The sequence below is a fragment of the Carcharhinus amblyrhynchos genome, chromosome 24, assembly GCF_965287045.1.
Source record: "Carcharhinus amblyrhynchos chromosome 24, sCarAmb.v2.hapA, whole genome shotgun sequence".
Taxonomy (NCBI): domain Eukaryota; kingdom Metazoa; phylum Chordata; class Chondrichthyes; order Carcharhiniformes; family Carcharhinidae; genus Carcharhinus; species Carcharhinus amblyrhynchos.
Genome location: NC_137347.1, coordinates 32,014,336 through 32,086,424, shown reverse-complemented (window position 1 = coordinate 32,086,424; position 72,089 = coordinate 32,014,336). Strand labels below are relative to the sequence as shown.

Here is a 72,089-nt window from a genome sequence, read left to right as displayed (position 1 = left end):
AGTTGTAGAATCCCACCTGGGGTCTTGATTTAATTATTTATCTAAAAGGAAGTGCTGCTCTTCAACAGTATTGTCCTGGGAGTGTCAACTTGAATTATGTGTGTATGTTTTTGTGGTGGGACTCAAACCCACAACTTTCTGACTAAAAGGTGAGAGTGCTACATGTTGAACTACAGCTGAAATAGCACATAAATATAATGGTTCCCTTCTTACAACAACATTTTCCTATTCTAACACAGTCAACAGTTAACTGGAGGGAAATAGAAATGTCCCATGTTTTCAGTGGGATGCTGTACTGAAGTTGGGGTATGTTGTTGAGGCAGTAGAGAGGGAGCCTAGCTATCCTAACACCTTCTGTTTCCATAAACCCCTCTCCCCTTTTTATAGTAAACTATTGTGAATGTTTACTATTGTAAATGCGAGCTGTTTTCACACTGTGTAAATTCAGTGCTCCCAGAGGGAGATTTTGCTCTTCAGGATAGTCACTGAAAGATTGGAGCTCAGCTCCTTTGAATCAGGCTTCCAACTTAGATTGCAAAAGTGTAGGATTTACCTATTATTTCCTTAGAATGGATCCAATGTCTGGGAATATTCCCCAATGATGATACACCTGACTTTATTACTGCATAGATAAATTCTTCAAGGCAGATTTCACTCCCCTGACTATAGCTTATGTCCTTTCGATGAATGTTAACCATTCCTAGCAACAGCTGCACAGTGCTGATAAAAGACACAATATAAGCCATATGAATGGTATTTTTAGTAACTGCCTACATTCTCCTCCATTCACTCACTTTCACAAGCTGTGATCAATAATAACCTCAATTTCAGCATGTCATCACTCCAGCCTTCTACTTAAATCTCCATAACAGTGTAGGGACCTGGAGAAAGTTAAGTTTGTGTCAGTGTCTGAGTGCAGCAAAACAACAGAATCCACAAGCGACTGAAAGAAACCTGACTCCCTAACCCCTGCACAGCTTTACCAAAAAAAAGCTGATGATCCCTTTAATTAGAGCTTGAAATGGCTGCCTCAGGCCTGATTGCTCCCTATAGGCAGGAGCAGGAAGAACCTTAGTCAGGGGCTAAGCTCAGGACATAATAGTGCCATCATTTAAAGTCATGTGACAGGCTTGCATTTAGAATGCACTTTTTACAACCTCATGTGTTCCAAAGCACTTTACAGCCAATGAATTAAGAACATAAGAACATAAGAAATAGGAGCAGGAGTAGGCCATCCAGCCCTTCGAGCCTGCCCCGCCATTCAATAAGATCATGGATGATCTGTCGCTGCTCAGTTCCACTTTCCCGCTTTCTCCCCTTAACCCTTAATCCCCTCTCTTATCAAAAACCCATCAACCCGCATCTTAAAAATATTTAGCGAGGCAGCCTCCACCACTTCAACGGGCAGAGAATTCCAGAGATTCACCACCCTTTGAGTGAAGAAGTTCCTCCTCAACTCCGTTCTAAACCGCCCCCCTTTTATCTTGAGGCTGTGCCCCCTAGTCCTACTGTCTTTTTTGAGCGGGAAGAGTCTCTCCACCTCTATCCTATCCATCCCATTCATCATCTTATAAGTCTCAATGAGATCTCCCCTCATTCTTCTAAACTCTAACGAGTACAAGCCTAGTTTATTCAGCCTCTCCTCATAGCTCAACCCCCTCAACTCCGGTATCAGCCTAGTAAACCTCCTCTGCACTCTGTTACTGTTACTGTTGAATTACTGAATTACTGTTGAAGTGTGTTCACTGTTGTACGAAACAACAAGATCCTACAAATGGCAATATGATAATGGGGAGAACTCCTCTACTCTTTCCCAAAGTACAACCATCAGATCTTTTACCGAGGTGGCAGATGGGCAAGCATTTATTTCTTAGAACATAGAACAGTACAGCATAGTACAGGCCCTTTGGCCCTCAATGTTGTGTAGAGCTATGTCTGAACCCAAGTTCAAGCTATCATTCTATCCCTATTATTCCCTATAATTCTACTGTGTTCCATGTGCCTATCCAAAAACCGCTTGAAAGTTCCTAAAGTGTCCGACTCCAGTGTCACGGCAGGCAGTGCATCCCACGCCCCAAGCACTCTCTGAGTAAAGAATCTACCTCGGACATCCCTTCTATATCTCCCACCATGAACCTTAAAGTTATGCTCCCTAGTAACAGCTACATCCACCCAAGAAAATAGTCTCTGTATATCCACTCTATCTATCCCCCCCATCATCTTATAAACCTCTATTAAGTTTCCTCTCATCGTCCTCCGCTCTAAAAAGAAAAGTCCCAGCTCCCTTAACCTTTCCTCATAAGACCTACCCTGCAAACCAGGCAGCATCCTGGTAAATCTCTTCTGCATTCTCTCCAATGCTTCCACATCCTTCTTATAGGGAGGTGACCAGAACTGCTCACAATGTTCCAAATGTGGTCACACCAAGGTCCTGTATAGTTGCAGCATAACCCCATGGCTTTTAAACTCAAACCCCCTGTTAATAAACGCTAACACACTATAAGCCTTCTTCATGGCTCTATCCACTTGAGTGGCAACCTTCAGAGATCTGTGGATATGAACCCCAAGATCTCTCTGTTCCTCCACATTCCTCAGAACCATGCCATTGACCCTGTAATCTGCATTCAAGTTTGTCCCACCAAAATGAATCACCTCTCACTTGTCAGGGTTAAACTCCAGCTGTCACTTTTCTGCCCAGCTCTGCATCCTATCAATGTCTCTTTGCAGCCTACAAGAGCCCTCCACCTCATCCACTACTCCACGAACCTTGGTGTCATCAGCAAATTTACTAACCCACCCTTCAGTCCCCTCTTCCAAGTCATTGATAAAAATCACAAATAGCAGAGGATCCCTGTGGTACACCGCTGGTAACTGGCCTCCAGTCTGAAAATTTTCCCTCCACCACCACCCTCTGTCTTCTATGAGACAGCCAGTTACTTATCCAATCAGCCAAATTTCCTTTTATCCCACACTTCCTTACTTTCTTCATGAGCCTATCATGGGGAATCTTATCAAATGCCTTACTAAAATCCATGTGTACAACATAAACTGCTCTACCTTCATCTACACACTTTGTTACCTCCTCAAAGAATTCAATCAAATTTGTGAGGCAGGACTTAACTCTTCACAAAACTGTGCTGACTATCCTGGATTAAGCTGCATCTTTCCAAATAAATCCTATCCCTCACGACCCTTTCCATTGACTTACCAACTACCGAAGTAAGATTAACTGGCCTATAATTACCAGGGTGATTCCTATTTCCTTTCTTGAAGAGAGGAACAACATTTGCCACTCTCCAGTTGTCTGGCACAATCCCCGTAGACAGTGAGGACCCAAAGATCAACGCTAAAGGCTCCACAATCTCATCCCTTGCCTTCCAAAATATCCTAAGATGTAACCCATTTGGCCAAGGGACTTATCAGCCCTCAGGTTTTTCAAAATTGCTAATACATCTTCCCTCAGAACATCTACCCCCTCCATCCTATCAGCCTGTATCACACTCTCATCCTAAAAACATGGCCCTTCTCCTTAGTGAACACTGAAGAATAATATTCATTCAACGCCTCACCTATCTCTTCTGACTCCATGCACAAGTTTCCACTGCTATCCTTGACTGGTCCTAACCTCACCCTGGTCATTCTTTTATTTCTCACATAAGAATAAAAAGCCTTGGGGTTATCCTTTATCCAACCCTCCAAGGACTTCTCATGCCTCCTCCGAGCTCTCCTAAGCTCTTTTTTTAACTCATTCCTAGCTACCTTGTAACCCTCAAGTGACCGAACGGAACCTTGTTTTTTCATCCATATATATGCTTCCTTTTTCCTCTTAACAAGACATTCAATCTCCTTTGTGAACCATGGTTCCCTCATTCGGCCGTTTCCTCCCTGCCTGCCAGGGACATACCTATCAAGGACACGCAGTATTTGTTCCTTGAACAAGCTCCACTTTTCATTTGTCCCCATACCTGACAGTTTCTGTTCCCATCTTATGGTCCCTAACTCTTGCCTAATTGCATCATAATTACCCCTGCCCCAATTATAAACCTTGCCCTGCTGTGTGACCCTATCCCTCTCCATTGCAATAATGAACGACACTGAATTGTGGTCACTATCTCCAAAGTGCTCTCCCACAAACAAATCTAACACTTGGCCTGGTTCATTACCCAGTACCAAGTCCAATGTGGCCCCACCTCGTGTCGGCTTATCCACATATTGTGTCAGGGAACCCTCCTGCATACACTGTACAAAAAGTGTCCCATCCAAACTATTCAACCTATAAAGGTTCCAATCAATATTTGGAAAGTTAAGGTCACCCATGATAACTATTCTATGACCTCCACACCTATCCATAATCTGCTTTGCCATTTCCTTCTCCACATCTGTATTACTATTTGGGGGCCTATAGAAAACTCCTAACAATGTGACCGATCCTTTTCTATTTCTAACTTCAGCCCATGTTACCTCAGTAGGCAGATCCCCCTCAAAATGCCTTTCAGCATCCGTTAAATTATCCTTGATTAACAATGCTACTCCTCCACCTCTTTTACTGCCTTCCCTACTCTTACTGAAACATCTATATCCCGGAACTGCCAACAACCATTCCTGTCCCTGTTCTAACCATGTCTCCATGATGGCCACAACATCATAGTCCCAAGTACTAATCCACGTTCCAAGTTCACCTACCTTATTCCTAATGCTCCTTGCATTGTGATAGATACACTTCAACTCACCATCCTGTCTGCTTGTACACTCCTGTGACCTTGATACTTTCCTCAGTACCTCACAACCCTCAACACTGGCTTTTGGACTACAGCTCATTTTCCCATCCTCCAACAAATTAGGTTAAACCCTCCCAAAGAACTGGAGCAAATTTCCCTCTTGTCCCTAACAAGGACATTAGTGAACCACGTGGGTTTTTACAATAATTGAAAATGGTTTCCTGGTCATTATTAGACTTTTGATTTTTAATTGAATGTAAATTTAATCATTTGCTGTGGTGCGACTGGAACCCAGGTCCCCAGATCTTGCTCTGAGTCTCTGGATCATTAGCCCACTGACAATGCAATGGCACTACCGTCTCCCCTACATCTCACCTAAAATACAGCACCTCACAGTGCAGCACTTCCTCATGCAATTGGGTGTCAGCCTTGATTTTAATGCTCAGCTCCTCAGAGTAGCCAACAATGCTCTGACTCAAGAGTGACAGTGCTACCAGTTGAGCCGACAACTGTGCAGCATAGAAGAGGTCTATTTGGCTCATTGTGGCTATTCCAGCCTTTCAAAGGGCAATTGTATTTTTTAATATTCATTTAAGGAATGTTTGTGTCGCTGTCTAGGACATCATTAATTGCCCCTAGGGAGGTGGTGGTGAACTGCCTTCTTGAACCACTACAGTCCACATGGTGTAAATACACCCACATTGGTGTTAGGGAGGGTGCTCCAAGATTTTGACGCAGCAGCAGTGAAGGAACAGTGATATATTTGCAAGTCAAGATGGCGAGTGACTTGGAAGGGAACTCGCAGGTGGTGGTGGCCCATTCCCCTACTGTTTGCCAATGTCCTGCAATTTCTTTCCTTTTCTAGTTATCATCCAATCCCCCCTTTGGAAATTATCATTGACTCTGCTTTCAGCCACCCTTTCAGAGCACATTCCTGATTACAACAGTTCACTCCAGATAATAATATCCTTTTTCCCCCAAATTGCTTTTGACAATTTCCTTACTCTCCTGTGCTTGCTTGTTACCAAACCTTCCTGCCAATTCAAACAGTTTCTCCTTATTTACTTTAACAAATTCCCTTGCTGATTTTGCACACCCCTGTGAAATCTTCCTTTAATTTTTCTCTGTTCCATGGAGAACAACCTAATAATTTTCCACAAGGAAAATATTTCCCCTCTAATGGTTGTGGGACCACTGGGTAGTTTGCACACTGGGGGTGCAGGAAGGGAATCTTATCAGACGAAACACTGTGGGTGGGTTTTTCTGACCCTCTGCAGTGAGTTTTCCTGTGGCTGAGGTGGCTCGCTATTAACTGCCAGTGGGATCTTCCAATCCCACTAATGCCTATGGCATTTTGCATGGGTCACCATTCTGCCTCTGAGGAACCCCCCCATGGGGGGTTGCCTACAGTGGGACCAGATGATCCTGCCAGTGGTAAGGGCCAAAAAAATCCCACCCTACAAGTGGATCTGAAAGAGAAATAAATGAGTAGAGGGGATTGAATGATGAGCACAACATCAACGTGATCAAAAAGGGATAGGTTGGTACCAGTTTGTAAACAAGTTTGTGCTTAAATAGCAAACATCCTTAATTCCTGAAAACCTTGCTTAAAATTGGACAAAGTAGAAATTAGACAGCAAATTTCACTTAAATACTGGATACAAAAATAGATTTTTTACAAAGAGATTAACACTTCCTTCTCATTCATGTTGCTGGTAATCAAATCAGGACACATGCTCATGGTTGGAGAGGAACTTGAAGTAGGAGGGAGAGGATCCAGTTGTCATGGTCCACATAGTTACAAAATACATAGGTTGTACCAGGAAAGAGGTTCTGCATATTCAGCATGAGGAGCTAGGCACTAAATTAAAAATGTAGAACCTCAAAGTAATAATCTCTGGGCAACTACCTGAGCCACATGCCACAGGGCAAATAACAGTAGAGAAATTAATGCATGGCTCAAAGATTGGTGTGGGAGAAGTGGGTTTCTGTTCTTGGGACACTGGCACCAGTGGGATTTGTACTGTTGGGACAATCTACACCTGAAGCATGCTGAGACTGATATTTTAGTGAGCCATATAACTAAGGAAGTAGAGAAGGATTCAAATTAAATAGTGGGGGCAAGGGATCAAATTTGGGAAGGTGCGTTAATCTGAAAAGTAGAGGCAAGACAAGAGAGAAAGATATTAATATGAGAAATGATAAACAGAACAAGACGGGAAGGGATAGAAAGTATAAATGTGATAGTAAAACAGCAGTCAAAGCTAGCGGTTACCAGAGTAGTAAAAGGTCAAAATTAAAGGCTCTGTATCTGAATGCATGTAGCATTTGAAACAGAACAGATGAACTGATGGTGCAAATAGAAACAAATAAATGCTAGCTGATGCCATTACAGAGACATTGCTTCAGGGTGACGTAGATTGAGCCCTGAATATTGAAAGGCATGTGACTTTTAGGAAGGACAGGAAGTTAGGAAAAGTTGGAGGGGTGGCTCTGCTAATTAATGATGGTATTACTGCAGTAAAGAGGGTTGACATAAGTTCAGGAAACCAGGATGTAGAAGCTTTGTGAGTTGAGATGGGAAATGATAAAGGCAAGAAGTCATTTGTGGGAGTGGTGTACAGGCATTCTGATTGTAACAGCATGGTAGGACAGTGTATAAAGGAAGAGATAATTGGAGCTTGTCAGAACGGTATGGCTGTGATCTTGGGGGATTTTAATCTACATATAGACTAGAAAAATCAGTTGGGCAAAGACAGAATAGAGGAGGGGTTCATAGTGTGGTTTTGGAATAGTTTCGTAGAACAGCACATTCTGGAGCCAATCAGAGAGCAGGCTATATTAGACCTTGATATTGTGCAATGACATAGGATTAATTATAACCTCATAGTGAAGCCCCCCCAGCCCGAGTAGCAGTGGTCATAATATGATTGAATTTTATATTGAATTTTGAGGGAGAGAAGTGTTAGTTCAAGCCTAGTCTTTTTTACTTAAATAAGGACATTTATTGCACATATCAGAGCAATATGTGTTTTGAATGAACAGAGCGACCTAAAGTGAACTGGCAAATAAGGTTGAGGGATAGATTAACAGAGGTGCAGTGGCAGACGTTCAGAGGGATATTTCAGAATACACAGAATAGATATATTTCAACTAGAGAAAGAAATTCCAAGGTGAGGGCCCACCAATCCTGGTTGAATAAAAGAATTGAAGGTGGCGTTGAACATTAGGAAAAAAAAGCATATAATTGTGCAAAGACCAATGCCAAGCCAAAAAATTGGACAGAATATAAAGAACAGCAAAGAAAGACAAAAAGATTGATAAAGAAGGAAAAAGTAGAGTATGATAAAACGATAGCTAGAAAAATTAAGAAAGAGAATAAGATACTTGAACAGGAAAATAGGTCACTTAGAAAGTGAGTCTGGAGAATTAATAATGGAAAATAAGGAGATGGCGAATGAATTAAGCAGGTATTTTACATTGGTTTTCAAAATAGAGAATACAAGTAATATCCCAGACGTTGTTCTAAATCAGGAACTGGAAGGGAGGGAGGAACTCAGGAAAATTACTATCATCAAGGTAGTGGTACTTATTAAACAGTTGGAGCAAATCTTCGGGTCTGATGGATTTCATCCTAGGATTTCAAATAACATGACGAGTGAGATAGTTGCGACATTGGTTTTAATTTTCCAAAATTCTCTGGATTTGGGAAGGGGCCATTAGATTAGAAAATAGCAAACATAATAACTCCTTCATTCAAAAAGGGAGGGACGCAGAAAGCTGAAACCTGCAAGATGTTATGGCAGAGCACTTAAAATGTTTAAGGCACTTAGGCAGAGTCCATGTGGTTATGTGAAGGAGAAGTCATGTTTAACCAATTTATGGTTGGCACAGTGGTTAGCACTGCTGCCTCTTAGTTCCTGAACCTGGGTCTGATTCCTGGCTTGGGTCATTGTCTGTGTGGAGTTTGCATGTTCTTCCCGTGTCTGTGTGAGTTTCCTCCAGGTGCTCTAGTCTTCTCCCAGACTCCAAAGCTGTGAGGGTTAGGTGGATTGGCCAAGATAAATTGCCCCTTAGTGTACTGAGATACATAGGTTAGAGGGATTAGAGGGTTAATTATGTGAAGTTATGAGGATAGGGTCTGGGTGTATTTGTTGTTATTGCAGATTTGATGGGCTGAATGGTCTTCTTCGGCACTGTAGGGTTTCTATGATTCTATTCTGTGAATTTATTGGAGCTCTTTGAAGGAGTCACATGTGCTGTGGATAAAGGGGGACCAGCGGATGAACTGTACTTAGATTTTCAGAGGCATTTGATAAGGTGTCACATCAAAAGTTATTGCAGACAATAAAAGCTTGTGGGGGAGTGGAAATATGTTGGTACGGATAGAAGATTGGCTCGCTAAGAGAAAACATAGAGTATTCATAAATGGATATTTTTCTGGTTGGTGCAATGTAACTAGTGATGTGCCACTGGGATCAGTGCTGGGCTTCAACTTTTTACAATTGTTTTTACAATTGTTTACGATTTACATAGATGATTTGGAGTTGGGGACCAAGTGTAGTGTGTCAAAATTCGCAGATGACACTAAGATGGGTGGAAGACCAAGGTATGCAGAGAACGCTGAAAGTCTGCAAAGAGATATAAATAATCTAAGTGAGGGTCTGGCAGATGGAGTACAATGTTGGTAAATGTGAGGTCATCCATTTTGGTAGGAATCACAGCAAAATGGACAATTATTTAAATGGTAAAAAATTGCAGCATGCTGCTGTGTAGAGGGACCTGGGTGTCCTTGTGCAGGAATATCAAGGAGTTGGTTTGCGGATGCAGCAGGTAATTAAGAAGGCAAATGGAATTTTGTGCTTCATTGCTAGAGGGATGGAGTTTAAAAATGAGATTATGTTGCAGCTGTATAAGGTGCTGGTGAGGCCATACCTGGAGTACTGTGTACAGTTTCGGTCTCCTTACTTGAGAAAGGATATATTAGCACTGGAGGGGGGTGCAGAGGAGATTCACTAGGTTGATTCCGGAGTTGAGAGGATTGGCTTATGAGGAGAGATTGAGTAGGCTGGGGCTATACTCATTGGAATTCAGAAGAATGAGGAGTGATCTTATAGAAATATATAAGATTATGAAGGAATAGATAAGATTGAAGCAGGGAAGTTGTTTCCACTGGTGGGTAAAACTAGAACTAGGGGGCATAGCCTCAAAATAAGGGGAAGCAGATTTAGGACTGTGTTGAGGAGGAACCTCTTCACACAAAGGGTTGTGAATCTGTGGAATTTCCTGCCCAGTGAAGCAGTTGAGGATTCCTCATTGAATGTTTTTAAGGCAAGGATAGATAAATTTTTGAACAGTAAAGTAATTAAGGGTAAAGGCAGGTAAGTGGGATTCAGTCCACAAAAAGATCAGCCATGATCTTATTGAATGGTGGAGCAGGCTCGAGGGGTCAGATGGCCTACACCTGCTCCAAGTTTTTATGTTCTTATATAGATGCCTTGGATGTAGGGACCAAAGGTGTGGTGGCTAACTTGATGCTACAAAGATAGGTAGGAAAGTAAGATATGAAGAGAACATGAGGAGGCTACACTGGGACATACATAGGCTAGGTGCATGGGCAGAAATCTGACAAAGGGTGTATAATCTGGGCAAATGTGAAATTGTCTGTTTTAGCAGGAAGGATAAAAAATAAGCATCACCCAAATTGAAGAGATTAGCTCTGAGGTTCAGAGGGATCTGCACGTTCTGGTGAATGATCACAAAAGGTTAGTACGCAGGTACAGCAAGTAATTAGGAAAGCTAATAGAATATTATTGTTTACTTGAAGGGGAATTGAATCTAAAACTAGGGGTATTATGCTTCATTTTGGGGCGGCACGGTAGCACAGTGGTTAGCACTGCTGCTTCACAGCTCCAGGGACAGCTTGGGTCTTTGTCTGTGTGCAGTTTGCACATTCTCCTCATGTCTGCATGGGTTACCTCTGGCTACTCCAATTTCCTCGCACTGTACAAAGATGTGCGGGTTAGGTTGATTGGCCATGTTAAAATTACTCCTTAGTGTCATGAGATGCATAGGTTAGAGGGATTAGTGGGTAAAAATGTCGGGATATGGGAGTAGGGCCTGGGTGGAATTGTAGTCGGTGCAGACTCGATGGGCCAGATGGCCTTTTTCTGCACTGTAGGGATTCTGATTCTGAAACCACATCCAGAATAGTGTACATTATTGTTCTCATTTAAGGAAGGGTGCAACTGCATTTGAAACAGTTCAGAGAATACTAATACCAAGAACAAACAGACTATCTTATGAGGAAAGTTTGGACAGGCTAGGCTTGCGTGACTGGAGTTTAGAAGATTAAGAAGTGACTTGATTGAAACATATAAAATGCTGAGGAGTCTTGACAGGATGAATGTGGAGAGGATGTTTCCTCTGTAGGAGAATCTGTATGTGGAAATGCTGGCGTTGGACTGGGGTATGCATGGTAAGAAGTCTCACAACACCAGGTTAAAGTCCAACAGGTTTATTTGGTAGCACAAGCCACAAGCTTTCAGAGCACTGCTGCTTCATCAGGTAAGTGGGAGTTCTGTTCACAAAAGGGCATATAAAGACACAAACTCAATTTACAAAATAATGGTTGGAATGTGAATCTTTACAGGTAATCAAGTTTTAAAGGTACAAGCAACGTCAGTGGAGAGAGGATTAAGCACAGTTTAAAGAGATGTGTATTGTCTCCAGCCAGGACAGTTAGTAAGATTTTGCAAGCCCAGCCAAGTAATGGGGGTTACAGATGGTGTGACATGACCCAAGATCCCGGTTGAGGCCATCCTCATGTGTGCAGAACTTGGCTATCACTCTCTGCTCAGCAATTCTGCATTGTCATGTGTCGTGAAGGCCATCTTGGAGAAAGCTTACCCGAAGATCAGAGGCTGAATGCCCATGACTGCTGAAGTGTTTCCCAACAGGAAGAGAACACTCTTGCCTGGTGATTGTCGAACGGTGTTCATTGTTGTAATGTCTGCATGGTCTTCCCAACGTACCATGCCTCAGGACATCCTTTCTGGCAGAGCATCAGGTAGACAATGTTGTCCGAGTTGCAAGAATATATACCGTGTACTTGGTGGATGGTGTTCTCACGTGAGTCTACACCCAGAATCTGGACCCAGGGGTCACTGTTTCAAAATAGAGAGAAATTTTTTTTTCCCTCTGAGAGAGTAGTGAGTCTTTGAAACTCTCTTCCTCAAAGGCAATGGAAGCAGGGTCTTTGAATGTTTTCAAAGCAGAGATAGATACTTGACGAGCAAAAGGGTAAATAGTTATCGGTTAGCTGGGAGGTAACAGTCTGATCAGCCATGATCTTAGTGAATATTGGAACAGGCTTGAAGGGTCGAGTGGTCTACTCCCACTCCTAGTATGTATTTTTGGATGTATGTTCATATCCCTGTGGTTAGGTATAGTCAATCTGCTGCCAGCTGTCACCTAGCAACGGTAGCATCTGGGTTACTTGTTATGGAGGAATATTGTTTTGCTGCTCAGTGGCACAGTGTTTAGCACTGCTGCCGCACAGCACCAGGGTCCTCAGTTCGATTCCCGGCTTGGGTCACTGTCTGTGTGTAATCTGCACATTCTTCCTGTGTCTGCGTGAGTTTCCTCCAGGTGCTCTGGTTTCCCCCCACAGTTCAAAGACATGCTGGTTTGGTAAATTGGCCATGCGAAATTCTCCCTCAGTGTACCTGAAAAGATGCCGGAGTGTGGCGACTAGTGGGGTTTTCACAGTAACTTAATTGCAGTGTTGATATAAGCCTACTTGTGACTAATAAATATACTTTATTGAATAATTATATGAGCTGGATTGTTTGATGATTTTTCAATATCCAGGCTCTTCAATTCCCAATTTGCATTTACAAGGAGAGGCTGATTTTCACCCTCAGTTGCTGGAATTTCAACTGAATGGATTTTGGGTGGGTTCTGTAACCAGTGACCTAACTGGTGATTGTAAAAATGAATCTTGCTGTCTCTAACCAAATTTCCTGAGGGCTGCATTCAGTAGTTTGGAATTGTTGGTGACTTTCTCAAGGATATTTGCTGATAGAGTCCCATGAGCCAGATATGCAGGGGCACACCAAGCTCGAGGAGATGAGAAATCAGAGTGCAGAGGCCTTGCCTTCCATCAGCTTTTTACACATCTTGTCCTGAGTGCTTGTTGTGTGGCCAGTGGGTTGCAGGGCGAAATATGGCATTCTGGATTCATATAACACTCAAGCATGGGAGTTTTACACAGCAATGAGGTAACAATAGGTTCTGTGATATTGGAGGTTCTGTGGCAATAGGGGTAACTGGTACTCACCTGCTACTGGGAGTTGACACTGAAGGCACAGAATACACAAGCCTTCTAATAGCAGCCTTAAATGCTATTGACTGAGGGCACCCATAAAATTCTGCTGAATTATGCCATTGGTATGAAGCCAAATTGGGTCACTCTAATGCACATTCTACATACACAAGAAGAACCCGTCAATCTGTCCTGCCTCTTACAGAGGTCTAGAGAAATGCAGGGATTATTTTTGTCTCTACTATTTTGTATTAAGCATCGCATGGGTAGCACATTCTGAGAAGACCAGATAGTTGAAATATCGTACAAGCTGCAACATTGCCCCATTCTTATTCGACCAACACATTATTTTACACCAAGCACAAAACAGGAATCTCTTGTCCCCTTATTTGTGAATCGTTTGGTCCTTCCTAACTAAAGATGCTGGAAAATTAGATTAAATGAGCAGCTAGTTTTTTTTTCTCTTTTTTGGCCGGCACGGACAAGATGGGCTGCATGGCCTCTTTCTACACCAAAGCATTTTAATGGTTCCTTATCCCAGTGTAAATGTGAGTATGTGAGTGCAAGGGAAAGAATGGGTGTCAATGCGAGCGCACGAGCATGCAACATGCAGCATAGTTATTGGGTGAGTGTGTCATTGTGCCACCTGCCATCAATGAGAAGGGAAGTTGAACGTTATGCCACACTTGACTGTGCATCACCTCACTTAGATTGAATCTTTGTTTTGTGTGTTAAGAGCAAAGAGACATGTAAACATAATGAATCTCCCATGGTCGATAGGAATGTTTGTGAGCGTGCTGAAGCCAGGCCATCACAGTTCACAGACTCACTTACCTTGCCAAGCCTCTTCATGAAGTTGAATTTCTGCCTTATCTTTATTGCCTTCCCCTGCTCGGCAACCTCTTCCCAGGCAGCCCTGACTGCAGCTTGGTCATGACGGTACCACTCTATTCCCATAGAGGATTCCAATTTCTGGAAATTGGCAGACTCCAGGCTCATCTCAGCAGAAAGCACAGAAGAACCAGTGACTACCCAACAAAACCAGAAGTTAGAAATAAGCCAGTGGAAAGTGTAAAAGGACCAAAATTCAGAGAACAAAATCATGGTTACCTAAAGAGAGAATAGAATCACAATCTTCACAGTGTGCATCTAAACAGAAGTGGAGGTCTAGCTACACCATTATATGTTGTGGACACAGAGATCCTGCCCCAGATTGAGAAATCCAGCAGGATTCTGAGCTTCCAGCACAGACACAAGCCACACTGAGAGCGTACCTACCTGTTGGTAAGGCAAGTGGACAACCAGTGGAGGAGCCTGGTGCTGTGATAATATGAAATGCATAGGGAGAAAAGAACATTTAACTTTAAGAAACTAGACAATTTGCTCTAGAAAGGACTATGCATCATTTCACAATGGGATGGATCTACTAACATAAAAATCCTGCTAAACATGAGGTTAAATGCTGGAAAATTGTTCGTGCTTTCTGCATAGCTCACCAGCTCGAGACAATGGAGGCTCATTCTGACAGTTCACTAAACATTCTTATGTAATATATTGGATTGGGTTCATTCATTCAGCACCATGAGGTTTGGTCAGCAAGTGGGGGCCAGTTGCCAGGAAGGTGGCTGCAGCCTTATCTAGCAACTTAAATGGCTAATCCTCAGATATAGAAACCTGAGAAGAATCAGTTGTCAAACTTCCCCTTTTTGTTCTCATAAGAAGTAATAGTTTGCAGAAATCTAGTAAAGGTGCCAGACAGAAAGAGAGATAGTGAAATAGAGAGAGAGTATGAGAGGCATGAGAAAGAGTCAGAGAGAGAGAGAGAGAAAGCGCAACAGATAAAGAGAAGACGCACATCAAATATTTTTGAGAGGTTGGTGGGCTGCTGCCCATTGTCTCAGAAAGGAAATTTCAGACTTACCCAAAGGACTTCTTCTGTCTCCTGATCTGTTTCTGCCCAGTAGAAAATCTCCAGCTCTTCCCACTCAAGCCCCAGTTAAAGCTGCAACGAGGTCCTATGATGTAATAGGGCCTCAATTTGCATAAATTTATGAGGCTCCCACCAGCTTTATTAGGAGGGGTGACTTAAAGCTTGACCAAACAGGTAGGCTTGAAGCCACATAACAGTGGATAAACAGGTAGAGAGTTATAGAGATGAAATTCTAGACTTTATGGCCTAGACAGATACAGAAATGGAAATCAACAATGGACAAAGGGATTGGGGAACAGACAAGAGGCTAGGGTCAAAGCAATAATTTGATCTGATTTTATTTATTATATTATTGTCACATGTATTAGAATACAGTGAAACGTGTTATTTCTTTGGCACAATGCAGACAAAACATACCGTTCATAGAGAAGGAAAGAGCATTGTTAGAGAGTTTATAAGAGTTAGAGTAGAGTTATAAAAGCATAGACCGAGAGTAAAAGATAGAATTAGAGGGTATGCTCAACCTGACATGATTAATTAAAGGTATGCTGGGCACAGCTCGCAAAAAGTCGCCTCGCTATAGTGCCGTATTGAAGTTCATGCAGGAGTGGGGAGTTGGTAGTTAGGGTTGGTGCCTTTTTCAAGTTCACGATTCTGTCTTGGCGGCATGGTGGCACAGTGGTTAGCACTGCTGCCTCACAGCACCAAGGACCGGGGTTCAATTCCTGGCTTGGGTCACTGTCTGTGTGGAGTTTGCGCATTCTCCCTGTCTGCGTAGGTTTCCTCCGGGTGCTCCGGTTTCTTCCCACAGTCCAAAGATGTGCAGGTTAGGTTGATTGGCCATGATAAATTGCCCCTTAGTGTCAGGGCTAGCAGTGCAAATACATCGGACTACCAGAATAGAGGCTGGGTGGGATTGTATTTGGTCCAGACTCAATGGGCCGAATGGCCTCCTATACTGTAGGAATTCTATGATTCAGAGATAGGATGGACAAGGCCCTGAAAGGATTAACATAAGAATGAACATGCTAAAATTTGAGACCTTTTGAACACTGGGAGCCAATTGAAGTCTTTGGGTATAGGGATGATAGATAAATAGGACTGGTCCGGATTAGGTGGTTTTTGTGATGGAGAGGATATTGTGTTAAAAGCTCAGGTCAGGTCAGATAGTACACAGGTTGCAATCTGGTTGAATCCCAGACAATGACCAGGGAGAAGAATGGAATTGGTGGCTCAGGATAGATTTTGTAGTAAGAACTGAAGATGATGGCCCAAATGTTTAACTGGAACAAAGTGCGGCACCTCAAATCTGTCAGCAAGCATTATGACAAATCAGAGACAATGAAAGAGTCCAGAGTGGCAGTAGTGAGGTAGAATTGAGTCTTGTCAGTATGTATGTGAAATCTGAGGTTGTTTTTTAGGATGATATCATTGAGGAGCCCCATATAGATGACAAACAGTAGAGAGCCGAGATAGATCCTTGGGTAACTCCGGAGGCAATGATTTCGGAATGGGAAGCCAATGTAGGAGGTTCTCTGGTTATGATTGAATTGAGGAACTGATGGCGTAGTGGTATTTTCATTGGCCTAGTAACTCAGAGACCCAGGGTAATGATCTGAGGACCTGGTCTGAATCTCACTAGAGCAGATGGTGAAACAAATCTGGAATTAAGGCTAATGATGATTATGAAATCATTGTCAATTGTTGCAAAACCTCATCTGGTTCAATAGTGCCTTTGGGCAGGAAATCTGCCACCCTTATCGAGTGTGACCTCCATGTGACACCAGCAAGCCACTCAGTTCAAGGGCAATTAAGGATGGCTCAGCCAGCAATGCCCACATCCTGAACAATTAATTTTAAAAAGACAGGAGAGGAACCAGGTGAGGTAATCCAGCTGGACAACAGAGAAGATATGTTGATGGTGTGATTAACCATATCAGGTTGAGACAGATTGAGAAGGATGAGGGGGGATAGTTTACCACAGTCACTTTCAGACAGGATGTCATTTGGGACTTTGATTGGGGCCAATTTAGGGCTGTTAGAATTGTAGAGATCTGAATGCAAAAATTTAGCATATTCAGAGAATGCAGGAAATATAGGCGCAGATTTGGGTTGGAATAACAGGAAGAAGAAATATATAAACCCCTACATGGTAAGTTGAAATGAGAGAGGCAGGACTAATTTACAACAAGTTAAAATTGAGCTAGCCTCCTGTTTGAAACAGTGTTAAATCAAACAAAAATTCCAAATTTGAAGTGGTGCTGAAATCTTTACACAGGGTGAATGGTTAGTGGTCAGCAGCAGGAACAAACTGGCTTTCTTCTCCTCTCACTCTTCAAATTTGCTGAGGCATTTAGTGTTTCTGATCAACTGTGACCAGCGTAGCTGGCAGAGTCTGGGAACTAAAGGGGATCTGCTTTTCATATTTCTGTGTCACCCCAGAGACTCAGCTACTGGGCAGTAGGACTTCATTCAGTGTCTCCATTTCAGAGGTTAATAAATGATTTGATCAGACGGTTAGCCTGACAGACCCAGGGACTCATTGAAGATCACATAATCCTGCCAGAGGTGCTGTTCTGTGTAGAGCGAAGTAATTACACTGTCACTGCAGATTGTTCATTGCCTTTGGACATAACCGACTGACTGCTCTCAATGTAGTTAATGTCTAACTATTTAATCAAACCTTTTGATTCAAATAAAGGTCATGCAAACTTCATTAGCCAGTGCCTGAAATGACTGTACAGCAGCACTTTGTCTCTATGAAATCTCAATTTCCTCTCAGAGTTTCATAGATTTATTTATAAATCTATTAATTGTGAATTTCTGCTTGTGACAAATAAGAACGACATTATTTTCTCATTTTTCCTTCTCAGTATAGCCATCAAACATTCCCAGGACAGGTACAGCACAGATTAGATACAGCATAAAATTCCCTTTACACTGTCTCATTAAACATTTAAAACATAGGTTAGATACAGAGTAAATCTCCCTTAACTGTCATAAAATTAGCCTAAATGCAGCCGCAAGAAAGCTATTTTCCTACCAGTAAGATTTATTAATTTATTGCTCCAAACATTCTTTTGTTTGAAGCAATGCAAAAGCCAATTTAATTTTGAATTTTGCCCCCTCCCCCAACCCCACTGCAAATTATAATTCACTTCTGGATCTAAGATTGACGAGCTATAGTTTTCTCTTCAAGGTGTCTCACATTTCAGTGAATTATGAAGTGCAATTTTCCTCTCTACAACATTGCAGCTCATCGCCACAGGTGTGGAGATAATTTGCAGAATAGATGGGAAACGAATCAAACTACGCCGCCTTCTATCCAAAATCAAAACCATTCCAACCTTCTCATAAAGCTTCTGTGTGCAGATGACACTGGTGTGCATGTCACCTTGAAACTGAGCTCCAGGTTAAAGGCAAAATACTGCTGGAATCTGAAAAAAGCGGTACTTCTTCAGAGTAGGTAATCTTTTTCAGATTCCAGGTCATTGTTGACTCCTTCTCCAAAGGATATGAGAAAAGGACATTTCATTAGGTGGGCAGTAAACTAAGGTCCTCTTCCAACCAGTTGCCACAGCAAAACACCTGCCCCCATCGATTAAAACCAGTGGTGAGATCCTGGAAAATTGTGGACCATTTTTCATATTTTACAAGGATAACAAAATTCATCATTGCCTGAAGCAAAAGCTGCACTTGGAACTCAGTCTTGGCAGGAGACTGCCAGGAAGACAGATGTTTTCAAAGCATTCCTGAAGGAGTCAAACATATCTGCCAACTCATGGGGATTCTGGTTTGTGACAGGCCAAAATGGGGAAGGCTGACTTGGGAATGAGTTGAACGCAGAGATACTTGCTTGCAAACATGCAAAATGAAGACAAGGTGTCTGAAAGAGTGCACAGACTTCCAAATAACCCATCTATCCAACCCTCTGAGTACCACTGACCCGCATGTGGCAGCCTGCATATTGTGTATTGAATTTATCAGTCATCTCAGAACCTATCAACTGGAGTGGAAACAAGTTACCCTCCAAGAACTGCCTAGAGATACTGTTCCAGTGACTACTCTCCAGTTTTCTGCAGCTTTTGAGATCCTATTGATGTAAAATGTGTGGTGCAACTGCTCAGTGATTAAAGTGTCCCATTTGTTGTAAAAACTTTCAAGTCTTTCAATTCCCGAGCACCCTCCTATATCTGTCAGATCATCACATGCTGTATCACTGTGTTAAATCAATGCTGCTCTTTCGAGCTGTCCTTTCATCAGGTTAGCACTTGGGATCAGAACTTTCCACTGGATCCACAATCAGATAAACATTTCCCCAGTCACTGAGAGGAAAGTAACAAAGAAGTGTCAGCTCATATAAGAAACTACTGAATGTTGAAGTGCCACAAACACAGAGCCTTGGATCCTGGCACAGGTCGGCCATAGCGATTTATAGTAACAGGATTGCCATGGAGACTACTGGCAGGTATACAATTTGTACTTAATGTAAGTCATAGCAAAACGACACGGAAGCAGACTACTATCTCCAAGGCAACACATCACCAATGGACATCAGAGCTCTTTTTTTTCATCTTGTGCAGATTTCTCATCGTTAAAATAGTGTTGTAATCTCATGGATTACAGGACAGAAGGAGTCATTAAATCAAATGGTTTCAGTTGAGGGACTCATTACTGAGTGACAATCTGAATGTTACTACCTCAGGGTTACTTTCGGGGTTGAATTTCATTTCAATATTGCTGTCAGCTCAGCTCAACCAATCAGAATAACCATCCACGGCCAGCAGAAGAAAGATTTCCTGAAGGCACCGGAACTTTCTGAAATGATGAAAAGAATCTAAACTAAATGTTATTAAAGGGAATGGAACCGCTTGGACGAGGTAGCTCGGTGGAAATGGAGAGAAGGATGTGGTGAACATTTTCAGGTTGGCAGGATGTGGCTACTGTTGTTTCCCAGAGATATGAACTGGGAACTCTTTGTCTTTCTATTTATACATCTTGTTGTAATACAAGTTAAATAATATCAAAATTTGCTGATGGTGTCCACTTAGTGGCCTTAGCAACCTGGCAAAGAGTGCAGATGTCTTCACGATATGACCGTGAGGAGAAATGAGGTCCTGAACCCCATTGAGAATCAGCACCTTTCAGAAGAGGGCTAATGAATTATTTCGGTTTTGGAAAAATATTGCATTCGCAGGGCTAATGCCTGGGTATCTCTGACCCAACAGGGCTAATGCCTGGGTATCTCTGACCCAACAGGGCTAATGCCCAAGCACCTGTCACCCAGCAAGGCTAATGCTCGGGTACATTTCACTCAGTGGAATAATACTGAGATATCCTTGCACAGTTCCACGTTGATTTTAAGCTATAACAAAGAGGTGGTGGCACTGCCTCTTTAAAATGAAAGTCCTGCCTGCTGGAAACTGACTTTGATATTTCCACCGATAAATTTACTGATGGCTAAGGCAGTAGTTCTCGTTCTCTGGTTGGCTGTGCTACGATGCGCTGGGAGTCTGTAAGATTCCAAGCTACCTCCCAGCACCTCCAGCCCCCCGCCCCCCGCTACCCCCAAGCTCAGAGTGAGATGAGACACGAGTCAGGCAGAGAGACAGACAGTGAGGACGGGCCATCACAGACTCCCGCTATATGAAGACAAGTTGCTTTCAGCAAGGCAGTCACCCAGCTCAGTCACAGCCTTTTACTGCAGGCAGCTCTGTAGGAACACACCAAGTGGTAAGTGTACATTTATCTGTTCCGGTGTTTAGTATTGAGCAGCACAGAGCGAGGGCGTCAGACCTTCAACAGCAGGCAACAACCAGTAACTCGTTATTCCAGTGCGTCTGCCCATTAGATTTTTGCACAAACAGCCTTTTTGTTCTGTTTTGTTGTCATGTTCGCCTCCAGAGCTTTCCGATTGAAGTCTTTAGTGCGATTCTGTGTAGAGTGTACAATCTGCGCCGAGGACTGGGTCTACTCGGGGAAAAAAGGAACACTTTTGAGTTTTGAACTCTGAAGGTCACTGTTGAGCAGATGGGTTAAATGTTTGACGAAAAATTAGCCTTGCCACTTGGATTATACTGATTCACTCATTAAATCACAGTCTTCAGATCTGTTTCTTTGAAAGTGATATTTGGTTTGACAGGCGTCAGCTTTAGATTTTCTAACTTTGGAACTTAGAAATTCCATCATTCGAAAGAACAAGGATTAAGGAACCATGCTTGTATGTAGCCTCAATGATTGGATGGAGTAGTCAACTGGAATCACTTGATGGATGGGTGTAATGTTGCAGACACACAAAATGTGCAGGAATTCGTCCAGAAGCTCAAACGCCACACACACTGCAGGTACCTGCATCATAAAGCTATTTCCTGGAATTGGAACACCTACATACTAACAAAGATCATTTCTGAAGGATTCTCATCAAGGGCAGCATTTCCAGTGATTTATTATTTGAATCAGATATAGCACATCTGGATGCAGAGCAAAATTCTCTACCTCACTTTATAATTTATCCTGCTGAACCTCCAAGCAGCGCCTCTCCGTATTTCCCAGTCTTCATACCAGATATTCCAGGGCCTCCCTGAGAGAGGTCTCTTCATTCGTTAAAAACAAGTCACTGCGGATGCTGGAATCTGAAACCAAAAGTGAAAATGCTGGAAAATCTCAGCAGGCCTGGCAGCATCTGTAAGGAGAGAAAAGAGCTGACGTTTCACGTCACCTTTCCTTCGATAAAGGGTCATCTGGACTTGAAATGTCATCTCTTTTCTCTCCTTACAGGTGCTGCCAGACCTGCTAAGATTTTCCAGCATTTTCTCATATGTGCCGAATTAGGGATGGTTTTGCCCACACACGAAACCTTAAGTTCAAGTCATGACCTTTACACCCAGCATTGGATGTGAATCCCAACCGGAGGTCAGTGGTATTTATCTCACTGTGACATTCCAATTCAAACACATTTTAACCTAAGGAATTGTTGCCAAAAGTTTTAGAGTTCCTTCCCCATGGAAAGGAAGTGAGCAGCAAGCACAGCACAAAAGGAACAAACTAAATGCTGCTTTTCTATCCTTTATACCGGCACAACAATGTACAATTCTGGGCAGGGTGTCCCTGTAGCTAAGAAACAAGTTATTAATCTTGAATGTCAGGCTGAAGCAGGTGCACCTTTACGAGAATTCAGTGCTAGTTGTCATGGTAACCTGGGCATACATGTAGTTCAATTTATAAAATGCAATGTTCATTATTGACCATTGATTAATGAAATATAATGTCAGCACAGTGTAATCATGATTTCCACTGTTGAGATGTTCAAGTCCAATAATTCCACCAACAGGAATTAATAATCAAGCTTCAACCATTGTTCTCATTGAATACATACTGGGCACTTCAAGAAGGAAAGAACAGGAGATGTAAGACAATTTGCAGCTTACTCAGAGGAGGCAGTGAGTTCAAGAACAATGGAGCAGGTACCCCCTTTGTCTAATTACAATTAGACATTAGGAAGTGCTGAGAAAACCTGTAAATTACCTCCTATAGGACCTTAGGAACAGGAGTAAATCATTCAGCCCCTTGAGCTTGTTTTTTTAAATTCTTTTACAGGATGTGGGGGTCATTGGCGACAGTGAATGAATGGTGATATATTTCTAAGTCAGGATGGGGTATAGCTTGGAGGGGAAATGCAGAAGATGTGTTCCCATGCATTTGGTGCCCTTGTTTGTCTGGATGGTCTTGAGTTTGGCAGGTTCTGTTGAAAGAATCGCTCCACCATTAAATTAGATCATGGATGATCTGCAAATCTACTTCATTTACTACATTTGCTCCATAAACTTGATATGTCAATTGTGGTTCAGTTACTAACATTGTTGCATCTAAGTCCCAAGGTTGTGAGTTCAAATTGCTCCTCAGAAGTTGAACACAAAATTCTAGAGTTACTCTTCATTGCAGTACTGAAGAGGTGATATCATCTTTCTGAGGACACATTAAATTGAAGCCCTGTCTCCTCTCTCAGGTGAATGTAAAAAATTGCATGGCACCACTTCAAAAAAGGGCAGGGGATTTATGTATGCCTAATGCTCAGACCAATATTTATCCCTCAACCAACATCACAAAACCAGATTATCTGACCATTATCACATTGCTACTTGTGAGTGTTTGATATGCACAAATCGGATGTCGTCTTTCTACATTGCGACAGTAACTACATTTCAAAGGCATTTCATTGACTGTGAAGTGCTCTGAAATGTCCAATGGTTATGAAAGGTATTATATAAATGTAAGATTTCTTTTTTGCTTTCTTACCGAAGAAGAATCCATCAGTTTTACTCTTGAATGTTCCAATGGGCCTCCAGAAACCACAGCATTTTAGTGAGGCGACAATTTTAGTTTTTAACTGTGAAAAGGTGCTTCCTAATTTAGTTCCTAAATGGCATGGCCTCGATTTTAAGATTGTGGCATTTGTTCTTGATTTCAATCACCAAACACATTAATAGATTATCCTCCAATCCTCAATGCAGAACAGAATGCAAGTCCAACGCAAGAAAAGAGAGGGTACGAGTGCAAGTTAATGTTGAGGACATTCCACTAATTAAAGGAGTAGAGGGCACGGGAGAGGTTAGTAGCATTTCTACAAATCGGGTCCAGATAAAGGCTGGCATAAAGACACTTTACCTGAATGCACAAAGCATTCGAAACAAAGTGAATGAGTTGATGGCACAAATCAGCACAAATGGGTATGATCTAGTGGCCATTACAGAAACATGGTTGCAGGGTGACTGGGACTGGGAACTGAATATCCAGGGATATCAGACATTTAGGAAGGATAGACAGGAAGAAAAAGGAGGTCGGGTAGATCTGTTAATAAAGGATAATATCAGAGTGGTAGTGAGAGACAATATAGGCTCCAAAGGGCAAAACGTGGAATCACTGTGAGTGGAGATAAAGAACAGTAAGGGGAGAAAGTCACTGGTGGGTGTGGTCTATAGGCCCCCAAATAATTACTTTGTGGTGGAGCAGGCTATAAACAAGCAAATAATTGATGCCTGCAAAAACGTAACGGCAATAATCATGGGGGATTTTAACCTGCATATTGAATGGTTCATTCAAGTCGGACGCGGTGGACTTGAGGAAGAGTTTTTAGAATGCTGTTGGGATAGTTTCCTTGAACAGTATGTTACAGAACTTACGAGGGAGCGAGTTATCTTAAATCTGGTACTGTGTAACGAGGCAGGTAGAATTAGGGTTCTCCTTGTGAGGGATCCTCTTGGGACGAGTGATCACAATATGTTGAATTTCTGATACAGATGGAAGGTGAGAAAGTAGGGTCCCTAACCAGTGTCCTCTGTTTGAACAGAGGGGAGTATGATAAGATGAGGGCGGAATTGGCTAATGTAGACTGGGGGAGCAGACTGGTTGGTAGGACAGCTGACGAACAGTGGAGGATTTTTAAGGAGATCTTTTTCAGTACTCAGCAAAAATATATTCCGGTGATAAAGAAGGACTGTAAGAAAAGGGATAACCAGCTGTGGATATCGAAGGAAATAAAGGAGAGTATTAAATTAAAAACCGATGCGTACAGAGCAGCTAAAAATAGTGGAGAATTAGAAGATTGGGAAAGATTTAAAAAACAACAAAGAATGACTAAGAAAGCAATAAAGAAAGGAAAGATAGGGTATGAAACTAAACTAGCTCTAAATATAAAAAATGATAGTAAAAGTTTTTACAAATATATAAAGAAGAAGAGAGTGGCTAGAGTGAATGTTGGATCCTTGGAGGATGAGAGAGGGGATTTAATGGTGGGAAACGAGGAAATGGCTGAGACTTTAAATAAGTTTTTTGTGTCGATCTTCACGGTGGAGGACACAAATAGCTTACTGAATATTAAAGATAGAGGGTTGGTAGGAGATGATTCCTTAATACAGTTACTGTTACTAAAGAGGTAGTGCTTGGTAGACTAATGGGACTGAAGGTAGACAAGTCCTTAGGACCAGATGGAATTCATCCCAGGGTACTGAAAGAAATGGCAGAAGTAATAGCAGATGCGTTAGTAGCTATTTATCAAAATTCGCAGGACTGTGGGGAAGTGCCGGCAGATTGGAAAACAGCTACTGTTACGTCGCTGTTTAAAAAAGGTAGCAGACAAAAGGTGGGTAACTACAGGCCGGTTAGCTTAACATCCGTAGTTGGGAAAATACTAGAATCCATTATTAAAGAAGAAATAGCAGGACACCTAGAAAGGAACGGTTCGATCAAGGATCCATGAAGGGAAAGTCGTGTTTGATGAATTTACTGGATTTTTATGATGATGTGACTAGTGCGGTAGACAGAGGGGAACAGGTGGATATGGTGTTTTTAGATTTCCAGAAGGCGTTTGATAAGGTGCCTCACAAAAGGTTGCTGCAGAAGGTTAAGGTACACGGAGTTGGAGGTAAAATGTTAGTGTGGATTGAGGATTGGCTATCTAACAGGAAGCAGAGAATTGGAATAAATGGGTGTTTTTCTGGTTGGCAGTTGGTGACTAGTGGAGTGCTGCAGGGATCGGTGCTGGGGCCTCAACTATTTACCACATACATAGACAATCTGGAGGAGGGGGCTGAGAGTAGGGTAACAAAGTTTGCTGATGACACGCGGATGAGTGGGAAAGCGAATTGTGTGGAGGACGCGGAAAGGCTGCAGAGAGATTTGGATAGACTGAGTGAGTGGGCGAGGACCTGGCAGATGGAGTACAACATTGGCAAATGTGAGGTTATCCACTTTGGAAGAAATAATAGTAGGATGGAATATTATTTAAATGGTGAAAAGTTGCAGCATGCTACTGTGCAGAGGGACTTGGGGGTCCTTGTGCACGAACCGCAAAAACTCAGTCTGCAGGTGCAGCAGGTGATCAAGGAGGCGAATGGAATGTTGGCCTTTATAGCGAGGGGGACGGAGTATAAAAGCAGGGAGGTCTTGCTGCAACTGTACAAGGCACTGGTGAGGCTACAACTGGAGTACTGTTTGCAATTTTGGTCCCCTTATTTGCGAAAGGATATATTGGCCTTGGAGGGAGTACAGAGAAGGTTCCCCAGGCTGATACCGGAGATGAGGGGGTTAGCTTATGAAGAAAGATTGAGTAGATTGAGCCTGTACTCATTGGAGTTTAGGAGGCTGAGGGGGAATCTCATAGAGACTTACAAGATAATGAAGGGGCTAGATAGGGTAGAGGTAGAGAGATTCTTTCCATTTAGAAAGGAAACCAGAACTCGAGGGCACAGCCTCAAAATTGGGGGGGGGTGCAGTTTAGGACAGAGTTGAGGAGGAACTTCTCTCAGAGGGTGGTGAATCTCTGGAATTCTCTGCCCATTGAAGTGGTGGTGGCTACCTCGTTGAAAATGTTTAAATCACGGGTAGATAGATTTCTGATTGATAAGGGTATTAAGGGTTATGGGGAGCAGGTGGGTAACTGGAACTGATCCACCAGATCAGCAGTGATCTTACTGAATGGCGGGGCAGGCTTGAAGGGCTAGATGGCCTACTCCTGCTCCTATTTCTTATGTTCTTACGTTCTTAAGTCCAGTCTATGCCACCTTTCCTCATGATTGAACAAATTAAGTCCCAGTACTATTCTGGTGAATCTGCCAGGTTAAAGCCAATACATTTTTACTCATAGCTGTTACTTTTTATAAATGGAATTGTCAGTTTCTAAGTTAATGAAAGTAAAAAGATCTCCTGCATTCTCCCCATGGTTGAAGCCACTGCTTAGGTTCCAAATTTAACCCACGTCTGCCATGCAGCAGCTGATCTCAGGCTTGCATCCTTTCAGCATATCTGTCCATTATTTTTCCCTTACATGTTTATCTATAGTAAGAAGTCTCACAACACCAGGTTAAAGTCCAACAGGTTTATTTGGTAGCACAAGCTTTCGGAGCACTACTCCTTCATCAGGTGCTTATCTAGTTTTTCCTTAAATGCATCAATGCTATTCATTTTAACTACTCTATGTAGTCATGAGTTTCACATCATCACCATTCTCAATGAACTCCATTGGATATTTTCTATATTTATATTCAAGGCAATGTCTCTACTGATACTCTATCATAATCTTAAAATAAATGAGGGCATCCTTCAACCAATTTAAAGAGCCTCAATCTGTTGACTCTTCACTGACATGAACTTTTATTTCTGCTGCCATCAGAGTTTTTTTTAAGAAAAAGCCATATTGTTTAAAAATTCTCTTACAGGGTGAGCTTCACTGGCTCAACTAGCATTTATTGCCCGTCCCTAATTGCCCTTGAGAAGGTGGTGATGAGCTGCCTTCTTGAACAATTGTAATCAAGTAGTGTAGGTATACCAACAATGCTATTAAGGAGGGAATTCCAGGATTTTGATCCAGCGACAGTACGAATGGCCACATAGTTACAAGTCAGGAAGCTGTGTGAATTGGCAAGAAAATTTTTGGTGGTGGTGTTCCCATCCATATGGCGTTCTTGTCCTGCCAGGTGGTAGAGGTGGAAGGCGCTGTTGGAGGAATCTTGATGAGCTGATGTAATGCATCTTGTGGATGGAACACACTTATGCATTGGAAGTGGATTTTTGTCAGTGATAACCCCCTTGATGTAGATAAAGGGAAGATAATGCCATTGAATATCATGGGGAGATGGTTGGATTCTCTCTTGTTGAAGATAGTCATTGCCTCGCACTTGTCTGATGTGAATATTACTAAAGGTTTAACCATACTTGTGAAGAATATGGGGTGGAAGGTTAACTTTCTGAGATGCTATTCAGCAGAGTGTGTTGGGCATGTTTTCCCTCTGAACGCTGTTCCTTCTCATTTCCCTAGATTAAGGGTTACGAAACCAAATACAGCTGAACATATTTATGTGAGCAATGCTGATGTTCTGGGTGATTTACCTCTCCTGTTTGAATGCATTTTGAAGTGTTCCTCCAGAAAATCGAGATCCTTTTGTGAGCTGCACTATTAGGGCCTTGTTATTGACTCTTTGGTTTCAGAGGGAATCACAATTTAGATGCAGGATTTTACTGTTAAAGAAATCGTATAATTATCTATTATAGTATGAACAAAATGGGGGAATTTTAACTAAATCAAGCTATAAATATTGCAGCATTTAATATCTAGTTCATTCTGCCTTTCTCGGGCTAGGGCTTAAAACACTAAGAAACAATTTAAATGCAGGAGTTTGAATGTCAAAATTCTGATATTTATCCCCAGCATGGCTCCCAGATTCAAGGCTTCAATTCACATTAACTAGTCAATTTGATATGAAGTCTCTCAGTGACCAACACCATCTGTGACTGACCGCTAATCTCTAAGTGACCTTGTGATAATTACAGCTCCCCATTGCTAATTAGACCAAGGTCAGCACCAACCGTTTGTTAAATGTATGCTTCATGTTTGTCTTCTGAATCCTTAAAAACATGTTTTGACAAAAACAAGGTATTGTGCAAAGTGTGATGCATAAGCTATATATCTCCAATTCCCACCTCCTGCTTCTTAATTATCTTTTATCAGCTTGGATCAAGCCGGGGGGAAAGCTGCTTCTCATTTGATTGTAACCGCCTCACAGATGAAAAGAAAAGGCTGAGCGGGTAAAAAAAATCATTCAGCTGATTATTGCTGGAGTTTGTACATTCTTCTGCAGTCACCACTTTCTGAAGCAGTTGCTGCATCAGCAGCTTGTGAGTGTCTAGCGCGCTCTGAGATGTTTCAGAAGTAGAATGTTACATTGAAAATAAGAACATAAGAAGCAAGAGCAAACCACAGGGAGCATGCAGTCCCTTGAGCCTACTACGCCATTTAAAACGAACATGGCTGATCTTATACCTCAATCTGTTTGCACCCCACATCCCTTCATTCCTCGAGAGGCACGGCGCAATTCTCCCAATCACACTCTTTGGTGCTGCCGCCAGTGGGAGAGTCAGAGAGATTCCTGGCAGCGCTTGCCAGAATCTATTCAATTAATGTCTCACCCCTCGGGAATCATGCTGCGCTGAATGGTGCAGGCATGCTGGAATCAACGATCAGTTGTGGAATTGATGATCAATTGTTCAGCTGGCGTTCGAGACCACTTCCTGCTTTTCCTTCTGCCAGAAGATCTGAAGGAACAATAACCTATTGTCACATTACTGCAGGAGGCTTTTATGTTACATCCTTCATCATCCCAATATTTTTGATTTGTAACTATAGATTAAGTTCTGTACTGCAGCAAGAACCCAGAAAAATATTCAATCCTGTAATTGAATTGCTCCCTCAAAATTTAATCAGGTTTGGGTCAATCCTGGTTAGGTGCATTGACCCCAACAAGCACCAGAGTGTGGCGACTAGGGGAATTTCAATCAAAGTAACTTCATTGCAGTGGTAATGTAAGCCTTACTTGTGACTAATAAATAAACTTTACTTTCCCCTTATAAGACTGAATAGATAGTAAACACAATTTCCATGTAAAAAATGGTAGGACTGAAGCAAACTTGTAGTTTTCTCCATGACAACTGCATTTCAATGGTTCTATCTTTCACACAAGCCCATGATAATAGAATGAGATGTAGTTCTCATGTAGAAAATGGGTTTAGTGTAGGAGCAACAGGATGGCACAGTACACTCAGGTTTTCAGTTTGCATCAATAAAGCAGAGAGATATAGATTAGTGCACATAATGCCTCACAAGTCTCCAATCCCATCTAATCATTGGAAGGCAAAGACCACCCACACTGGAAGGGAAAGTTACTCCAATACCAGCCCATGCATACTCCCTAGTGAATTGCTTGATGTGGCTCCTGCTCTGACCAGGACCACAAGAGACTATAAAAGGTTGTGAATGTAATCCAATCCATCACGCAAACCAGCCTCCCATCCATTGGCTCTGTCTATGCTTCCCGCTGCCTTGACAAAGCAGCCAGCATAGTTAAGGACCTCATGCACCCTGGACATACTCTCTTCCACCTTCTTCTATTGGGAAAAAGATATAAACGTCGGAGGACACGTACCAACCGACTCAAGAACAGCTTCTTCCCTGTTGCCATCAGACTTTTAAATGGACCTACTTTGCATTAAGTTGATCCTTCTCTACACCCTAGTTATAACTGTAACACTACATTCTGCACTCTCTCATTTCCTTCTCTATGAACGGTATGCTTTGTCTGTACAGCACACAAGGAACAATACTATGCTAATACATGTGACAATATTAAATCAAATCAAATCAAATTATGGCATATCTGATGTGGCCTCTACTTTTCTGCCTACTCCCTACACTCTTTGACTCCCTTATCAGTCAAGAAGCTATCAAACTCAGCCTTATAAATATTCAATGGCCCAGACTCCACTGCTGAATGGGGAAGAGAGTTCCAAAGAATGATCCCCTGAGAAAAAGATTTTCCTCATCATAGTCTGAAATGGGAGACTCCTTATTTTTAAATTGTACCTCCTAGATTTGCCCACATGAGGAAAAGTCCTCTCCACATTCAACTTGTCAAGCCCACTCAAGATCTTTGTATGTTTTAATAAGATCACTTTCCATTCTTCTGAACTGCACTGGATACAAGCCTAAATCAACCTCTGGGTTAGACAATTCTAAAGATTAACAACTCTTTGAATAAAGAAATTATACTCATGTTAGTTCTTAATCCCTTATTGTGAGTCTCCCCTGTCAATGTCCTAGACTTCCAAGTCAATGGGCCCACAGAAACACATGATCTAACAGCATAGTTACACAGGGAAGGGGAACAGGAACCAAAAAATATCAAACACAATGACGCACACAGCATCTGAATCCAATGACATCTTATATTTATTTAGTATATTTAACACAATAAAAATTCTCAAGGTACTTCACAAAGGTATTATAAAACAGATGACACTAAGCCACATAGGGAGATGTTAAAGCAAATACCAAAAAGCTTGGTCAAAGAGGGGAGTTTTACAAAGCATCTGGAACAAGATAAGGAAGGTGAAAGATAGAAAAGTTTAGTGAAGGAATTCCAGAACTTGGGGCCCTGCCAGCTGAAGGCATGATCAGTAATGGTAAAGTGATTAAAATCAGGGATGCTCAATAGGCCAGAATCAAAGGAGTGCAGATATCTTGGATATTTGGGGACTGGAGGTTATAGAGATCAGGAGGGGTGAATACATAGGGGAATTTGGAGGCAAGTTTGAGAATTTTAAAATCGACATGTTGCTTAACCAGGAGCCAGTGCAGACCAGTGAGCACGGTGAGAATGGGTGAAGTTAGTGGTGCAATTTAGGGCTTGGGGAGCAGGGTTTTGAATGAACTCAAGTTTATGAAGGGTGTAAAGCAGGAGACCCACCAGGATAGTCACGTCTGGACATTACAAAGCATGGATAAGGGTTTCAGCTGCAGATGGAGACAGGGCTAGAGTCAGGTAATGTTATGGGAGTAGAAATAAATAGTCTTTGTGATGGTGTGGACATGTGGTTGGAAGCTCATTTTGATGTCACATATGACACCAAATTTGCAAGCAGTTTGACTTGGCCTTAGACTGTTGCCAGGGAGAGGGATAGAGTCAGTGGCAATGAAGTAGCATTGGCAATAGGACCAAAGACAATGGTCTTCCTAATGTTTAATTGGAGGAAATGGCTGAGTGACAGGCCAGCAGTGTGTCAGTTTAGAAACATGGAAGAATTGGGAGAAGTGCTGGCATGATAGTGCTGGGTGTCATCAGTGTACATATGGAAATTAATGTTGCTAAGCAGTAGCATGTAGATGAGAGATAGGAGGAGACCTTGCAGATTACTGTGCAGGAGCTTGACTTAGCTCTTGTATCAGCTCATCTGCTGCTGAAAGGTTTTTGTTTTCTCTAGACTTGTTTATTTCTTGGCTAGTCTCCCACATTCCAGCTTCCAAGAACTTGAGGCCACCCAAAACTGTGTTGCCCATGCTCTTGCTCACACTAAGCCCCTTTCTCCAATCACCCCAATGCTCACTGGGCTCCTGTGCAAGAAATGTAGTCTTTTTAAGACTTTCATCCTTCAAGCCCTACCTCCAGCCTAACTCTGGATCCTTTTCTAGCCCCACAACCCTCAAGATGCTTGCAATCCTCAAATTCCGGCCTCCTGTGCATTCCCAATTTTAATGGTTCTATTATTGGTGCCCATGCCTTCCATTGCTTTGACCCTAAACTCTGGAATACCTTCTGGGCATCTCTCTGTCTCTCTATTTTGCCTTCCCCCTTTCAGACACTTCTTAAAACCCACTTCTTTGTCTAAGCTTTTGGTCATCAGATCTAATTCTTCTTATTTTGTCATGGTCCTCTGAAATGCTTTGGGTGATACCTTAAAGGCCACTATATCAATAAGTGTTGTCACTGCTGCTGTTCACAGAAGGTTTTAACTTAATTGTACAAAGAGATCATGGGACAGAAAGTGTAGGAATAATGGAGTTATGTTTCATTAGCTACATAGAGGAGTGAGTGATTTTGAAAGATTCATTTATGAGACTACCTAGATTGAATGTGATGTCTTTTCTGATCCAGAATATTCGAACATTCTTACCAAAGCCTTTGCCCAATACCCGAAAGCAAGGCTGAATTCATGCTGTTGGTATTGGTGTTTGGACATTGAATGAATTCACCTTCCCACTTAAAACAAAGTTAGCACAATTATTCTAAACTACCAATTCTCCATAAAAAATTCTTCAGTGGAGTATCAGAACTACCCTCCCCACGTCTAAAATTAAAATTGTCTCAGAACAAACAACCTCCCAAAAATTCACCAGAGATAAAAGAAACAAAACCTGGTTAAGAAAAATCAAAGGATACAAATGGGAATTAAAGAAGAATGGAATAAAATATGGGAAATCAATGATTCATTTTCCGAAATATCTAAGAGAATCATGAATTTGAGATAAAAGTAGTGGGAGTCTGCCAGAAAATTAAATGAAACAGGATGGGAATGCTGAGATATGTGAAACCAAGTTCAAAGGGAGAGATAGAAATTGAAAACAATTGAAAATAAATTGGTAAAAGGGCAATGAAACAAAGAGAGAGAAAATGATTACAAGTGATAAACAATCACTAGGCCAGGACAAAGACTGGCAACTAGTGGTTTACACACTGAGCCAATACATGTGACTGTACTTCAACGTCATTGGGTTGTACACTTGGAGTGGGTGATAGAATCAGGATGGGATCAATTATCCATAAACATCTCAGTAGTGATGCATTTAAGATAACCTAGGCAAGCATATGGGTGGAAAGGAATAGAGGGCTGTGCTGAGAGTTTTAGATGAGCAAAGACAGGAGGAGGCTGGTGTAGAGCATAAAAGCTGACATTGATTGTTGGATTGAACGACTTGCTTCTGTGCTGCATATCCTATGTCACCCAATGTATGGAGGAGTGTTATGATCCCAGTTGATGTCTTAACTGGACAGGTAGATTTCAGAGTGGAACCCTAGCTCAAAAAACCATAACTTTTATTTTTTTATTAAATATGGAGGAACAAAGTCACAAGACTGCCAGTTGAAGCTACAGTGGTCTAATTTACATACAAATTCCCTTTGATGCACACAGATTGCCTGTGGTTAAACTCAAACTCCAATTTGAAACACCAAGCAAATGTCTATGGATAACTCCTCAAAATATTCCCAGACGATTGTCATATGAGATTTTCCAAACTCCACTCTCAAAAACATGCTTTAAAATCTTCTCTCATAATAATGCTTTCCCTTGATTGTTTGCATTCTGAAATCCAGTCCATATTTCCCAAATTACTCTTCCACTCCACTTCTACCAGAAAATCCAGTCCAGGACTTTACCCCAACCCTTTTTAAGATTTCTTTGTATGAAATGCTTCAACACAAACTCGGAAATCCAGCCATTGATTTGCTTGATTAAGTCAAATAAAGTCTCACAAACTGTAGTAATGTCTCACAAACCTTAGCATTACTGCAGATATCTTTATAGCCTCCCTTGGTCCAACTTTCTGTGACTTTACTAAACAGTGAACTGTTCTTGTTCCCTGGTCCCTTGTTCTGTTTAACTCCAGACTTCTTAAGAAACCTTGTCCCAATCCCCTGGTTATCTGGACTGTAACTTGTTCCTTAGGAAACTTGCATCATTGCAATTCCCTTGTCATGGTTCAGCTTGTCCTGGCAGAGTTGTGAGCTGTTCACTCCTCAGTGACCTGGCTGCAAATCGGCTGGGAAGTGGGCCTCCTGTTGCTCAGCAATTCCCCCATGCTTATGATTTTTCACACTGCAGCCCTCTACAAGCATAATAGACTCACAGTTGGAACTTAATCAACCTCCACACATACAAACGCCTTTGTCCGGCATGAATCTAGCTACAGGTTCCCTCCAGGCAAAGAAACATTAAATGAAACCCAACTAAAACTGTATCTTACTTTGAATACTTACCAATACAAATACAAAACTATCTTTGATTTCCCAACAGCAGGTTGTCACCTGAAGTGGCAATGAGGGCCAAGGTGAAATAATAGAACTGTAGGTCTGCCCTGAGGCACTTTCTCTCACAATTCTTGCAGCCTGATTGTATGAAATATGCACAATGCAACATCAATAATCTGGAGTTGTGAGCTTCCTCATCTCTGCTTTTAATTCTTTGTCTGGAAACTTTGTCATATTACAGTCGTGAGTGTAGCCTGATGGATTATTCTGACTGGATAAACATGGTGGATGTCCTGCTGAATATATAGCCTAGTGGATTTCATAGAAACCCTACAGTGCAGAAGGAGGCCGTTCAGCTCATCGAGTCTTCACTGACAACAATCCCACCCAGGCCCTATCCCTGTAATCCCATATATTTACTCTGCTAATCCCCCTAACCTTTGCATCCCAGGACAATAAGGGGCAAGTTAGCATGGCCAATCAACCTAACCCACACATCTTTGGACTCTGGGAGGAAACTGGAGCACCTGGAGAAAACCCATGCAGACACAGGGAGAATGTGCAAACTCCACACAGACAGTGACCCAAGCCGGGGATCGAGCCCTGATCCCTGGGCTGTGAGGTAGCAATGCTAACCACTGTGCCACTGAGCTACCCACTCTGATTGATTTTCCTGTATTCTATCTGGGGTGTGATGGATATCTGCCAGGTAGATGTTGTCTTCTGTATATAAAGGAGGATATGTGGGGTTGAGGGATATAATGAGAAGGTGGGTAGCTTGAATTGAACAATGGAGTGAGAAAGTGGGCAAATGGGGCTGAGGGATATGTTGGTGGATTGTTGGAGTTGAAGAATATGGTATGAAAATGGAGGTCAAATGATATGGCAAAATGGGAGCGCCATAGCTGGCCATTGGACTTTGCCTTTGTGCAACCAAACCTGTAGGCCCAAGCACAGCTTTCTGGCAGGAACATTAAGGAAATGGATCTACAGGATTCAGGTCACCATGGAGCCAGGTATCAAGCCACAAGCTGCAAGGATGCCAGCAGGCAATGCATATCATGACTGGCACGGGCAGTCATTATCAAAGTCTGTCCCTCTCTTAATTTGCTTGTCACCACCTTCTGCCAGTTGTCACCTGCTGTCAGGTGCTGACTGAGTGTCTGTTACTAATGCAGCACCCCTTCCATCTCACCAGAGGTTGAATGGGGTTTTGGCTGCTAAACCTCCCAATAGCTTGACAGCACTCTCTTGTTTCCAAGTCTATATGCTCTCTTCAGCAATTCATTCTAAGCCTCAAGCAATTTTGAAAAAGCTGAAATTTGCAGCCAATTTAAACCCTAAAATCTTTTTTGCACCTCGATCCCATGCAGCCGCTTACTGTCAAATGGCCACATTCCTTTATTTTTCCTGGTGTGCAGTTTCCTGCCCCACCCATTTGATGTGCTGCCATCTCTAAGCCCTTTTGGACATTAATGGGTGCGTCAGTGGCTGTGCCAATGCATTACCAATGTCCATGGTCCCCGTACTGAATATACCCATTCAAACACTGGACCCAATAATGCAGCAGTAAGATATGTAATGGAATGGCAGAGAGTGGCATGGGATTAATAATCCCAAGTTTTATGATCTTTAGGAAGATGAGCAGGAAAAGAGAGAGGGAGAGCGATTGCCTAATGGATGTTGTTGGAGAACTGACTGCAGCAAAGTGGACTGCACTCTTGTTTCTGAGTCAGAAGCTTTGAGTGCACAGCGATTCATAGACTCATAAAATAATATGACACAGAAAAAAGCCATTTAGCCCATTGAGTCTGCACCAACTCTTTCAAACATCAGAGCACAAAATCCAGGCTCCAATGCAAAGGGAGTGCTGCATTGTTCAGAGATGCTGCTTTAGGTGATATGTTAAACTAAAGCCCTGCCTACCCTCTTGGGTGGATGTAAGAGAAATCCCATCACCCGATATCAAAGAGGACAGGGGAGGTTTCCCTTGTGTCCTAGGCCAATGTTTATCCCTCAACCAACATCAGTAAAACAGATTATCTGTTCATTTATCTCATTGCTGTTTGTGTGATCTTTCCATGCAAATTAACCGTTGCATTTTCTACCTTACAGCAGTGACCATATTTCAAGAATACTGGCTATAAATTGCTTTGGGATGTTCTGAGTTTGTGAAAGATGCTGTAGAAATGCAAGTCATTTTATATACTGTGGACAACTAGTTACATTCTTCACACTTGTAGTGTCATCCCAGAAAGATTGTTACATATAATGATGCGTGACTGGTAGGAATAGAATTAATATGTCAGCTACCAGCATCTATGTGGCAGGAGGTTTTAATGAGTTTTAAATAGCCTTTTTTATTTAGCCAGCTTTATTGTTGGGTGCACAATTCAGTGAATGGCATAATTAATCTTTCTCTAGTTAACATCCTGTTACCTCTCCTCAAACATACTTCCAGCTGTTTCACTGCATTACACTCAGGTCAAGAGCTTGGCTCTATGTGCTTCATGGTGCTAAACCCTCTTGTGAGTCCTCATACATCAGCACAATCGTGTGTGAGGAACAGGTAGCAGACCCAGTTCGAGGCCAAGAAACTGAGACAGGCTGGAAGATAGCAGACTAGTGACTGAGATCGGAATAGGACCTTGGACTGGGCAGTCCAAGGAGCAAGAGTACTGGGAGGGAGGAGGGAAGATATCACAGCATCAGTGGAGAGCTTGCAAACAACTCTTTGACGTATTAGCTTTTACATAGAAGATTAGAAATATGTTTATTGGACAATTCCAAGGATTGGAGGATTTGTCTACATAATCCAAATACTGGTCCTTACCAATGTACATTGGGCTGATGAACCTTGGATAATAGGTTTGGAAAAGGAAAACACAAACAAATCATTTGCTGATGCTTTCTGATTCTGTCTCCTGATCCTTTGCTGAGGTTTAATTCTAACAAAGATGTGTGGGTTAGGTGGATTGGCCATGCTAAAATTGCCCATAAATGTCAGGGGGATTAGTAGGGTAAATACGTGGGGTTGCGGAGATAGGGCCTGGGTGGGAGTGTTGCCACTGCAGACTTGATGGGCTGAATGGTCTTTTTCTGCACTGTAGGGATTCTATGGTTATATATTATATGATTATATTTTAAAACTAAACAACCTTTATTTAAAATGATCGGCACAAGTTCACACAACCTTTCTGTACTAGGGTCTTTGAATTCTACTGGGTGATCAATCTGTCCCATTCAAGGCTGTTGTATGTATTTCATTGTTGTCTTCCTTTTTGAAGCACGTTCCTGTTGATTTCCTCTGCAAGTCAATCCCCCTCTCTTTCCGTATGTTCTCCTGTACATTCTTCATGATTAGACCTTGAACACCATTGGTTAAGCCTCAGTAATTGGTAATTTAGGCTTTGATCATGAATTTACCATGAAGAAATGTGGTAGGCAGGCGAATGATTAAGGCAGGGTATACCACATGTGATTTATCTGACCACAAGAAGGCAGGAATTAAGAGCAGGAGTAGGGATTTTGGCTCTTTGAGCCTGCTCCGCTATTTGATAAGAACATGGCCAATCCAATTGAAGCCTCAACTCCACCTTCCTGTCTGTCCTCACATAACGTTCAACTCCCTTGTTGATCATAAATCTGTTTAATACAACCTTAAGTGTATTCAATGATCCAGACTAACTGGATGCTGTTTGGAAGAGTTGGAACTGACTTAATGGCCTTCTTCTGCGGCTAAACTATCCTATGATTCTACATGTCTTGCCTTTGTTTCAAGTTCTATTGTCCAATCATTATTTTCTTATGGGATGTGAATGTCACTGACAAGGATAGCATTTGTTGCCCAAACCTAATTGTCCTTAATGACCTTGTTTATTGACAGATTCGCTGTCATATTTAACTGTCTCTGTAATCTCTTCATTCCTTTCTCTGAAGACCCTAAAAACCTATTCAGAATTTCCGTTATTTTCTGTTGAGTTTTGCAGCTTTTAATTCCAGATTTTTTTATTGAATTGCACTGGTGGGATTTGAACCCCAAGCCCCAGCACAGTACCCTGCATCTTTGGATTGTTAGTCCAGTGACAATACCACTTTGTCACCGCCTGCCCTAAGTGTCTGCAGCTCAAAGAGGAGCACAGATTGATGAGCTGAAGTCCAAGCTTCCGCCACTGCAATGCATCAGAGAAAGAGAAAATTACCTGGGCATTTTATTTCAAAAGTTAGCCACACCCCTAGGTTAGGTATTTTAGATTTGGTCTCAGGTCAGAACAGGAGGGTGTGATTACGAGTGGGACAGGTACGGGTATCCAGAAGGTAACATTGGAGGAGTCTCAGCCCATACAATTGTCCCACAAGTTTGAGGTTTTTGCCCCCTATCTGGATGATAGCATAGGCTGCAGGGAGGATAAGCAAATTGACCACAACACTGTGGTACAGAGAGGCATTAAAACTTGGTTTGGAGGATAGAAACTGTTTTTGGAAGCCATGAGTGTGAGTCCTGAAGCTGTGTGGCCTGTCCAGTGCCAGAGTTAAGGTTATTCCCTGGAGCAAAACTTGCATTGGGAGGGAAAGGACTTAGTTCCTGAGGTCCACATGGGTACTGCTGACATAGTAGGACGAAGAAAGAAGTAATGCTAAGGGAATATGAGAAGCTCGTGGCTAAATTGAAAAGCAGAGCCACAAAGTTAATGATTTATGGATTATGATGAGTAAATTGGCATAGGGTAAATAAAATTAGAGAGTTGAATGTGTAGCTTTAAGACAGGTGTGAGAGAAATTGGTTTGGGATCAGTGTCTTGGTGAATGCATAACCCGGGCTGTATGGTTTTAAAGTACACTGTGCCTGTGGGGATGGGGTGGGGAATGAACACAGCATTTCTAACAAGATGCCTGAATTGATGACACAAATAGAAATAAATGTGTATCGTATGATAGCAATTGCAGAGACATGGTTGCAAGGTGACCAAGACTGAATGTTCAATACTTGACATAAAGAAGGATAGGAAGAAAGGAGTGAAAAAGGGGTAATAAAGGATGGCATCAGTACAGTAGTGGGAAATTATCTTGGATTGGAAGATTAAGATGTAGAATCAGTTTGGGTAGAGGTAAGAAATAACAAAGGAAAGAAACTAATGGCAGGAATGGTTTATTATCCCCAGTAGGACAGAATATAAATCAAGAAATAATGGGGGCTGGTAAGAAAAATATTGTAGTAATTGTGGGTGATTTTAATATTCCTTTGTTGGACAAATCAAATTGACCAAGTATTTTTGATATTGAGTATGTAGAGTGTTATCACAGTATTGGAGGAGCACAGATTCCAGTAACCAGAGGTGGGCTTACAATGAAACATACAGTGCTGCAGTACAGGGTCCCCACAATGGGGGGACCTCATACTGAGATGTGCCTGTAGGAGCCCCAATCGGAGCCTGGTGGCTCTGAATTTGTGTGGTTTTCGGGGAGGAATGGGGTGGCTCAACCAGAGACCCCAGGGCTGAGGGCTGGGTGCCAACCGGATCAGAGAGGGCAAGGCCTCTGACTGAGGGTGAGAGCAGAGGCCAGAGCAGACCAGGTAAAGCCAGCAGCAGCCAGGCAGCTAGCCAGGGGAATCCACGGTCATCAAGCCTCGAGCCACAGCCATCCAAGAGAAAGATTAGCTGACCGGAGGTGCAAGGGCCAGGCAGGTGCCAGTATGGTTTTCGGCAAGCCTCAAAGCGATTGATCAAAGGCCAAAGCTGCGAATGAGGAGGGTGAGAGCAGAGGCCAGGGCTGAGAGTGAGGAGGGTAAGAACAGAGGTCAGGCCTGAGAGTGAGGAGGGTGAGAGCAGAGGTCAGGGCTGAGAGTGAGGAGGGTGAGAACAGAGGTCAGGGCTGAGAGTGAGGAGGGTGAGAGCAGAGGTCAGGGCTGAGAGTGAGGAGGGTGAGAGCAGAGGCCAGGGCTGAGAGTGAGGAGGGTGAGAACAGAGGTCAGGGCTGAGAGTGAGGAGGGTGAGAGCAGAGGTCAGGGCTGAGAGTGAGGAGGGTGAGAGCAGAGGCCAGGGCTGAGAGTGAGGAGGGTGAGAGGGTAAGAACAGAGGTCAGGGCTGAGAGTGAGGAGGGTGAGAGCAGAGGTCAGGGCTGAGAGTGAGGAGGGTGAGAGCAGAGGTCAGGGCTGAGAGTGAGGAGGGTGAGAACAGATGTCAGGGCTGAGAGTGAGGAGGGTGAGACTAGAGGTCAGGGCTGAGAGTGAGGAGGGTGAGAGCAGAGGTCAGGGCTGAGAGTGAGGAGGGTGAGGTCAGGGCTGAGAGTGAGGAGGGTGAGACTAGAGGTCAGGGCTGAGAGTGAGGAGGGTAAGAGCAGAGGTCAGGGCTGAGAGTGAGGAGGGTGAGAGCAGAGGTCAGGGCTGAGAGTGAGGAGGGTGAGAGCAGAGGTCAGGGCTGAGAGTGAGGAGGGTGAGGTCAGGGCTGAGAGTGAGGAGGGTGAGGTCAGGGCTGAGAGTGAGGAGGGTGAGGTCAGGGCTGAGAGTGAGGAGGGTGAGGTCAGGGCTGAGAGTGAGGAGGGTGAGGTCAGGGCTGAGAGTGAGGAGGGTGAGAGCAGAGGTCAGGGCTGAGAGTGAGGAGGGTGAGAGCAGAGGTCAGGCGAGGCAGCCAGTGAGACAGCAGCACACCTGTGAGCTGAAGTGATTGAAACCAGCAGCTGCAGACGTGACACGATCACCCCAGACCACGGCTGAGGAAGGCTGAGCATGTGAGGGCTAGGCCCCCACTGGTGGGGGTGGTGGGGGCATGTCACCAGTGGCAGGATGTGATATCGTAGAAAGGCCTCACAAAGAGGGAGATCACGGGGCCCCAAAACTCTAAGTTGGTCGCTGCTAGCAGCAACATGTGGCATCTTTGGGGGAGAGCCTGCAGAACAAGCCCAGGCGGCCATAGGGCAGGACCAGGGGCAAGATTCTGCATCAGCCATGCAGGAAGCATGGCATACATCAAAAAAGGCTTAGCTTTTTAAAGGAGATGGTGCACTGTACTGTGACTTTGCAGGCTTGCTATGGCTTCCTTAAGACACTGTATGTGTCCAACCTTCAATGTTAGTTGTACTCAGGCACAGAAAGCCTCTTCCCCCTCATAGAGATAAATTGCAATGTGTCCCATTCAGAATAAATCTCATGCATTCACTAATATGCAATTGGCCCGTTAATTCTGAAGTGTTTTGTTCAATGCACACTGAGTTTGTCTTGTCTATTCTCCTTGCAGGTTCCACTTGAATCCTAAGTATCTACAACATGCGGACCCCACCTCCGATGATCATTGGCATTGTCAGTGCTCCTGTTGGGCTCGTCCTGGTGTTTGTAGCTGTGTTGACACCGCAGTGGCGCCAGGGGCCCATTAGCTTGGGGAAAAACACGGCTGTGAAATCTGATGGTTTGTGGGAGTCGTGCTTGGAACTGCAAGATACTAAAGAATGCTGGCCGGTGACCACAGTGTACCAGCGCGATGAGATTGTGCAGTGGTCCAGGGCCCTCATGCTGAGCTCTCTCCTGGTGTGTGGAATGGGGATCATTGTGGCCAGTGTAGGGATACGCTGCTGGATGGACTTCCCCCTTCGGAATGTAGCCGGGGCCAGTGGAGTCGTCATTATCTTGGCAGGATCTCTGTGCATCACCCCACTCACTCTCTACATGACCTCCATGCAGGAAATCAGCCCTGACACCCACACACAGTACCAGAGTGGAAGCTCGCTGTACTTTGGTTGGGCGGGAAGTTGCATTGAGATCTTTGGAGGAATAGCCCTTGCCCTGAGCTTCACTTGTCCAACGTTTGAGAGATGCAGAGAGTCAGGACAAAATGGCAAAAGACCCTACGAGATTGATTACTAAATCAAATCATTGGGCACAGCCTTCCCTGTTTATTTCAATTATACTATTTTACATTAAGGATGTATTAAATGTTAAGTCCCCTCCAACTGTGCGTGACATCCTCAGTTAGTTAATAGCATCAGTGCCCATTGGGTATGTATTCATTGTGATTGAAGGGCTTGCCAATCCAGAATTAGCCTGGATTCTCCAAGAATTTTCGGGAACAAACACCCAGGAAAAAAATCATTTTGCATTCAAAAAAGAATTTTCTTTTAAAAGTTCAGTTCATTAGTTAGAAAAATGTTGGCAATGGGAAAGGAAAGCCTGATGGACGGTTAGTCAAGGATCGTCCAATTGGTAATGAAGTGGTGCATTATAAGAGTAGTCAATGGGAGAAGCGTGGGGCTGGACAGTAAGGGGACAGTGAAACTAACTAAGTTAGCAATTGTAGTGACTTAACCAGTCCTGGTCTTTATTCAGTAAGTGAAGTGCACAGAACTGGCTGTAAGCACAGCTGCTAACACTTTTTCTAGTGAATGAGCTGGGCACTGCAGCATTTGCTTGAGCCAAATGTTAACACCTATCAACTGCCTTTCAGAGTTTATCAGCTGAACTTGCAACTGGTGCCTTAGCTTAAGAAGGGAGATATTCAAATTCAGCCTTTCTTATATTCTCAAAATTCATTGAATTTTGATAAGGTGCAGTTCGAATTTGACATTACATAACCGCAGTAATGTTCAAGTTCTTTCAGTGCAGTAAGTGGCTGTCTGAGGTACATCACTACACTAATAATTAGTCTGCATGTTAGGTTTGCAGTTTACATTTACATTTCATGTCAAACAAACATTCTCTGGTTCATACGACCTGAAGGGTTTTCTATGGATTCCAGCCCTTTTGTCTAGTATGGTGAGAAGGCCTTAAACTGAGGCTTTTCCCCATTGAGTCTTTGTAGTGATTGCCCCAGGCTTTAGTGTGTGTCTCAGCACATAGCCCCGGATCTTGGATTACACCAGCTGGTGACACTCAGTCACACTGGAAGAATATAAAGTTTCAGGGAGACCAAATAGTATCTTTCACCCAGCTGCTGGTCCTCCAGAAACTGTTGATGTTGTCTTAATGTGCATCCCGTGAACAATCAAAAGAGCATAGAGTTACAGCGCTGCTGAATCTTAACACAAACCACTGGATCTCTTTCTAAACCAGAGTTCTGTTTCTATTACAATCTCTATCTCTGATCTCTACTGGAGAAGGAGAATTGAGCTTAATTCTGATACCCTCCACAATCAAAGGCAAGGGAATCTCTTAGCTCCACCGATCAGTGAAGGGAGTGTGGCAATTCCTGCTGAGCTGAACTTTTGAAATGAGGGTCCTTTGATTTACTGCAAGTACTTCCATAATCAATATTTAAAAGAAGATCCTTTAGTTAACCAACTCAAGTCCCTTATCTGTGCTTTGGTGGAAAGGGGAAATGTCAATATAGGATGTAGAAATCTTGAGTGCCATCCCCAAAGAGAGATGGACTGCTCCCTCTCATGTATTTTCTGCTGCATTACCTCCTTATTCCTCAACATTCCTTCCTGCTAACCGCCTGAATATCGTGACCATTGTACAATAGTCACCTTTTCAAAGGCAATCTGCCTTTCAATTTCATATTGGCTTCTATCAATTCCTCTCCAATTGCTATAGGGACCCGTTAAGGGAGTTGGACTTCAGACCAAAACTTAATAAAGATTACTGCAACTCCAGGCTAGGCAATTGCTCACATTATAAAGTAAAGAGACGACACTATTCCAACATCAGTCAGTAAAATAAAACCACTGACAAGACAGCTTGTGACAGCACAGGGTGGATCCACCATCCATCAATGTTTGTGAAAACCTCTGTTGCAGTAATTCAAATAGGAAATGAAAAATGTTGAGAAAGCAGAACAGCAAAAACCCAGGAAGACCAATGTGAGGTTTCCAAAAAGATTCTGTGGCTAAATAGTAAAGAACATTTGATGAATAAATAATGAAGCCACAGACTTGAACAGCAAAGCGATAATTACAGAACATTCTTGGAATAGTTTTATGACAAGGGGGCTACCGAGACTGGAAAATCATTTAAAATGTTTGAAAAGGAAGAATATGTAAGGGAAAGGGGTTTTTGACTAAAGAGCTAGATTGAAGGGTTGAATGGTTTCTTTCTATACTATAGTTATGCCAGTGCAGAAATTATCTTGTGTTTAATTCACTCAACAAAAATCCTGACAACTTCACAGGTGCATTATAAAATGAAATATGACACCGAGCCACATGAGGAGGTTTTAGGTCAGATGACCAAAGATTTGGTCAAGGAAGTAAATTTTAATGCGTATCTTAAAGGAGGGAAATGAGGTGGATAGATTTGGGAAGGAAATTTCTGAGCTTAGAGCCAAGGTGGCTAAGGCATGCCATCGATGGGAGAGCTTTTAAAATTAGAAATGCTCAGGAGGCCATAAAAGAGGAATGCAGCTATTTGGGAAGCTGTAGAGCTGGAGGAGATTGCAGAGATTGGGAGGGGCCAGCCCTCAGACAGATTTGAAAACAAGATGGAGAATTTTAAAATAAAGATGTTGATTCACTGGAAGTCAGTAGAGGGCAGCAAGAACATGGATGAGGGGTTAATGGGTTTTGCTGTGAGGTAGGGCACAAACAATGAGCGTAAGTTTCTGAGCTGGAGATTGTGCGGTGGAGGGCAGAATAATCAGCTGGATAGCAGGGCAGGTTCTTGTGTTTGATTGCATGCTTGGAACTTATTAAGTATCTATTGGCAACTTGCTCTCCAAATCACATGGCAGTGAGGGTATTGATTCATCCGTCACACTCTTACTTTATTGGGTCAAAGGTCCTGGCACCATATTTAAACACCATACAAACTCAAATTTTCACTCTCTGCAGCACAGCTTTGTGATTTGGATTCCCTGAGGTGGGCCTCAGAAGAAAGAAATCCATTTCAAAGTTCAGGCATGATGGCTGCCCTCAATGCAGTCCACAAACGTGATATCCTCTTCCGGAAGAACGGAACCAGGAGGGCCATCAACCTCACTTCGTTGGCCTGTGAGGAGGTCACAACGGACATCTGTGGCATTGGACCCAAAAAGACATGCCTGCAGTGCAGGATGAGGATGAATGATCTAATCCATTTCACCAGGGTAAGTTAACCTTCTCCTCATGCTGGACTCACTCTCAAAATAGCATCAAACATTCAAAGGGTTACACTCCTCCTGGATCTCACACACTATTAGATGAGGAGACATCAGCATTGAATGTCTCACACAATCTTTAACATCGCTGCCACCTCATCTATCATCCTGCATGAACAGCATCATCAGCCTTCAGAGGAGGGCTCAGCTGCATGCAGGCACACACATTCCCCAAGCTCTCCTCCATCACTTCTCATCACATTCCATCCACTTTCTGGGAAACACCTCATTGACATGTCTCCACAGCAGTCAGAGATAGTGGCAGCCCAGTTCTCTGGCACTCAGAGACAGCTGAAGAACAGACATCTGCTCAGTCTGAGTCAGAGGATGAATCTCTGGAAATGGCTGTCAAACATGCTGGAGATGCAATGGCAGACGGTGGAACATTAGGCAGAGTTATGAGAGGCAGTCAACAGACTAGAGTAAGGATGGAGTAGCCTATTGGTTCCATTCGATTAAATGTCTCCAACATTCAAGCTCCTCAATGTGCCCATGGCAAGGGTAGTGACAGCCTTGAAGACTTTGGTTCAGCAGGTTCTGTCGGATTTTGTCAGACCTATACTCCCTCAATGTAGGCATTGCTGGGTTACATCAGTGGCTAGCTGAGAGGAAAATAGGGCACCTCGATCAACCTTCTGGTATCTCTTCTCCTCAAGGAGTCAGACTGGGTCCCTTGGGCACCCACAGGAAGGAGGAAAATAAACTGAATATCCCAGGATGATTGACCCAGGATACTCTGACAGTGTCCAGCTGTTTCCAATCCCAATCCCCTCTGCTTGTGGTTCTATCAGTTCCAGCTCCGCAGACTGTGGGAAATGCCCCTGCTCTGCAGGAGGAGACCCAAAGCAAGCCAGGACCCTCCAGGCCTTGGCCCTCCAGATGACGGCTGTTGAAATCATCATGGGCAACAGGGCATAGTGGTCATCAGGCTGCCTCCAGCTCTCTTGTAGATGTCAGGTCTGCACCTACAGATAGCAGTAGGATTAGGAAAGTTAAGACATTCTGAGAGCACAATGGGTATGGGTATTCACTCACTGTATACATCATGCACCTTATTAACTACATTTTGAGTACATGATAATGGTCTCAGTATGTGAGTGCCTCTTGCATATGAATCTTTGTGCTCACCTATTGCGAGGGTGATCCAAATTCCCACTCTCTGATTGTCTCCTTTTGTGTGCCTCAGATTCATGTGATGTTTAGCAAACTCCTGTTCAACCCTTGTGTCATGTAAGGGAGATGTGTCAAGCCATATCCTGAAAGTGACGGCAGATTGAGATTTGATCCTTGCAACACATCATATAACTATGTGTGCACATGTGATTTGGAGGGTTAAACCGAACATTGTATGATCAACATTGAGCTGTGTTCATTGGGAGTGTAAAAGCATATGACCTGGAGCCATTATGATCTCTACAACCATGTGAAAATCTCTGTGGCCACATGAAGTGTGTACTTCATGTGACAACTGTATAATGTCAGTTGATGCAGGGTGTACACTAGAGTGCTGGTGCACCAGCTATGGTGTGCTGATGCCTCCAAGAACAAAGTCTTCATAATTCTTGAGGGAAACAGGTCCAAGGCCAAACACTGACCTTGATGGCATGGTCACTACTTATAAAGCCCTTCCAATTACTGACATGGCACTAAGGGACAGGTGTGCACTTGTGTCACTTGCCTGAACTCAGTCAAGCTGGAGCTTTGTGGCTGTCAGAGTGGTGCAGGCATGTCTTAAGCATTGTATCGCTGAGGTGGCATCCTTTCAGGGATAACTATAATTACCCTCCTCAGGTTCCTACCCTTCTAAATCCTCCTCATCTGAGGAAATCTCTGCCTCCACCATATGTGGTAAGTGATCTCTCCTTTGAAGAGCCAGTTGCAGGGCGCAACAGACTGGAGAGTACTGCAGAACCATACCCGAACGGCCTAAACAACAGAAGTGTATCTTCAGAACCTCATGTTTTGCTCAGTGATGGACCTCGTCACAGAGTGCACCATGTTGTATGTCTCCTCTGATGTACTTTGAGGTAACACCCAGGTGTCATGAACCATCTTTTCAGTGAGTAGTCCTTTTGTGATGATAATGTGCTATTACTATGGATATATATATTGTTTTTAATATTTAAGGGGACTGTTTTAATGTTTAGTCTTTTTTCAGTCAGTATTTCTGGGGGAAATACAACTCAGATGCTGGGAAAGTAGGATAATTATTCATTTACTCCGTACATTGTTTACTTAGGAGAGAGCTAATGGACTTTTGTTTACAAAAAGAAAAGATCCCCTGGGGTTTTTGATTAAAGGAATGGAAGGTGGGTTTAGGGTTTATGCAGGGTCATGTGACAATGTAGTTAATTGGTGGAGCAGAAAAAAAAAGCTTTTGTGTTGTGATTAGGTTTGTTTAAAGACAGAGGTCTCCAAGCTGCTCAATCCATAAAATCTCTCTAAAAGCCTCAAGGCTGCTAACACATTATAGCAAGTATATTTATGGTTGCTGAATATTTAAAATGAACAATGTTGACTCTTGCTCAGCTCCAAATAGGAGAGGCCTCTTTGGTAAGTCTTTGGTTGTGCTGCTCCCCTGCGTGAGATTGGTTTGACCTCTCCTGTCTGCAGGTCTTCTTGGGGAGATCCCTGAACCATGCACCTCAGGTTGGGTCTTTTCTCCAATCTGTGCCAAACCATGCCAGGCACTTCATCTCCTGCTCAGTCTGAGCACTGCCATCAAGAAAGCAGCATTGACTGTGCCTGCCATTCTGCCATCTTCCTTCTCTCTGGGGACAGATAGATTTGTGGCATGAAAGTAGCTTACCCAATAATTACAGATCTCCCACTCCAAGCCAGAAAACCACTGTCATGTTCTTGGGTTGCACTTGTGCAACCTGCCTTTCCCTTGTAGCTGAGATGCTCTCTTACTGATCATCGGTGTCAAAAGAGCCACCCTGACAACTTGACATCTCAATCCCATGTAGGATGGAAGAGGAATTTAATTTTGAACTCAGTAGAGTAACTCATACACTGCCTCATTTGGATTTGAGATTACCCTGCCCCAAGCACTTTTGGAATGATTGGATGCCGTGCGCCATATCACTCATGTCAAATGGGCAAAACAGTTTGCAAGGCTGTATAGAGCTTCTTGCACATATCCAGAAGTTGTGCACACCCTCAATGGTTGGCTGATTCTTCTGTTCTCACATTCATCTGATGTTTAAATGCTCAATGAGACCACCACTAATGTGACCACAATGCCTGGTTTAGTCTTCTGTAAAAGTACACAATGAGTTACTGGTTCCAACTGTAACTTTTCAATAAAGTATTCATGAATTCTCGCTGCTCAGCCTTCATCTCCATATGGAAATTCTGTTGACTAAGAAGTTGTCCCTTGAAAGGACCTCTGTGTCAAGCCATGGATTCCTCCCAGACTGCCTCAACCCCTTCCTGCGGTGATGTCTTTCTCATTTCATTTTTCAAACTGTGTCATTGATTTGCGGTCTCAGCATCACGGTGCTGACTTCTACTTTCAGAGCAGATTCAACCCTTCCCCTGTCCCGTTGATTGTCCTGGAACCCCATAACATGCATGTAGACCTCCCTCCAGTCACTCTCCACCCATCCCCAGTAATCCTGGAGATCATTGTAATTGGTTTGGAGATCCCTACCCTGATTATTGATCCCTTGAAGTTTGTGACAGAAACTGAAAACAATGGCTTCCGTCTTCTCAATATTCAGTTGGAAGAAATTTCTGCTCAACCAGCAGTTAATGTTGAGTAAACCATCTGACAACTTAAAGGCAGTAGAGGGGTTTGAAAGAGACGATGGTGAGGTAAAAGTTGGGTGTCAGGGGAATGGGACACAGAGTAGATGTACAGTTCAGAGCAAGGTCCAGTCAGATATAGAAGGAAAACTAGGTCAGTCCAGCAGGCAGAGAAGACATGGACATAGTAATGCACATGGGAAGATTGGAAGGCTGAATTGCATTTATTTTAATGCAAGGAGCCTGTCTCGTTGGGCAGATGAACTTAGAGTGTTAATCAGCACTTGGAAACATGATAATGTTGCAATCACTTGAGATATGGTTAAATGAAGGGCTGGATTGGAAACTCAATATTCCAAGGTATAGAAGTAACCGGTGTGATGGGGGGTGAGGCGTATAAAAGAGGAGGAGGCATTGGATTGTTGATAAAATAGACCATCACTGCAGGAACGAGGGAGGGTGTCTCAGAAAGCTCTTCAAATGATACCATATGGGTGGAGCTTAGAAATAAAAAAGGGCGATCACTTAATACTACCGACCTCCCAACAGTCAGAAAGCGATAGAGGAACAGATATATAGGCAAATCACAGAAAGGTGTGAGAGGAATAGGTTTATAGAAGTAGGGGATTTCAACTTCAATAATTTTAACTGAAATCACTGGATTAGATGGGGTGGAATTTTTAAAGTCCATCCAGGAGAGTTTTTTGTGCCAATATGTAAATAGTTCCACCAGAGATTGTACTAAACCTAATCCTGGGGAGTGAACTAGACAAAGTGGTCAAAGTGTCAATAGGTGAGCATTTTGGGGATAGTAGCAATAACCTCAAAGTTTCAGAGTCATTATGGAGAGGGATAAGGATTGTCCAGAAATCAAGTGCCTGTATTGGGGAAGGTTGATGTTAATTTCATTAGATAGAATCTGCTAAACATAGATTGGGAACAGCTATTTGCAGGTAAGTCTACATTTGGAAAATGGGGGTCTTTTAAAGGTGAAATACTGGAGTTTAGGGCCAATGTGTTCCTCTAAGAGTGAAGGGCAAGGGTGGCAAGTCCGGGGAACCCTGTATATCAAGAGATATCGAGGGGTTGATAAACAAAAAGGAAGCATATACTAGGTATAGAACACTAAAAATTCAGGGTGGGAAAGCCTTTCGGAGTGTAGAGAGAGTCAGAGGGATTCTTAAAAAAGAAATTAGGAGGACAAAGAGGGGCCACAAAATATCATGGCAGATAAGATTAAGGAAAACCCCAAGGCATTTTCTAAATATGTTAAGGGCAAGACAATGGCCAGGGAAAGAGTAGGGCCCATTTGAGACTAATGGGGCAATCTGTGCATGGAACCAGAAGATGTGGTAGGACAATGAATGCTGATTACAGGGTCAACAGCAGGGTTCTGAGGAATGTGGAGGAACAGAGAGATCTTGGGGCTCATATCCACAGATCTCTGAAGGTTGCCACTCAAGTGGGTAGAGCCATGAAGAAGGCTTATAGTGTGTTAGCGTTTGTTAACAGGGGGTTTGAGTTTAAGAGCCGTGGGGTTATGCTGCAACTATACTGGACCTTGGTGAGACCACATTTGGAATATTGTGTGCAGTTCTGGTCACCTCACTATTAGAAGGATGTGGATGCATTGGAGAGAGTGCAGAGGAGACTTACCAGGATGCTGCCTGGTTTGGAGGGTAGGTCTTATGAGGAAAGGTTGAGGGAGCTGGGGCTTTTCTCTTTAGAGTGGAGGAGGATGAGAGGTGACTTAATAGAAATTTATAAGATGATGAGGGGGATAGATACAGTGGACGTGCAGAGACTATTTCCTCGGATGGATGTAGCTGTTACTAGAGGGCATAACTATAAGGTTCATGGTGGAAGATATAGGAGGGATGTCCAAGGTAGATTCTTTACTCAGAGAGTGGTTGCCGTGTGGAATGCACTGCCTGTTGTGATAGTGGAGTTGGACACTTTAGGAACTTTCAAGCGGTTATTGGATAGGCACATGGAGCACACCAGAATGATAGGGAATGGGATAGCTTAATCTTGGATTCGGACATAGCTCAGCACAACATCGAGGGCCGAAGGGTCTGTATTGTGCTGTGCTGTTCTATGTTTCTATGTCTATGAGGACACAACCTTAACTTAATATTTTTGCTCTGTATTCACTAATGAGAAAGATATTGGAACTGGAGATTTCAGTTGGTACTGTGAAGTTCTAGAGTATGTTAAGATTAATATGGAGGTATTAGATGTTTTAGCAAGCATAAAGGTGCAGGACCTGATGAGATGTATCTCAAGTTGTTTTGGGAGACAAGGAATAGATTGCAGGGATTTTTAAATATTTGCTAGCCAAATGTGAAGTGCCAAATGACTGGAGAATAGCTATCATGATACTTTTATTCAAAAAGGCAAGCAGGGATAAGTAATTTCAGGCCAGTTAAGCTAATGTCAGTGAAAGGGAAAATTTTCTGAGGGACAGGATTAATCAATACCTAGAAAGGCAGAGATAGTCAGCATAGGTTTGTTGGTGGGAAATCCTGTATGACTAACTTAATTGAGTTGTTTGAAAAGATAACTCAATCTATTGATGAGGGTAGCGCATTTGATGTGGTTTAAATGGACTTCAGTAAGGCCTTTGACAAGGGCCCACATGGAAGGCTGGCCCAAAGTTTAGAGCCCATGGGATCTTAGGCAAGTTGGCAAATTGAATCAAAAATTCGCTTGTTAATAGGAAGCAAAGGAAGATGGTGAATGGCTGTTTTTGTGATTGGAAGGCTGTGACCAGTGGTGTACCTCAGGGAAAGGTGCCAGGACCCTTGCTGTTTGTTGTATACATTAATGAGTTTGATGTGACTTGTTAGAGAATTTCAAAATACTCTGGGTTTGAAAATACTAATAAGACTACTAAAAAACTGAGTGGATTAACTTTGGATAAGACTCACAGACTGCCTTAAATAAACTACAGAAGGTATTGTCTGCATAGAAATACATATAACCAGTGAAAAGATTTAAACATGTATTTTGGATTTATAAAGGTGTTTCAAATATACACTTTGGCCAAAATGCAAGCTGCCTCGAGGCATAATGGGAGCTAGCTAAAAAGAGCTGCATTCTTTTAGAACAATGCAGTCACAAAGTCAACTTTTATCAGTATAAGTCAGAGAAAGTACAGACTCCCAGATTCTAAAAAAAGGGTTATTCATTTTTACTGATAAAGAAAGCTCATCAGATCAGTGGGAACAGGAATTTTTGACCCTATGATTTGCATAATAGAAGTTGCTAAGAGACGGGGGAGGTTACCTTTGAACTCAATGATTAGCATCATAGAAGTTGCTAAGAGACAAGAGGGTAGGATCTTCTGGATTTTATGGACCAATACTTCCCATGATGCCAGAGGGAAGGATGCAGTTGGCTAAAGTACATGACATTTATTAATGATTGACCTGTGCCGAAGATGATTGATTTATATCTGATAAGAATGAACCAAAAAGGGAAAAGTGAATTTGGAAATATAAAACTATGTTGATGAATGTAATGTAATTGGAGAGAAGTATTGGTTTGACCAATGCTATTTCTTTCCAGCGAACATTGGACAATAAAGCCATCTTTCACCAGGAGACTACTGTGTCGCAAGTCTTTGTGTTAGCTAAGTTTTGGCAATACTTAGTCTCTGAAAAGAAACCCTGTCTACACGAATGTAGAAAGTATAATTAGTAAGTTTGTAGATGATACAATAATTTATGGTGTTGATAATGAAGAGGATTAGGCTACAAACTGATATTGATCAGCTGGTAAGTGGGATAGAGAAATGCCAGATGTAATTTAATCCTGATAAGTGTGCATTTTGGGAGGGCTAATAAGGGTAGGTTATGGACAATGACCAGTTGGATCTCTTGGGAGTACTGAGGAACAAAGGGACCTTGGTATACAAGTCCTTAGGTCCTTGAAAGTGGCAACATGAGTAGATAGGGTGGTGAAGAAGGCATATAAAATGCTTGCCTTCATTAGCCAAGGCACAGACTATGGGAGCAGGGAGGTCTTGGTACAACTTTATAGAACATTGATTATGTCACAGATGGAATATTGTGCAGTTCAGTTCGCTACACTTTTGGAAGGACCCGATTGCACTGGAGAGTGTGCAGAGAAGATTTAACAGGATGTTGCCAGGGATGGAAAATTTCAGCTATGAGGAGAGACTAGATAAGTTGGATTTGTTTTCCCTGCAATAGTGGAGGCTGAGGGAGGATCCGGTGGAGATGTATAGAATTATGAGAGGCATAGATAGGGTAGATTGAAAGAATCTTTTACCCATTGCAAAGATGTCTAAAACCAGAGGGCATAGGTTTAAGGTGAGGAACGAATGATTTAGAGGGATAGGAAGAAAATATTTTTCAGAATCACAGAATCCTACAGTGCAGAAGGGGGCCATACAGCCCATTGGTTCTGCATTGACCACAATCCCACCTAGGCCCTATTCCCATAACACTATGCATTTACCCTAGCTAGTCTCCAATTTAGCGTGGCCAATTCACCTAACTCACACAGCTTTGGACTGTGGGAGCACCCAGAGAAAATCCATGCAGACACTGTCTGTGCAAACTCTGAACAGAAAGTGACCCAAGCCCGGAATTGAACCTGGCTTACCCAGAGTGTGAAGGAAATATGGAACATGCTGCCTAAGAGGGCGGTGGAGTATTGCAAAATTTAAGAAGCATCTAGATGGTCATTTAAATCATTGAGGCATAGTAGGTTATGGTCCAGATATTGATTGTATTGGATGGTTGGCATAGACACTGTATAAGTTGTGCATGTTGACTGATGTCTTTTTTTTTAATCCACAGGTGATTTGGTCCGCCTTGTTGTCCAACAAAGGGCATACAAGTGGTGGGTCGTGCGAGGGCTTCTCTTGGATGCTTCTCCGAGAGTTGCTTCACGTCGTTAGTGTATGCTTAAACTGGACCATCTGACAGGCAACATGACAGCTCAGTGACTATCACTGTTTGCTGTGCAGATACATGGATTTGGGCCAGTATCTGTGGGAGTTTGCACATTCTCCCTGTGCTTGCGTGGATTTTCTCTGGGTGCTCCGGTTTCCTCCCACACCCCAAAAACGTGCTTTTAGGCTGATTGGTGTTAACAAATTGTCCCTAAATTAGGCGTCCCTCAATCTGGTTATTATTCCTTTATTGTGGAGTCCAGTAGGCGTAGACAAGGTCATAGATAGAAGAGGGCACTTACAATGTTAAAATGGTGGCGCGGGCTTGTTGAGCCGAAGGGCCTGGTTCCTGTGCTGTGTTGTTCTTTGCTCTTTGACACGGTGGGCTGAAAGGCCTGTTTCTGTGACGTATGACTCTATGGTAATTTGAAGAAGAATCAAGATTGGCTTTTTGAGAAAGAGGCTGACAGCTGACTTGAAGGAGAAAGAGATTGAGCCAGAAGCGAGAACCGTTACTAGTGCCAGATACAGCTCCAACATATGTTTATCCAATGGATAATTCACTCCACCCTGTCTGTTATTCCATCTTCACTCACTCTAGCCAATATATTACTCCATGTCTAAATCACTTCAGCCTGTGTTATCCTTTATCTGACTCACTGCATCCTGAGAGCTCTTTACGTTTCTGCATGAATGGAGATTGAAATTGCATTAAGATATTTTTGGAGGTTGATGGCTGCAAAGGCCAGTTAGATTAGTGTATTATTTGCCCTGGTGAAATATCACATGAATTCAGCAACATATCAGAGCTGTGTCCCTTTAAGAGATTTTTTAAAAAATCATTATCTCCGCAGCTCAAAGCCTTAAGTGTTGCCGACTTGACCAGAATTGTCCTTTTATTGCTACTTCAGTAGCTTAAGTGAGGGTTGTTTATGTTTACTCTGGGATTAGGTTCACAATCCTGCATTGTTAGAAGGAAAGGGCATGTGTACATGGACAGTTTTGTTTCTTTCTAGTGAGTTTAAGGTTTCAGTTTTGAGAGTTTTGAGGCTGCAGTTTAGTTTTTAGTTTTAGCATCAAGCAAGAAAGAAGCTGAAGTATCTCCTCTCTGACTCCATGTTGTATTTGGAAAATTTGCTGGTTATCTCAAGGCAACATTTTGCCTTCTGGAAGGAAAGTGTCAGCTTTGAAAAGACTCAATGCCAATCAAATGTTAAGCCTGTGAAAGGATCTTGTCCATGAAAAGATATGGTTTGTTGGAACAGCTTTAATAGTCAATTAAGGGTTAGTACATTATTGTGGTTGTTTTCTTTCTTTTTTTTGTTTGTAATTGATAAAGGGTATTGCTAATTTTCTTTCTATATCTGTTAATTTATTCTTAAATAAATTTTGTTGGATAAAAGTTTCCTAGTGAGTTGTTGAATCATACCTGAAGTGAAACATATCATATTCATCCTGGCCAAATTCAACATAAAAAATTTATGGTTCAGGCAGTCTCCATAAAGCACTTTGGAGCTTCTGCCTTGACCCACAACAACTTATTCACATTTCTACCCCACTGCAAGAAGCGCTGTCTCAGAGCCAGAACTCAGTAAGGCATTTTCCTCATTTACGGTGTACAGTGTCCCTCCACCCTAACTTAGGATCAATGGATCATAGAACTCAATTTCTTGCAAAAAGGCTGGCAGTTCAGGCTGTTAAAGAGTCTCTCACAGCATGATTTACATACAGAATAAAGTACCCTCTACACTTTACACCAAAAACACTTTCAGAGCAGGTACACAAATCTTGCCTCACAAATTTGATTGAATTCTTTGAGGAGGTAACTAAGTGTGTAGCTAGAGGTAGAGCAGTTGATGTTGTATACATGTATTTTAGTAAGGCATTTGATAAGGTTCCCCATGGTAGGCTCATGAAGAAGGTAAGATGTGGGATAGAAGGAAATTTTGCCGATTGGATAAGTAACTGGCTATCTCATAGAAGACGGGGGTGATGGTGGAGGAGGGAAAATGTTCAGACTGGAGGCCAGTGGTGTACCACAGGGATCAGTGCTGGGTCCTCTGCTATTTGTGATTTTTATCAATGACTTGGAAGAGGGGGCTGAAGGGGGGGTTGGTAGATTTGCTGATTGGTGAAGTCGTGGATGAAGTGGATGGCTCTTGTAGGCTGCAAAGAGACATTGATAGGATGCAGAGCTGGGCCGAAAAGTGGCAGATGGAGTTTAATCCTGATAAGTGCGAGGTGATCCATTTTGGTAGGACAAACTTGAATGTGGATTGCAGGGTCAACGGCAGGGTTCTGAGGAATATGGAAGAATAGAAAAATCTTGGGGTTCATATCCACAGATCTCTGAAGGTTGCCACTCAAGTGGATAGAGCCATGAAGAAGGCTTATAGTGTGTTAGCATTTGTTAACAGGGGGTTTGAGTTTAAGAGCCGTGGGGTTATGCTGCAACTATGCAGGACCTTGATGAGTTCACATTTGGAATATTGTGTGCAGTTCCGGTCACCTCACTAGTAGAAAGATGTGGAAGCATTGGAGAGAGTGCAGAGGAGATTTACTAGGATGCTGCCTGGTTTGGAGGGTAGGTCTTATGACGAAAGGTTGAGGGAGCTGGAGCTTTACTCTTTAGAGCAGAAGAGGATGAGAGGCAACTTAATAGAAATTTATAAGATGATGAGGGGGATAGATAGAGTGGACATTCAGAGACTATTTCCTTGGATAGATGTGGCTGTTACTAGGGGGCATAACTATAAGGTTCGTGGTGGGAGATATAGGTGGGATGTCCAAGGTAGATTCTTTACTCAGAGAGCAGTTGGGGTGTGGAATGCACTGCCTGCTGTGATAGTGGAGTCGGACACTTTAGGAACTTTCAAGAGCACACCAGAATGATAGGGAGTGGGATAGCTTGATCTTGGGTTCGGGCATAGCTCGGCACAACATCGAGAGCTGTAGGGCCTGTACTGTGCTATACTATTCTATGTTCTGTGTACACCATATATTAGATGTACAGCAAAGCTCCCTTCGCTTATCCCCAACATTGTGTCTTATTCTTGTTCTGAGAATCTTGCCTTTTATATCCTGCTGTGATATTTCAATGAACAATTCCAACAATTTTTATGACTAGATTTGACTGATGGCAGAATATTGAGGTTTGGTGAGAGGTGCACTCTAGGGTGCCTGTGATACACAGCAGTCACATTTTCCTTAATTTCAACTGTGGGAATGTTTTGTGTCCCAGAACCACACCTACTGGTAACTGGGGCTGAAAGCCTAATCTTGTTTCTGATTTGTTCTGATGAAAGGTTATTGACCTGAATCACTGGGGACGTTTTTGCACCCATGCTCACTGTGAGTGCAAACAGTGAAGTGGGTGCAACTCTCATGAGAATCAAAAAAACCCGATGCTCACTGGGAAAATTTTGTTTCCTGATTTTTCCTACCCCCTTGCTGGTGACATCATGATGTTTCCACCCAGAAAGGGTAGAAACCTCACTTCAATACACTTTAATAAATTATAATATAACTGAAGGACTTCCCCAACATATGCTGCTGCCAAATGTAGCATTCCCCTATTGAAGGAGGTTTACAACAGATATTTTAATATGTGAGGGCACAAAAGTGAGAATTGGCCCCTGAGGGAGGGGGGTCATACCCAGAGGATGCCAAGGGGACCCGCCCTCTTGGAAGCTCCGGTGGATGATAGTTAAAGAACAAAGAACAACACAGCACTGGAAACAGGCCCTTTGGCCCAATGAGCCCGCGCTGCCATTTTAACATTATGAGTGCCCTCCTCTACCTATGACCTTTGTCTACGCCTATTGGGGAAGATTGAGGGGAGACTAATTTAGGAACAATTTGTTACACCAATCAGCCTAAGAGCACGTTTTTGGGGTGTGGGAGGAAACCGGAGCACCCGGAGAAAACCCATGCAATCACAGGGAGAATGTGCAAACTCCCACAGACACTGGCCCAAATCCATGTATCTGCACAGCAAACAGTGATAGTCACTGAGCTGTCAAGTTGCCTGTCAGATGGTCCAGTTTAAGTGTACACTAATGATGTGAAACACTAGGCAACTCTCAAAGCAACATCCAAGAGCAGCCTTCGCATGACCCACTGCATGTATGCCCCTTGTTGGACAACAAGGCGGACCAAATCACCTGTGAAGTAAAAGAAAAGGCATCAATAAACATGCAAACCTTAGACATTTTCAGAATCCCCAGAAGCTCAGAAGTAAGACAAGTGAGCCATGAAATATGTTGGAAAGTCCATAGGAATCAATTGATTCCCAGGGACGTCCCAAGGCTCTTGATCTTTATTTAGAACAGTCTCCTGTATCCCTCCATCTCCAGTCCACTCATGTGCCTATCTAAGTAAGCCTTAAACAACTCTAGCGTGCCTGCCTCCACCACCTTACTTGGCAGTGCATTCCAGGCCCCCATCACCCTCTGTGTGAAAAACCTCCCTCTAACATCCAAATTATACCTCGCCCTCCCCTCACCCTAAGCCTGTGGCCCCTCGTAATTTTTGTATCCAACCTAGGAAAAAGCTTACCTCTGTTCACTCTATCTATACCCTTCATAATCTTATACACCTCTATTAGATCTCCCCTCATTCTTTGCCTTTCTAAGGAGAACAGCCCCAATTTGCCCAATCTCTCCTCATAGCTCAGTCCTTCCATACCAGGCAGCATCCTGGTAAACCTCCTCTGCACTCTCTCCATGGTTGCCATGTCCTTCCAGTAGTAAAGCGACCAGAACTGGACGCAGTACTCCAAATGCAGGCAAACCAACGTTGTATACAACTGCAACGTTAGACGCCAGCTTTTATACTCTATATTCTCCTTATTTGCAAGGGTGCCAGGGGCAGGGGAGAGAGGGGCGGGTGGGTGTGGAGGAGATTCCCCTGATTCATTCAGGGAGGAGGGGTGGTATTGCTCTGCTGCTTGTGTATGCTTATGGGGGAGGGGTTGCCCCCTTATCCATGGGGTTGAGGAACATTTCTTTTTAAAGCACATTTAAAATGCCCCCTCCCCCAGTCGCTATGGAGCTTTCATTACTCTCACTGCTGCATTATTTGGATAGAAAAGCCAGCTGTGCAGCTGCATGGAGGTTTTCTTGCCAGAACCAATATTTAAGTAGAAAATGGGAAAATTTCACCCTTTCACTGAAATTTCACATTGTCCCCACACTCTGGAGTGGTATGGAGGCGGTGAGCTGTCACCTCCTTTAATTACTTGAGGAGATGTGTCAGGTGGCTCACTCACCCATAAGTCAATTGAGGCCCTTAATTTGCCAAACAATGATCACAAGGACCTCCTGCTGTCATCACTGGGATTTTACCTGCAAGCGCCAAGTGGGGTTGTAAGTGCCAAGTCTTGAGGAGTGTACCATAATGGCATTGTCACTGGACACATAATCCAGAACTCGGTATTGCTCTGGGGAACTAGGTTTGAATCCCACCATGGCAGACAGTGAAATTTGAATTAAATAAAAATTTGGAATTAAAAGTTTAATAAAAACTGTGAAATCATTGTCAAATGCTGTAAAAACCCCACCAGGTTTACTAATGTCCTTAATCTGCAGTCCTTACCCAGTCTGGCCTACAGCAATGTGGCTGACTCTTAAATGCCTTCTGAAATAGGCTTGCGCCATAAGTCACTCAGTTTGCGAGCAATAAGGGATGGGCAATCAATACTAGCCCAGCCAATGGCACATACCCCATTAATTTTAGAAAAATGCTGGTGATGGGGGGTTCTCCTCTTGTTCAGGCATCCTGTTCCCTCCCCCAAGTGGTTCCCAACCCCATTACCCCTCCTGTGGCCAGTCAGCCTGGTTCCAATGAGATCTTGGAACTTTCATCCGGGTCTCCATTACCTCTATTTCATCAAAGATTACCTGCAGTTCCATCAGCAGCCACCTCAGTGGAGCTGCTGGTTCCAGAAGTTGTCAGTCATTTGCTTAGTCAGCAGCACTTCCTCTCCACTGGAGCTTTAAATTTCATCTCAAATTAAAGACCCAACAAATGACTGATAGGCAGTAGTGGAGGTGGCCTTATCCTGACTTTTACATTGATGGATGTGCAAGGCTATCGCCTCCTATGTTAACTGTTTTTCTGTATCCACAGATACGCTTGACCTCGAGTGCTTTCTAGCATCTTCTGTTTTTATTCAGATCTTGTTTAATTGAACTTATTGGGCTGCCAAACCCATGGCATCCACTGGTCCTGAGTAATTGGGGACCAAACCTGTAGTGCCTGTTCAATTGCTTTAAAGGCATTTGCAGTGCAGGAGTAAACTACATTTGAAATCCAAACGGAGCTGCATCAAAAATCATAAATAGGGCAAAAGGTAGGAAATGGTCTCCAGATAAGTCCTTGAATTAAGAGTGCTAAAAATAATCCATTGTACTCTTGCAAGTCCTGCCCACTTGCCTACTCCTATATACCACATCCACTATGCCCACCTTTGCACTTCCTGCCTATTACAAGTTTTCACATTTACACATCCTGCCTACTGCATGTATCACCCCAATATACAGGCCTGAGGGTCAGGTAGCCAGAGCTAGAGGCTTCATTCCCCACTGGTGGGTCAATGGGAATGAAGCCCACACTTCTGATTCAAATACTGGTATGTGTAGGGTCGGGAAGAATGAGATGTGGGTCCTGTGTCTTTCAGTGGAGGTAGAAGAGGAATAGTATGAGTCAGCACAGGTCAGTGGTAGAACAGGAGGGACTCTGGGTCGAAACTGATCAGTGATGGGACAAGAGCTGTGGAGGATAAGATGGATTTGAATCTAATCTAATGATAGGATATGTAGCTGTGCGTGTGATTCCTAACGTTGAGCTGATTTCAATCTTGCAAGGCCAAGAACTTCATGAATTGAGTCCACTGTTTAACAAAATAGTTTTGTTGTATAAAAATCCTTCCATATGCCATATAGCAATGGGGTATAACCCTTCTCCCTGGTACCATTGTTCAGTACTTTTGTCTTGAAGAGCAAGTAGAGGAACAGGAGCAGTTCTGAATTCCAGCTTTGGCAAGAGGGCATCATTAAAACAATGAACACTGCAAATATTTAATAAAAGTATTTATTCATATATATAAATATAGTAAAAGGAATATTTGTTATCTCTTTATTTAACTGAAAGTACTTATTTATTACATATTGCTGTTTTAAACTATTTACCTTGCAGCACAATCATGCACTCAGTACAGTACTGGATAGAAATTGATGTTAGCCTTTCATCTGGTACTGCATGGTTTGTGTGCAATTTTTCTTTCAAAGCTCCCTGCTTACGGCATCAGCATGCCCAACACCTGGAAGCAGGGCAATAAGAAGCTGGTTTGCAGCTGTGCATTTAAACTTGCATGAGCAGAGTATAAACATGACACAGATTCTGCGGTCCAGAAACTGGCATAGTAGAAGAGTCTGCTGCATCTTCCCCAACATTCTATTTCCTACAGTGACCCTTGGTGTGGATCTCTTTCAGTTCCAAGTCAGAAGCACTTCTCCTTTGTGGTTGTGAAGGAATTCAATGAGGAAGCGCAGGAGGTAAAGACCAATAACAATCAGATGGCATGAAAGAGCATTGGCTACTTCACTCCTCTTGCTGGGTTGAAAAGAACTCAGCTTGTTCTGATCCATTTGCAGTCCATGATCTTACAAAGGATCCTTCATATTCCAGTCAAATGAATGCCTCCAATCTACACTGATCACATTCATTGCTATCCTGGAAGTGGCATCTTCATAATGACACTGAACTGTTGTTCCTCAACACTGCAGGGCCAAGTTTACCAGAGGCTTCAATGTGTTTATATATCAAACGATGCATTGAGCTTGATGCCAAGCAATTAGTTATCGGGCAAATGTCTCAGCGTGTGTGAAGAAGTCATTTGGTTTTCTGGCGGTCTTGAGTATAAACTGCTAACTGTTGGACTGTTGTTTATCCTGCGCACCTGCAGTTAAGAAAGGAAATAAAAATTCAGTAAAATGCAGAACTATTTACCATTGAGATTATTCTATTTTCATCCCACTGTCCCCAACATTGTTTAGGATGTCAGCAGTGACAACACAATTGTCGCTTAATCAGAGATCTTGGATTCAAACCCCACTACTGAAATCTAAATACATAAACTAAGTTCACTATTTATCTCATAACAGTTTATGGATCTTGATTTATACAAATTGTACATGTGTTTGCTCATGAGCAGGATTTTCTGGACCTGACACTGACAGGCGTCGTCATGGGAGGGATGGAAAAATTTGGACCTGTTGACTTTGAACAGTTCTTCATATTTTCCCATCCCATGGGTATCTGGGCCAGAAAGTCCCAGCTGGATAACAGTAATGACAGTTTCAAAAGTCATTAACTGCTGTGAAGATCTTTGAGAGGACCTGGGATGTGAAAAGTTCTATAAATGCAAGCCTTTTCTTCAATGTAATCAGCATCTGAGAAATACACAACAGGCTGAAGGTGAATTTGCCACTGAATCGCATTCTCTTCCAGAATAATTTTCAAAAGGGAATTTGAGGCATTAAATCTCAAATTAATTAAGGTCAGCACAGAAGCTGCAAATAAATTTTATCCCACATTCACAGCAGGTCTTGTGTTTACATCACGCTTTGGAATAAGACTCCATGGAGACATAATAATCATGCAAGGCTATGAGAGCAATTGTCAAGCTTGATCTAGGCATATTATTCCCTCCTATAATGTGATCAGGTTCCAGGTGTCATAAACTACAAACGAGGACACTGGGAGTCAGAACAGAAATCAGAACAAAAGTATTTTTTTGAAAGAGTTGTGAAATCAGTTAGTTGTGAAGATCACCGATGCAGGCAGTTGAAATAAGCATAAAAGACAACTGGTCGCTTCACTCAGCTCCTATCTCAGTCCATCTACTGCTGAAACCTTCACTCACGTTTTTGTTACATGCCCAATTGACTATTCCAATGTTCTCCTGACTGGCCACCCACCTTTCATGCTCTGTAAACTTGGGCTCACCCAAAACCTCGCTGACCATCATAACACACATCAAAACCTGTTACTCATCACCTCTGCTCACTAACTTACAATGGCTTTAAAATTCTTATCCTGTGTTCAAGTCCTGCCTTGAATTAACCTCTTCCTCTTCCTGGAACCTCCTAAAAGCTTAAAGATCTCTGCTTTAATTTGTACTCATTCAATTCTGGTCTCTCGGACATTTCCAATTTTCTTCACTTCGCCATAGGCGATCATACTTTCAAGTGCCTAGGCACAGGCTCTGGAGTTCCCTCCTTGAAATTCTCCACCTCGCTATCCCTTAAAATCAATCTGTTTGACAAAATATTTGGTTGTCTGTCTTTCTAATTCTTGGTGTAGCTCAGTGTCATGTCAATTTTTGTCTGATTAAAAGAAATTCTAAGGCACTTTCAAGAAGTGTTATTATATTAATGGTGCTATTAAAAGGGACAAATTGCTATTGATGTCATTTCTTAAGAGAACAAAAATTGCAGGATACAGTAGGAGGTAGCTAGATGAGGTTGCAGTCAGTCAAAAAAGGGATGTAGTTGTACACAGACTGAGATATGTTCTCATCCAAAAGCAAAGGGATTGGAATTCAGGATCTGAGTCCACTGGACAGGTAAATCTCATGCTGCACCACATGCACAGCAATAGAATCCCAACCATGTGTTTTAAGTAGCACCTTATCACTTCTGGTAATGCTTCACACAAGTTGGATTATTTTCAAGACCAGCCATAGCTGTATGTTAATTACTGGATCTCACAAATAGCAATGAGATAAATGGCTAGTAAATCATTATTTTGTTGGTATTGGCTGAAGAGGGAATATTGCCCAGAACTCCAAAATAACTCCCAGTTTTCCTTCAGGAATCCTCTGTAGCCATGTTATTTGCTTTGCTTTAAGATCACACCCAAAAGTCAGCAGTCCCAAATTTTCTCAAAGGGTTTGATCAGATTCCCATTGTATCTCCAGAATAACCAAAAAGTAGTGGGCAGGGTCCAAAATGCAATGGGTCCTCATTCTTCAGGGGATTCTGAGCTAGCCTTATAAGTACCAAACTTCTACCAAACATCTAACTGAAGTGTTCTTTTCTGAACATGTTAATTTGGATTTATTATGGATTTTAATTTTTGGGGGGGACGTGAGCATTGCTGGCAAGCCTAATTTTTTTGTGTTTCCCTAGATGCCCTCAGAAGGGGGTGATAGGCCATCTTGAATCATGATAGTCATTGTGCTTAAGGTGCTCCCACAGTGTTGTTAGGGAATTGCAGGGTTTTGACATAATCTCAATTTCTTCACTGTCACTGTGGGGGGAATTCTCCCATCTAGGGACTAGATCCTGTGGCAGGGGTAAGAACATGGAATATTTCCTGCTATGGAGGCAAGCGGGAAAACATGACAAATCTTCCAGCCCTGATCTCATTATGTAGCCAGGTGTTTTGTGCCATACTCAGTGGCAGGGCAGGTCTCCTGCTGCGCAGTCCGCTGTGCTATCTGGGTGCCATATTGAAAAGGTGCCCAACATCACTGGCCCACTATTGAAGAAAGAAAGTGGATCTCCTAAAAATGAAGATGGATCTCTGGGAGTATATTGAAGCTGGAAGATGGCCTCCAGGACACTGAATGTGGAAGATCCACCTTGAGTTACTTCCCCACCCATGCTGTAGTGTTCCCAGGTCTAGGGTTGCCAACAGCCTCCATCCTGAAATCCAGAGGCAGCCCCAGGCATTGTTCAGGTAATGCTATGTTGTTCCATACATGATTTACACCAGCAAGTTTTCCTGTTGGTGCTGCAGAAAATCAGGTTTGGGAGGTCAGGCCTTCATCTGCATTGATTAGCGAGATGCAAATGAGTTTCATGCTGACTCCCGTGGGTTTCCCAATCTTCCATGGCAGGCACCAGCAGGAGACTCCACTGTAAATTCAACTGGTGTAAAATCAATATTTGGTTCTCCCACCAAATTCTTCCACCCTCTGCCAAAAAACCTACTGGCAGGGGCTTGGGAGAATTCCACCCTGAACGTTCAAGTTAGACTGATGTGTGACTCAGGGATGATGGTATTTGCCAGGCCACTGATACCCCCCATTTTTCTAGGTTGAGATTGCTGGTTTAGGAGATGGGATATTATGCACTGGAATCGAGACGGACGGGTCTGGAGCTTTTGACTAATGTGTAAACTGAAAATCAAATGGGTCATTTAGTTTTGGATCATGTTGAATTTCTTGAGTGTTGTAGGTGGCATTCTTCTAGCCAAGTGTGGAGAGTATGTCATTACACTCCTGCCTTTTAGCTTACAGATGACGGAACGGTTTCAGGGAATCAGGAGATATCACGGGTTACTCTGATCTGCTCCAGAGGCCACATTATTTAAGAGACTGGTCTAGCTGAGTATTTAATGAAATAACATCTTGTTGGCTGCTTATCTCAGTGCTATTTTGACTTGTCAATATAACTTAAATTGCAATGTAAGAAAATACAAATGATATAGTAACAGCTACTAGCAGGGGGAACCAGGTGTGTTTGAAGAATTATTTAAAGCCCTTATTAAAACAACAGGCAGTATGGGAATTTGACCTTTTCCATTATTAACATGTTGCTGAGCATTTCTTTCTTTTTGAATGTTGGCATATCATTGGTGAGAAGAGCCTCGGTTATGTCCATTATTCGCTTCTCATGCTGCATGATCTGCTTCTGCTGCTCACGGTTAAACAAGATATCTCGTAGCTCTTTCACAATGCTGAGTAGGCAAACCAAGATAATTATTAAATACAGCAAAAGTATTGGATCATGGAGAATAACAGTAATTCTCACTGTAGGCAAGAGGAGGGGAGGGTTGGTGTAAATGACCATAACTTACATTGTGGGTGGGGATAAGTGGCAGTAATGCATAGTGTCAGTGAGCAAGAGTGATAATAAGCTAGGCTGTGGGTGGGTCAGAATGACATACTGTGGTGGGTCAGAGGACAGTAATTTACACTCATGGATCAAAATAACATGAAGGTCCAGATTTTTGCAAAGTTGTGGAGATTCTGCAGAGAATGGCGGGTGGAACCAATAAGTCCTGACCCTATTTCTGACAGAATCCACCTTTTTCAAATAGGGGAAATAAATGTGGCATGACTCACAGGAAACTCGAACGCAACAGAACAAGTTGAACTTAGTGCTGAGTTCAAACAGACCTCATTTTTGCTATAGCAAGAGACTTAAACCACAGTGCGGGAGTCACTGTAGAGGTAAATGCTCTTGAAGGGCAGAAAGGATCTGTAGAACTATCATGATGTGAAATTATTTAAATCCCCAGCCTTTTAAAAATTAAAAACAGGTTGCCTGTGTCAGTATGAGTTGAAAAACTGTGTTCTAACAGTTACAATTGCTGTTGGTTGATAATTGCCCAAGAGCGATCATTATATCATTATAAATGCTTGGCTGCTTTCCACAAGCTAGAACTATCTCAGTAGAGAACATCCTAAAATCAGTTTGATAAACAGCTGATTCTTGGATGTGGGATTATGAATATAAATTTGTTATTATAAGGGATTATGCAATTGAGACAATTTTATGAAAAAAGTTTAAATAGGTACTTGATTAAGACATTAAAGATTATTGGATGCCAGGATTGTGGAGTTAAGGCCACAATCAGATCAGTCATGACATTATGGCATGTTGCAGCAGGCTCAAGGGGTCAGATGGTCTACTCCTGCTCCTAATTTGTATGTTAATTTTTACTAGTATTTTCTATTAATATAGCAAAGACTGTGAAATTTAGGCTTCATTTTATTTAATCTCAACATGATTCTTGAGGTCTGCCCTGTGGATACTGGGTGGTTTTAAGTTGTAAGGGGCCATGGAGATAAGTAGGGGCATGGGCTAGCTTGAGTTGGCATTGTGCATGGAGAGGGTGGGGAAGGTAAGGGTTAGAACACCTAAAATTGGACAAAACAACTATCTCCGATCTATGTTTTGGGTTGGCAGGTCTGACTCTATCTCCCCCTCCCCACTACCCAACACACAATTCTTCCCAGAATAAAGTTTGCACCATTTGGATGAGTTTCTCCCGAGGAGGGTGCAGAGAGCCAGAAAATCAGTCAACTCATACTACCCGCCTCAGGACTGAAAATCCGGGCAGAACTTTCATTATTGTTGGCCAGAGTGACTGTAATTGATACTGCAGGGTGGGCTCCTACTTATTGAGATCAAGGCGAATCTGCTTGTAGTACTGGAGGTTCCTCTGGATGGCTTCCAGCACTAGACAGAACTCCTCGTATGTGGTGAGGTTGAGATTCTCCAGAGAGCTGTACTTCATTGGTTGCTGTTTGTGAGCCATGGTGATCTGCTTCATACATTCTTGCACGTGGATCAAGTCCAAATGTGCGTCTGATTCACTCTCATCTTTCAACTGATATATTTAAAAAAAAAGTGGACATTGTTAAAGGTGGAATAGTTTGACAACAAATCTAAAATTAAAATAGCATATAGGCAAAAATACTAAGCAGTGGTTAATAATTGGTTCAACATGTCAGTCAATACCACCAATCAATCACATCAGTTCATATCACCAATCATTTATCATGAAATGTCAAAATCTTGTATCATTCCCATATAAACGCATTGAGGTGAATTTCAATGCTAGACCCAGATGTGCATCTTTCAACCTCTTATTCTATTATTCACGATGTTAATCATCATTTAATAATGAAAGCTGCTGTTTGTAATTGGAAACAGAAATTGATCCTTCCTTAAAGGATGTAATTGTGTTCTCATTTTAAACAGTTATGATTTTCTTCTGCTTAGCAACGAACAATAGTCCTAAAAGTGACCCATTGCTCCCTATGGAGTGTAATGTGCCCACAGAGATGTGATATCTGGTAACGAAGTAGTGACAGGAGTTGAATCGTTCACTGGGACTTTCGTCAGCTGTCTCATGGCGCCTTAATAGTTAGAAGATTAATCATATTCAGACTATGTGGCTTAGGCCATGATTTATGAATAAAGGTTATCAAGTGACAAGTTAAACAGTAGGGAAATGACTGTTTCATTAAAATTACAACACCAAACTCAAATCCCGACTGCAAAAGAAGCAATATTCCACTTGGCCCTCCTAATAATGGAGTCTACATGGGTCAGCGTTAGCAACCCAGAACACTGACAAATGTTGCACTGAAGAGAACCGCCAAAGGCTCCAAAATGTATTTATCTGACTGAGCATCAAACTGTCAATCAACAATCAGACGATACAATGGCCTGGAACTGGTGGAAAAATCTGCTAAAAAGGAAAATCAAATGTATTATGTTCGAGCAATAATCTCTGCCTCTCTACACAGATGCAACACCCTGGATGGAGAGACTGTCAAAAGTAGCTAATTATCATCTGTCAATAACTATAGATTCTAACCTATTCTAACCTCACGTTTCAGAGCTCTTGCCTGTATCATGGTGACCAGTCACTCAGCTGTCACTGTATCTGAATGGGGCAACTGAAATTGTCCACACATTCCACCCAAACATCTGAATCTAACTTCTCTTCCAATATTTGAAATAAAGTTGTGATTAATTTAAAGTGTCATCTCAAAACTTAAAAAAAACTTTAATCGATTCCTAGGACCTCCATCAGGACATGTGTATCAAAATCATTTTTAAAAATTCATTTTTGGGATATGGGTGTTGCTGGTTGGGCCAGCATTTAATGCCCACCCTAGTTGTCCTTGAGAAGGTGGTGGTGAGCGGCCTTCTAGATCCACTATAGTCCAAGGTGTAGGGTACACCCACTATGGTATTAGAGAGGGCGTCTCAGAATGGTGAGTGACTTGGAGTGGAACTTTCAGGTAGTGGTGCTCCCAGGTTCCTGCTGCCCTTGTACTTGGTAGCTTTGTGAGTTTGGAAATGCTGCACAAGGCGTCTTGGTGAGTTCTTGCATGCATCTTGTAGATTGTACAGACTGCTGCCACTATTCTTTGGTGGTGGAGGGAATGAATGTTTGTGGAAGGGGTACCCATCAAGCGGGGAGGTGAGTTACTCGCTACAGGATTCATAGCCTTTTTTATTCATTCATGGGACATGGGCTTCGCTGACTGGCCAGCATTTATTGTCCATCCCTTGCTGCCCTTGGAGGGCAAATGAGGGCCAACCATATTGCTGTGGTTCTGGAGACACATTAGGTCAGACCAGGTAAAGATGGCAGATTTCCTGCTGTAAAGGACATTAGTGATGGGTTTTTCCGACAATTGTGATTATCAGTAGATTCTTAATTCCAGATATTTGTTATTGAATTCAAATTCCACCAGATGCTGTGGTGGGATTTGAATCTGATTCCTGAGATATTCAGCTGAGTTTCTGGGTGAAACTCCCCTCTGACCTGCTCTTGTAGCCACAGTATTTATAAGGTTAGTTCAGTTCAGTTTCTGGTCAGTGGTACCCTTCTGTATGTTGACAGTGGAAGATTCAGTGATGATAATGCCACTGAATGTCAAGGAGCAAAAGTTAGAATTTCTCTTGTTGGTGTTGGTCATTGCCTGGCAACAGTGTCATGCAAATGTTCCTTATTACTTGTAAGCCCTAGCCTGGATATTGTCCAGGTCTTATTACATTTGGGCATGGACAGCTTCAGTATCTGAGTCATCGTGAAGGCTGCTGAACACTGCAATCATCAGGAAGGGAGATCACTGAAGCAGCTAAAGATGGTTGACCCTGAGGAATCCTGCAGCGATGTTCAGGAGCTGAGATGACTGATCTCCAATCAGCACAACAATCTTCCTTTGTGCCAGGTATGCCTCCAACCAGCAGGTTTCCCCGATTGCCACTGACCCTAGTTTTGCTAGGGCTCCTTGATACCGTATAGCATTATATAACATGCAGGCCAGACGGAACGATTCAGGGTAGTATGAACTCTGAAGCTGGTTACAAGTGTTATGTAAACAAAACGCTGATGAGTTGTAGTTCTTTCTAAATTATGCCTTGCCCAATCTTTGGTGAAATTTGCTTTGTCCCATGTATTGTTTGTTCATTGAGATGTAATATAGCTAGATGGCATTGTCTGGCTTGTTCAGATGCAGCATGCAACATTTCAGCCCAGGGATGTGCAAGAACTTTGTGATCAAGATTGACCCAACTTTTCCCTTAGGCAGAAAACACTGCTCATTTCAGCATCCTCTTCTCTCCCCCATGACAGGGCAAGATGGGATTCATTGCTAACACTATCCTACTGTTCTGTAGCAGTAGACCTTAATATAACAATGCAATACATCTTCAAATCTACTCATAAGGTTACGTATATTAATGCTGGGGAATGGAACACATTTGGTGTCAGTATCAAGCTTCCAAAGTGAAATGCAGCAAATAGAGCTTATTAATTCTGTCCCAAAAAATGTGCTTCCGCCACTACCTTAAAAACAAGACATTTTTCCACACGGAATAGGAGCAGGACTAGACAACACTAGTCAGCACTAGACCTATTGAGTAAACCTTCATGGTACCACCTCCAATGCAAGTATACCCTATTTAAACTTGGAGGCCAAAATGTATAGTTTTTATTTTTGTACACCAATCCTTTTGCTGTAAAGGCCATTGCTCTATTTTCCACGAGCCATCCTTATATGGTCATTTTCAAGACTATCTGTTGCTAAGTTCGAAATAATTTACTGTATACGTCCATTTGAAAATAAGTTTAGTTGACCAATTGCATTGCACATAGGATCCTTACAGTGTCTTTCATTGTAAAAATGTAGGCCGGGCAAAAAGCTCTAAAAGGATTCCATGTTAGTGTTGCACCATTAGATATCTTGCATCTTCGCTCACATCATACCTCAGTTAGCAGACTTGCATCAGAAGCTAGTGTATGCCTCTTCTCCTCCTGCTCTACCATTGCTTCCTCAAGATTTGAAGCTGCTGCAGCAACCATAATGTTTGCAAAGATAAAAGCTGCTCCTATGATGAAGAAGAAGAGATACAGTGCAGCCCAGTACATTATCGCTCCATCCCTGTCCCTGGAAAGAAGACAGTTTTGTGAATGTCAGCACCTCTCAGTGGTACAATTTTAATGGAAAATGGGAGAGAATGTATGTGCATTGGAGGTGGGTCCCTAAATAAACAGGACAGCTAAGTATTTGTTACTTAACTTGTCTTACAGTTTTGAGCACCCAGGAAAATTTGCGCAGGCTTTGGCCCATGTGGTAGAATGAAAATATTATGGCCACAGTTGGTCTTGGCATCATATTCACATGCTCCAAAGATGGGAGAAACCACCAGAATCCCAGCACTGCGTGACAAACTCAACCATTTTTACTGAAGGCGAAAGTTAGACTGATTGTAAATCATATCTGGCATGGGTGACAATTCAATGAACCCCAGGTTTGGAAGACCAAAAGGCTAATTTTGCAATTTGGTTCTAGCTGGACAATTTCTTTCAAAGTCCATGGAATACCATGTCTCAATTTCTTCATTCACTGTCCTTAACCTACCATTATGGGGAGACATATTCAAACATGCAGACATACACAGTATTATCCCCAAATGGTATCTTGGGAATGAAAAGATTTCACTAGTCATATATTTCATACCAGAAAAATCAGCTGATTTGCCAATTCTATGAAGGCAGTCTGAATATTATCCTTTCAGTAAATTGCAGTTAAAAGTGTGATGTGTAAATCATGTACAGAAACTGTAAACCACTTGTAGAGGTAACATGCACCATTTGTGTTGGGTTTGTCACACAGTGCTGGGATTCTTGCAATTTTTCCCATCTTTGAAGCACATGAACATCATAAGGAGGTGGTATTATCTGGACAGCCAGAGTACTCTCGTACAGGTATGGGCCTATAGTTTATTGTATTACTATACCCAGCATTGCCCAACCCTAATTGCCCTTGAAAAGATAGTGATGAGCTACTTTCTTGAACTGTTGTAGGCTGTGTGGTGTAGATACTCCAACGTTCTGTTAGGTAGAGGGGTCCAGGGGTTTGACCCAGTGAAGTTGAAGGAATACCATTATAATTCCAAGTCAGGATTGTGCTCAACTTGAAAGGGACC

General features: G+C 42.6%; 1 protein-coding gene across 2 annotated transcripts; it reads left to right on the top strand.

The window, feature by feature from the left end:
* The first annotated feature begins 20,579 nt into the window (after positions 1–20,579).
* cldn23l (claudin 23-like) lies at positions 20,580–42,853 on the top strand. Of its 2 annotated transcripts, none has more exons than XM_080211436.1 (2): positions 20,580–20,707; positions 41,559–42,853. In XM_080211436.1, the coding sequence occupies exon 2, from the start codon at positions 41,588–41,590 to the stop codon at positions 42,179–42,181; it is 594 nt and encodes a 197-aa protein (XP_080067562.1). In that variant the 5' UTR covers positions 20,580–20,707; positions 41,559–41,587; the 3' UTR covers positions 42,182–42,853. The 2 variants fall into 2 exon arrangements, with proteins under 2 accessions (XP_080067562.1, XP_080067563.1); XM_080211437.1 differs by lacking the exon at positions 20,580–20,707 and adding an exon at positions 21,811–21,886.
* The last annotated feature ends 29,236 nt before the right edge of the window (positions 42,854–72,089 follow it).

What these genes read in the sequence shown, in the direction of transcription:
- cldn23l (XM_080211436.1), top strand. Translation starts at nt 41,588, where the DNA reads ATGCGGACCCCACCTCCGATGATCATTGGCATTGTCAGTGCTCCTGTT.